We start from the raw sequence: 72,089 nt of genomic DNA on the forward strand, positions 1-72,089 counted from the left end.
TTTTTACAACAACAACTTTCAGATAAGGCAAGGTGAAAAGTTCGAATCGTTTCTTGCATTGCGTCCATACATTTTGGTTTGACAAACGGACTGGTTTTCCGACAGATATTGGATTCAGATATTCATTGACATTGAAAGTTGGTGTCACGTGAGCTCATTGCATGAATTGGATTTGGAATTGCTCAAGAACACTTTCCTGTTCTCAGATCTCCAAAAAACGCTTGCTAGTAAAAGTCGCCGAAGTTGAGAAAGCCTTCATACCACAACTGTCATTCAATTAAGTCCAAAAATGTTCAATTGTGTTTTTATACCCTGAACAGAGTATATTAAGTTTGCTACGATGGGTTACAAACAAAAGTCGGAAACATTGGAGACGCGATAAAATATATATGATATATGTATAAATGATCAGCATGACGAGCCGATTCGATTTAGCTATGTCCGTCACTTTGTCCGCCTGTCCGTCTGTATGTATGTACACAAACTAGTCACTCAGTTTTGGAGATATCCATCTGAAATTTTGCCTTTGCAAGTTTCTCACGAAAAACCGGCTCATTTATCAGAACCGGCTGATATCGGACCATTATATAGCTGCTATAGAAACTGACTGAACTAACTACTCAAATAAATGTCCTTGTGTAGAAAACTTTTTTGTTTGACGAGATATCTTCACAAAATTTGCCATGGAGTATTTTTCAAGACAGATATACAATCTCCGAAGTAATTGTTGAGATTGGATTACTTTAGCATATAACTGCTATACAAACTGATCGATCAATATCAAAATAAAGATCTTTTTATACGCTTTTATGTTATATGATATGTATCGAAGTGAAATATACTATTATAAGGATCTCAGAGAAATATTAGTTTTTAACTTCGGATCTGAAAACTTCATTCCATGTAATGCATTCTTGGGAAAGAAAAGGCTGCCCAACAAAAAGTTTTTTTTTTAATTCAATATTAGTCTATATTGTCACCTCAAACGTGACAGGAGTATGTCAAAAAATTCAAATTTGCAGTCGTAGTTGCCTAAATAATATAAAGGGAAGCCGCTACTCAAATTTTTTAAAATTAAAGATATTAGTAGAAAGTCAGAGTTTTTCAGCGGTGGAGAGGAAAACTGATGAATCGAGGCATAGTTAAATATTTGATAATATAATTTGATATCGTAGATATATAAATTATGCATCGAACTTTTAGTAAGAGTATGATGTATAATTTTGCTGGTGAAAAATTCGAATTGAGTGAAGGTTGTGAAAATTGGCAGTTCCAGTTTTGTTTTTATCAATAGGTAGTTTTTCTATGATAGTGATATAATGAAATTTTTTTAAAATTGTTAACAAGTTATCGCACAAAACCGTGTATATTTGATCTTAATCAGATCAGGCTAATTATGCCAAATAAAACTCTCAATTTAATGCAAAAATAATGGATTTATTTTTACTAGACTTTACATATATTATTTGAAGCCGGCCATAGTCAAGTATTTTGAATGTGTAACAATCTTGCGCTAGCTCTCGATTTCAAAGCTACGCTGAGGTCAAAAATTTGTAAGTTGTTTGGTTGATTGAAAAGTCGAAAAGCCGTCTGATCGCAAGCGACAACAAAAAAAATATTATTGCGTTAATCTGAGGGCTAATTCTTAGTTGTTAACAGTTGTCAACCTGTCAGCCAATCAAATTTACAACAGTCCAAAACAAACTTTCCTTAAAAGTGTAAAAGACCTTTTCTCAGACTTTAAACGGTTAAGCATCCTTCCTTTATCGCATGATGTCACTGGGATTATGCTATATATGAGAAAAGAATCTAGGTGGAAATTGTAAATGTATGCTTTTAACTCAAAAATAAGTTTTTGTTTTAGAATTTTATGCCCTAGCTTTTATTGCAGCACAATTTAAATAAAAATGAGATTTTTAAAGTCTTCTCAAGAGAAACCTAATTCAACTATATACATATTTTTATCATGCACGTATACTACTTATCAATACTGTTGAGAAATCATCACAGCTGCGCAATTCTTTTCTCTTTTCTTCAACCACACATGTGCCACACATTTTCTTGGCAATTTGTTGATGCCTTAACTCCGCTCACATCCGTTTTGTTGCTTTTCGCTTTCTTTGCTTAATTTTAGCTACTTTTCTACACGCTAACACACACACGCAGATATAAATCCGTAAAAAATCTAAACCCCATCACTCCCTGCAACAGGCCGCTCACGCGCACATTTTCACGTACGAATTAATTACGGCGTGCGTACGTGTTTGGCATATTTTTAGGCGCTAACACACGTTGCAACTCATTTACTGCTGTGCAAACACATACACACGTACATGTATACTTGTAGCGACGTCATCACATGTTTTACAGTGACTTTTTGCTGTTTCTTGCCTAAGAAAAACTGCTAAATACTGAAGTTTCCAAAGTTTTTACTCGCAATTTCTTTGCAAGTGTTTGTGTGTGCGCGCTGCGACTGTGCTGAGGTTGTCAAAAATTGACAGCTTGTTCATTTTTCGCTAAGATTCTCTTGTTTCTTTTGTTTCAACATTTGTTGCACATTTGCGCTCGCTTCGCATAAGTTTTGTCACATGAAAAAGTTTGCGCCCGAATAGGTCTAAATAAATTGTATGCATGTCGGGAGGCATGTAGGCACGCGTCATCAAGCTAACATTTGCTTTTCGTACACTTTAAGGAAATATAATAGTAAGCAATTTTCGTTTTTTCCGACATAAAAGTTGTTATATTCATGCCTTGAAATCCGCTCTAAATTGACTTCTACATTAATTTACTGATGACCGATCTATCGAAACTGCACAGCAAATGATTTGAGACCAAAGTCGCTTTCCGTTTCGAGCTCGCCCCTGCCTCTCTCTATCTATCTCTCTTTATCTCTACATCTGCCTTCTTCGCTCTTTTTCTTTCACTACTACTAACTCTCTCTCATTCGCTTTCTGTCTCTCCCTCTGTTAGTAAGAGAACTAAGCCAATACAAATCGCAAAACTATTTTTCTCAGTTTTCGTATACCCAATTAGAGAAGATTTTATATATGGTATGTATTAACATTTAAGCAGCCGCAGCCTATATATCTGGCTTAAAACGCTTAAGAAGTGTGTGTGAGAAAGGCTCCTGAAGTTTTCTTGTTGTTTAGATACTCTGAGAAGTTTTACAAGCTGTCTCATAACTGATTTTGTTACGATGTCATCAGGCTAATGCTTATATGAGAAGAGAATCTACGATTTATGTTTCATGTATATGCATCTTCTTGATAGTAGATTAAATTCTGTTGCTAGAATTGCACCAATCGCTGGGAAATTAGAACTCGAGCTCAGTTTTATTACACAGGCTATTAAGAGGACTTCATACTTTATATAGACGTAAGTAATCTGTAAGCAAAAATTACATTTTGTGTCGATAGTTTGATTTCGATTCCGTTATATTATGGCTACATTCAATGCACCGATTTCGGTTGTAGGTTATAGGGACCGATGTAGGAGTATCCCGAATCTATGGAGTTATTTCTTTCAGTGTTTTTAATTATAATTATTCTTCTACGGCTTAGCAAAGTTTGTCAACTTCTTGCGCCTAAAAATTTACAATACAACAGCTGTCTTTTTTATGCCACATGAGTTAAATACACCCATTCATACATACATACATAGATTTAAGTGCATACATAAATTTTAAAACATGCTGAAAAGTTTTTGAGTGAAAAAGTGCGTAATTATTTATGAAACTCTCTTGGTAAATGTGTATGTGTTAGTTAACAAGTTTAACGGAATATACCTACATACATATGTATGTATGTGTATATGTATGTATGTATATTATATATCCAAAAACCAGTCGAGGTTACTTTAAAATATATTAGATTTCACACAAAAATATTAAACTGAAATTTAATAAAATTAAACAACCTAAAATTCAAATATATTTCATTAAAATCTGTTGCCCTTAAGAAATGGTTATGAGTAACATATGGTATATAATATTATATATACTACACTATTATAATATATTCTATCATTATTTAAAATAAAATAAAAACAAATTTTATAAAATGAAATTAAATAAGTAAAAAAAAACTTTAAAAAAATATAACAAAATAAAATTAAATTAAATAAGAACATAAATAAAATAAATGAAATTAAATTATAAAAAAAATATTTAAATAAATATATAACAAAATAAAATTAAATTAAATAAAAACATAAATAAAATAAATGAAATTAAATAATATAAAAAAATTAAAATAAGAAATTCAATTAAACTAAATAATAAAATAAAGTAAATGAAATAAAATATTAAAAAGCGTAAAAGAAAAAAGATACGTGTGACACTCGGAGACTGCCGCGGTAAAGCTATTGCATAGCATTTTTTATCAACTTATGCAATTATAATTATTTATTTATTTTTTATGCAGTACTTTTTTTCTCTGAAATTAATTCAATTTTTTTTTTGATATTAATTCAAGTTACACTTTTTGAGCGTGGTAACCGATAAGTAAACAAATTGTTTTCATTTATTAAATTCATGAGAATTTAATATTATTTAAAATATTTTTATTTTCTTAAAATACATGTCTTCAGGAATTTTTATCATTGAAACCAGGGATGAAGGAATGTCCAACTTATTCCATTGTGAGAGCGCCTCAAGCTCCTCTCAGCGCCGCGTTTTTTATGCCATTTTCCCTAGTCCATACCATAGTCAGTTCGGACAAAATATCAATTTTTGGGAATTTAAATTAAAATACTCAGCATATTTAAAGAATAAATATTATTATACATGTATCAGTTAAACATACTTGTAAGCAGAAACTATTTAAACCCTTTTTTGTTATTTTGTAATATATTAAAACGATTGATTTTTGAACTTTAAATACATTAACAAAAAAATAAATGAATTAGCTCTCAATTAACAAACCTTTTTTATAATTTTCAATTGAAAATAAATACTACTAAGCATGGCATCACAAAATATTTCATCACATACAATTCAATTTCGCATTTTATTTCATTTTCACTGTTTTCCAATTTTCGTTACTGCTCTTCAACAGCAGCAACAAATCTCTTAGTTTGGCCGTCCCTCTTTTTCCAATTACTTAACTTCAGACCTCATGAACTTTGACAGTTGTCTGAGTTAAGTAAGTTTGACTTAAGTTTTTACTTTATATCCCCCAAATATTAGGAAAATACCGTGGCAATGGTGGTCCCATATTTTGTTGTGAATTCATTTGGATCATTATTCATTTTCAATTTTAATTTTCCCGAAAAAAAAGTTGTCAACCGCTTTGCCAAGATAAGTGGAAATTTATTACCATTGATAGTCCGACTGAAATAAAAATAAATTAAATTAAATTTTTATAAATTCCACTATTTTAGTTGCCACTAAAAAATTGTATCTTAAATATTATTATTTTTGAATCACCCTGCTCTTCAGTTGATTTGTTCCGAATATATGCGTGAATACGCCTAAAGGTATGCAAACAATTTGCTATTATTTTGTGATCGTGGAATTTCTTGATTCAGTTCCCGCGCTCAAAGCCCACGATATAAGATTTAAAAATTAAATTTATTATAAAATTAAAACAAAATTAAAACAAAATAAAAAAATAAATAAAAGTACTAAAATAAAATAAAATAAATTTAGCATGACTTTATAAAATCGGATATGTATTTATAATTATCAGTTTAAGCTCGAAATCTTCGAAAATAAATTTTTCGTTGATCGTTTGCATTCTTCCAGAAACTATGAATACATATTTCTTTTGAGAATATAATTTATAGTTAAGCTTTTTACTTCACAAGGCCAAGGTAAGTTTTCTTATGCCTTCCCACTCGCATAAATATCACTTTCAGGAATTGTTGACAAAAAATTATACCAGGCTGGTCTATCCGACAGCAAAAATTACCTCCATGTTTTGACCATAATATGATACTCTTATATGCTTCGACGGCAATGGCCTTTAACTTATTTTTTGTGTTTCTGTCTTAGGCCCCTGTACAGAAAGGGTAATTCGCCGCAACGAATATTATTGTTTTGGTAGACGAAGAAGGCCATTGACAGGTTTTGTTGATGTTTAGTTAACAACCATCATTATTGGGATTGACATTCGAATTCCGTTAAGCAAAAAATTCAACCGGCATGAGTCTAACGGCTTAGCGTTTCTAAACGAAATTCTTCTTTAAATTAGATTCCTGTAATCTATGAGGAATATTGAGTCCGTTCATAATAAATATTGAGAGGTTAGTCTTGCAGACGGATTTCTCGGAAAACCTTTATTGAAAGAAAGTTAATTTTTTTAATTTATATTAAAGCTTATCGCTATATTAATTGGACATGTAAAACTTTATAGATGGTTGACAAGTTTTACTCCTTTTGATGTGGTATATGAAGCCGAGAGTAGGTTATGAACTTAAAGTCGAGAGATTCTATTCTATCATATATATATATATTCATTCTATCGCCTGGAAAAGGGTGAACGGCAGTTTAAGTTGATGAACCCCTGGGAATATAAACCCAGAAGTAGGATGTGGACTCAAATCCGACTTGTGACCGCTCACTGAACTACGCTGCCAAGTTATGCCTTTGCTGCATTTCCTTTGGTCTTTAAGAACCCATAATTTATGGTATTGTCAACACACAAATGTCAAATTCAGACACGCTGATGCTCGCACAACAATGCGACAGAGAACACAGTGTCGCACATAAGTATGCTGATAGGGTTGTTTGTCAATTTAACCCCGAAAAATTACCTGTGCCACCCACACCACAACCGCTGTCGCAGCGGAGTGAACTATATAGTATACAATAAATATGTATAGATATCTGTTTGAGCAGCTTGCGCTAAAGCCCCACTAACGAACAACAGACACTGCGATGCATGGTAACTCATGCCACCGTGTACAAAAAGACACACACACACAGACTCTTGACAAACACCGAAAGCAGGTAAGCGACTTCAACTTAGTGAAGCTGTATTGATGAAGTTGACGGCGTAGAGGAGTGAAACGACAGGTTGCAACTGGTACCAGCTAGAAGCTCCAATTCCACGCATAACCCTCAATTTTAAAGCGAGCTGATTTCGATGACTTGGTGATTTTTGGTGGGTGGTGATTGTGAAAATATTTGTTTGTATGTGTATCTTTGTGCGTGTTTTGACTAGAGAATCAACGTCACAACTTTTCCTACTATGACTGCAGTTGTCAAAAGCTTCCCCAGTTACTTAAATCACCCCTCACTCTGACGCACAACAACAAAGCACACTCAGGCAAGCAGAACTTCGACAAAAGATAGGCAACAATAATTCGTCGAGTCGAATCTTATATTTTGACTTTGCAGCGTATAACTTTAGCAAAACTAGCAATTTTCTGTAGTGAAAGCTTGCAAAAACAAAAAACAAATTGTAAAGTAGAAAGAAATACGCTTCTAACGTGTGGCAGTGTAAGTAGGCGAAGCGCACAAGTGAAAGGCAAAGAAAAATCAGCTCAAATTGCCATAGATCTTTGTTGGGGGCGGCGTAGCGAGAGCTTAAGAGTCCAAAAACGGCAAGGAGTAGTGTAAGGTAACGGTATAACGAAGTTGCTGAGTTGTGTTGAAGGTGAGCGTAGACGGATGTAAACATGTCAACTGCGGAAACTTTGTGCCGCAGACGTTGGTAAAGCGACGCTGCGACAAATGAACTTAAAAGGAGCAGCCGAAAGCCTGATTGAAAGTAAGCACTAACAAAAAGGTAGCCAGTTTTCCAAACTAAATAAATAAAGTTAACGGCGCACACTTTAGAAATGCGAGCAGAGAAATATTTAATGGATAAGCATGTATTTTCTTAAGAATTATAGAATGCCTTTAAAAGTATTGATTTTACCGAATTGATGAAATTTGACTTGTCTGCTGCGTTTAAGGTAGATTAGCCGACAATATGCTCAGAGTTAGATCATTTCCACTGAGTCCGAACACTTTAAAGAAGAGCTCGAAAGATGAGAAAAGTTGGAAAGTTGGATAGTTACGGGCCAGAAATGTCTGGGCTTCGCCAACGTCTTTTTCAACTTCTTCTACAAGTATGTACAGCTTTATATATTATATTATATAAGGTGGGAAGTTCATTATCGGTTACCAAGGGAAAGCCATAAGGCTTCGTTAGCTAAAGTGGGCACGTAAAATCATTTAATTTTTGCACAGATCTACTGTGCTAATGCCTAGCCTGGTATATAAACTACCTTCCACTGTTTGAGCAGACGACCAGCAATGCCTTGATAGTTCATGGATCTTCCTATGAACCCTTCAATTACATTCGCCAAATGTTTGTCGATTTTAAATTTATTTTCATCGTCATTAAAGATTTTAAGTTACGAGTTCAGAATTCACTACATCCATACAAGCTTTATGACTTTCTAAAACGAGGGGTATGCACGGCTGAAGGTTTCCTAGTTGGTAAGGTAAATGTACACGATCCAAAAAGTCTTCGAAGTTGCCTCTCTCCTCCTCTAACTAATTTGGTTGATTCGCTTGGGTTCCTAGATTGTGAAAATATAAAAGTGGAGGTGGAAAAAAGCCTTTGAAGATTGAGTTGAGTTAACCATAATTCTATATGTTTGTGAGATGATTTCTTATGATAAACAAGCTGCATAAGAAGAAGACAAGACAGTGCAAAACTTGTCATGAATTTGTATAACTTTTAATAATAATACTTTACATTTCATAAAATTGTGTTGATTGTTTTAAAATAGAAGTTTAGAAGGAATCTTAAAATAGTTCCGCATGGGACTTCACATACAAGAGATCACGGTGTAAGAATATTTCAAGTATTCATTTTTAAGATGGAAAATAGTAACGTAAGTGTTGCAGTTAGCCAAGACAAAGTGATTTTATTCTAAAACGTGAGCTTTTTAAGCTCTAAAGCGACTTGGAATAATTCATAGCTTATTTAGCGAAGCAGGACAGGCTATATTAAGTTAACCACGAAGCTTGTAACACCCAGAAGGAAGTGTCGGAAACCCTATAAATATATATATAGCTGCCACACACATTGAACGATTAAAATCAAGTTTTTGTATGGACAAATTTTTTATTTAACGAGATATCTTCACATAATTTGGCACAGATTATTGGTTAAAGCAACGGTACAATCTTCGGAGAAATTGTTCAGATCGCATTATCTATAGCTGCTATACAAACTGAACGATTGGAAGCTAGCTCTTGTATGGCATCTTTTGTATTTGTGAAGAGTACCATATTATAACTTCGGTGCAACTGAAGTTAAACTTTTTTCTTATTTCTAACAGTAATGGTTTTGTAGGTTAAACATTGTCTGTAAGGCGCTACAGTTATGAGTCTAGTAGATCTCGATATTGGCCTTCTTCGCATCCGTTTCAGTTTTTTTATGAATTAGAAATATCTCCGCTTTACTCGTTATTATCGCAGTGACTGATTTATAACTGTTTTCCATCGTTTAGTGTATTGTAAACATGCATACATAAATTGCTTACGAATGTCTAACGGTAATAACGATTTGAATGAATAATTGAAGTGTATGAATAATTTCGCTGAATGCAAGCAGTGAATGGCGGTCGCCATTGATTGAGCAAATTGTGCGGTATTATGCCGATGAATCCGCTGCATTGTGCGGACTCATATAATCTTACATACGTAAGGATTGCTATGTATGTTTGTATGTATGTATGTATGCATTTGGCTGGTCGGTCGAGTACAGCAGACTAATAAATGTCAAAATTGAAATTGACAGCCGGTGACAAGTGCACAACGACACAACAACAACAGCAAATAGACCTACAACGGTACCTATTGGACATATGCTAGCAACACGTCAAATAAGCCAACCCCCAGACACACATACATTCACATATGAAAGCAAATTGTGAATTTATGCATGCATCTGCCACATGGGCGCTCAACGGGGGTATGGGTAATAAAAATTTCGCAGACAACAAAAGCGGTCAGACACATTGATTTTGCGTTTTTATGCTTTCCGTATTTTACCGAATTGCACATATGTGCGAGTGTATGTTACGTACGTTTGTATGTGTTATGATTACAATTTTATTCGTTTTTATTTTTGTGTACATATTTTCGGTGGCATTGTGGTTAAATTAGTTACGTACGTGATGTCATTACAGCACATCAGTCAGCCAGTCAGTCGGAACGGCTATAGGATCGGACAGTTTGACAGACAGTTTATTTGGTTGTTTGGTCAGTGGAAATGGGGAATATTTGACGTTGCTGTATAGGCTTGTTGAGAAGCTTATGATGTATTTTGAGGAATTAATTTATCATGCGATTATATAACTTTAATGAGAAGTTTTAGAAAAGGTTTTGAAAGCTTAAATCTTGAAGATAGGAAAATATAGATGAAACTAACGTAGCTTGAAAAGCTCAAAGACTGGAAACCTGGCGGGATCGAGAATATTTGGATAGCTTCAAAAGAAATGAGATCCATATTGGAGCGCATAATTAAAGCTCTTTTGCAAAAAGCTCGCTATTTTATAGCCGATGTTTGTTTTTTCATTTTCTAGACATTTTCACAATGATATACTTAGTCAGTTATCATATGCATTTTGTGTTGAGATGTATTTATTCAATATAATAAAATCGGGTTTAAACGTTGTCAAAAAATCACATCTCAAAAGTCTGATTTTTCGGTTTTATAAAGCCTCTCACTGTTTTAAATACGAAGCTGTTTGCAGGTCTCTAATTCTTTTTCATCTTTTAGTCTAGGTTATGTGCTAATTTAGACAGGATTACAAAATTACTGCGTTGATATTATTTTAAAAGCTCCACAGTATTTAAAGATTTCCACTAGATATGCTCATATAACCGCGAAATCTCTAAACAAATTAAAATGTTTTCAAGGATTTGCTAGTGGGACCATCAAAGTTCAATCAAAGCTTTCCATTTATCAAAAAGTTTCGTGAGATTTCAGAGCTTTGACAACATTATATCATACAAGTATATTAAATATTTATTTCTATTTCCCTAAATCAGGTCGATGTTTTAACACAAATACGACGATTTTTTTTTATTTAAATTCTTTCATACCTATGCCGACAAGTGATGATGGAAAGAATGAAGCTTTTTTAGAATAAACTAAAAGGAACCTTTTTTTAGTGATTTACCCACTAGATTAACATTATGGAGTGATCACGTGGGAGTCCAGGTCAGAGTTCAGAAAGAGAAGCTTGAGGAAAATTTGTAATGATATTCGATATAGTAGGATTTGTAGTCGTCGGATCTCTGTCATCGGTTTCTACACCGTTGTACAGTGAAACTTATTACAATAATAGAGCTGTTTATTTTTTCTCAAAACATTCCACTCTCTACCAGCCAGGTTTCCTAGTTCGATCTTAAGGCTGCCGGATAACTAAATGAAAAATACTTCAAAAGACTTGCTGCATATTATATGGAATTATGTTATGTTTTTAGGAAAAGGCTTTCTGCATGTGGATCACCCTTCAACATATATTCAATTTCCTAATTTTTTATATTTTTTTTGCTACAAAAGTAGCAACACACCTGCTAATCGTTGACAAAACCGAAATTATTTGTCACTTTACCACATTTCAACCTAAATCTCTAACCTCCAAATCACATGTTGAATAATTTTTGGCATTATGTAACCACAAAAACTGGCAACGCCGGCATTATCACTGAAAATTTTATGTGCAATATAAAATAATATTCAGGAGTGGAATGAGTTGGGCGTTTGTGAATCGAAAGCCATTGCTGATTGCATTAAAGCGAGCGCGACATTGCGAGGTCTACATCAATCTAGGTATTGTATAAGGGAGTGTGTGTCTGCACTGCGCACATAATAATTTCCTGTTCAATGAGCAATTACAACTACACTGATAATCGCAACTCCACAATAACACTAACAATAAGCGCACGCCCCAACTGATTTTATGCGCCTTGCTTTCAAATAAATAGATGGGGCTGTCATGGGATTGATTTGTATTGAGTTGACAAAGGAGTACTACAACACTGGCAAGTATTATGTGTTTATATGTTTAAGTATAAAACGACCCTGGAAGGAATATCTACAGGCGATACTAAGAAAATTCACCTTTAGATGGGGCTGTGTGAGGGCTCCTCTGACCACTGATGAGATACATAAAGCTGTGGCTGGTCACAAGCTAGTAGTCGCAGAACTTCAGCTCTTTTTTTCAATATTTAATGTGGTATTCAAGTTCGCACTGCCCTTTTTTTCGTTGGTGATATAAAATGTCAAATATCTAGTTTTCCTACACTCTGAAGTCTGAAAGTCTACTATATCCGGAGCATTATTTTTTATGCGTCAATTTTCTAAGGATAATGTTTTTGAAATGGTCCACAAATAGCCTCTTATCACTTAAACGAGGTCGCATTATTTCCATTCTGTAAAAAAACCTTTGTTAGGCAATGTTTCTTTACAAACGACAAAACCTACCCAATAACATCTTCTAATGTACAATATTAGATGTCGCGTAGAGTAGAACTTGACAACAGAAAGCAAAGATTTATCCAGAGCGCAGTTCTTTGACTAAAAGTTTTAGATCTGCTGAAAAACTTGATATCTAATTTAGAGAGATCTGTATAAAATCATTGTGGTCGGGATATCATTACTGAATAGATTCCGGGTTGCTTATAAGATGATATGACTTATAATTTTTTGGAAATTGTATACTTGAAAAATTTTCCTTTCAGGGTTTTTGAATACTTTGCTGAGAACTCTTTACTGATTACTTTAGAGAAGATATTCCTTCTTATACCGAATTTAAATTTCGTGTTTCCTTTTTTTGGTTGTTTTCATGGAAAGACCTTCAATCTCTGTCTCTTTCAGCCAATTTATTTTGCTTATACGGACATCTTAGATACTTGACTCCGGTGCGGAGTTTCCTTTAATCAGATTCGTTCAAACAAGTATTATGCCCAAATAAACACACTTACTATCGCTCTAATGACTCTATGTATGCTTGAAGTCAAGATTTTTAGTTCAGACTGCATTTTTATCGCCATAGTATTGGTCTCTCAATTCAGTGCTAAAATAATTCCTACAGTCAATACAAATTAAAGTTCCTGCCGGGTAAGGTTATGTAAATACTCTCAATCACTATATTTGTGTCATGAAGACGATACAAACTGCGTTTAATTGTTTCAATTTATCTGTGTAGTCTGTCTAGAGCCCTTCTACGTTCGTCTTGATGACAAATTCATTAAGTCCAGTTATGCTGTACTTTTGGATGTTATTATACTTAATTGTTGGTAGTTCAGTGAGTCTTTGGCTGAATAAGGAAGGATGCATCAACGCATATATAATATTTTTGAGGTAAATTTTCAAGAAATAATTCTCAGTATTCTCTTAAGACTTCAGCAGTGGCAAAATGGCCATTGAATATGTGTAAATATCTTCTGAGAACCGTTAAACATATATAAATATTATCAAACCTTTTGACAACCAGAGCGCAATTGAGTTTTTGATCTTCTCAAATAATAAAGCTTAAGGTTTGAAAAGGTTGCTTGTATGAAGTAACAGCCTTAGAATATTTATTGTTTGAATCCGCTTCTAATGCGGATCAACAGCCACCAGATCTTGTGACGTTCTTTAAAGATATATCGATCGGAGTAAGCCGATGGACATCCACATGGTTTTACCACACTAACATAAATATATGTGGTTTAGATTATTTTGTATTTCGGATAAAACGTGAATTCGTATATAAAATGAACGAATTTGGCAATCGGTTTGTAATGGCATATAAATTCACTCAAACATAACGCATAAAGAATCTGTGTTGCAAAAGATTTAACTAGGAACGAAATGACAAAGGACTAGAGTAGTGAAAGTCTTAATAAATTTTAATTAGTGTGGTCAACTAAATTAAAGACTTAAAGCATATTCATTAACCTTTTTGAGTTGGTCTCAATGCTCTCTATCTCCCGATATATATTTATATCCGCTATAAATGAGTGCATTTTGAACGAACTGCTGATATCTAGACTTTTATTTTCATAGGTTTCTGACTATTTTGATCGAGCAGCTCTACTCGTATGCTATAGTCGTCCGATCAACTTATTGTAAAACGAATAAGTAGAACAGTACACTATGAAGGCAATTGAAAAGTATCACAATGAGATATTTGTTCCATCCTTCATTACAGCCACGTTCTAGTCCAGCATATTCTTCGCCCAAACTTCTCATTTAGTTTATGTGAAAGATAATTAAAGCCGCGTTCGTAGAACGATTACAAGGCTTAATGAAGTCCACTTGCTCGTTCGCTTAACTTTAGAAATGCGCTTTCTATGAAAAGTGTTAAGTCTCTCATCTGTGTCTCACAGAACTTTTCTCCCATTTAACCTTTAAACAAAAAAGTTGAAGTTCATTTCAATCGGAAATTTTGCACAGAAGTGCAATTCAAATTGGAAGTGATATTAGAGAAGAGAAATTTTTTCGAGCAAGCAAATTTTCTATTTTCACAATAACCCAATGTGAGTTGCTGTTTTTCATACGCATTTATTGCTGTTGTTTTTGGCACACTTTATTGCTGTTGCTGTTGTACAGTGATGTTTTGGAAAGTGTTAAGCATTTCTTAACAAAATTTCTCACGTCCCAAATAATTACGGGAAACGCACGTGACATGTGTAGCAAATATGCGAAAGGGTGGGCGGCAAACTGTAAATATATTATATAAATACATATGTGGGTGTGTGAGTACATAAAGCAACAACTACTAAGGCAGTGGTGTGAGCATGTAAACCTTTGAAAGTGTAGGCAAACATGCCTAGTTTGTAAATATTTGTAGCATTTATTAAAATGTGTGCAGATGTACTTGCCACAAGGAGGCAATATGTCGTCCATAACTGTAACAATGTGCTATATACTTTGTTAGTGGCATAAAAATATCACAATGTGCTATGAAAATGGAAACTGTGTGCTACACGTTGTTGTTTGACATTTGATAGAAAAAATTCTCACTTGACAAGTTAAGAAATACTTGAATAATTATAGCAATATAATAGTAATGGTTAAATATTATGTGTACTTGTTTACGGTAAAATGTTGCACATACTTAGTAATAATAAGAAGCTTATCGAACCGAAAATCAGGAAGTCGACAGTCAAAGTATGTATCACTACCACGCCTAATAAAATTGGTGTTGATGGAGACCAATCATTTAAACACCCCCATTTATATCGGGGATAATGTTTTTCTCTTCCGCATAGATATATAGATAATAGAGAGAGGCAGGGAAGAGATCTGTGAGATCACTTGTGAAATGTCGTATTATACATTCTTAGCTAGAATGCCAATTAGGAGCTTATAAATACATAAAATATCAGGTTAAACGCAGAGACAAAATAAAAGCAGTTTGATCTAATGATCGAAAAAGTTTTTGAATTATTTGAAATAAACACCGAAGTTATAGTACTCTTCACAAATACAAAAGATTCCTTACAAGAACTTTGATCGTTCAGTTTCTATGGCAACAATATGCTATAGTGACTCGATATGAACAATTTCTTCGAAGATTGCATCGTTGCCTTGGACTACAACCCATGCCAAATTTGGTGAGGATAATTTCAAATGAAAAAGTTTTCCATATCACTTTATTTCGATCGTTCAGTTTGTAAGACTGCTAAATGCTACAGTGATTCGATATCAGCCGTTCTGTTAAATAAACAACTTCTTGGTAAGAAAGGACGGTTGACAATTTGCGGATCGATATCTCAAAAACTAAGGGGCTAGTTCGCAAACAGAAAAACGGACAGGCAGAGAGACGAGCATGGCTAAAGCGAAACAGCTCATCACGCTGATCATTAATATGTATATCATATATATAATACTTTACAAGGTCGCTGATGTTTCCTTTTAGGTATTGGGGCAAATTTATGTATACTCTGTTCCGGGTATAAATATTGTACTGATGGTTAAATATATTAGGTAAAGTAAAAAGTTCGTTGTAAATATGTGTCGTTTTGTTCATAACCTTGTTGCCAACGAGATGCCAACTTCATTATACCCCTCTCGTAGAAGGCTGCGTCCCTATTGGCAAAAAACTCGGAGAGCCAATTTGCTCAGGTCTCTCTTGAGGTTAACTTCTCACCATTAAGCGCGTTCGCCATGGACATGAAAAGATGGTAATCACTTGGTGCCAGGTCCGGACTATAAGGTGGGTGCATTAGGACCTCCCATTTGAGCACCCGGAGCTTCTGGCGCGTCACGAAAGACTTGTGTGACCTGTCGTTGTCGTGATGGAACACAATTCGGCCTCTGTTGGTCCAGTTGTTGGCAGTAGAGGGCCGAATTGAGCGTTTGGCCATAGGGGAGCAGCTCGTAGTAGATGATTCCTTGCCAATCCCACCAAACACATAGCAAAACCTTCCTGGCCGTCAATCCGGTCTTTGCCAACGTCTGGGCCGCTTCCCCGAGCTTTGATCACGACCGTTTGCGCTCGATGTTGTCGTAAGTGACGGGTCGATTTTGTTGCGATTCAGCAGCGATTCGCAGAAGGAAATTCGGTCCATCATGTTTTTTTGCGTTAGTTCGTGTGGCACCCAAACATCGAGCTTCTTTTTGAATCCAAGGTTATGCAAATGGTTCCAAACGGTTTTCTGGCTTATCTTTAGTTCCTCAGCAATTAAATAAGTGCTCACGTGACGGTCTGTTTCCACTATTTTCATGATTTTATCACAATTATCGACGACAGGCCTCCCGACGCGTTTTGCATCTTTGACATCGAAATTACCGGAACGGAGCCTAGCAAACCACTTTTGTGCTACACGTTCGTTTGCAGTATCGGGCCCATAAACTAAATTAATGTTTTCAGTCGCTTTGGCTGCTTTTTCGCTTTGATCGAAGAAAATTTTTTAAATATAGCGAATTTTCTCTTTGCTGGTGTCCATCTTTGACGAGCGCTCACAACGTACTGAGTCAATCAATCGAAAAACTGTCAAAGACAAACTTTTAGCGCGATTAAATACGTTTTCAGCGCTGTATAGTATTAGATTATAGATGCGACACGCAACACTAATACTATGGACAATAACGCCATCTCTTAGATAAAAACCGAACGAACTTTTTACTTTACCTAATATTACTTGTTTATGGTAAAATATTTAGTTAGAACGATAGTAAGAAGCTTATGGAACTGAAAGTCAAGAGGATATCAGAAAAGGAATCATGAGAATATAGAGCATATCTGAGGACACTTGTTCACAGCTTATTTATAGCGGGAATAATGATTTTTCTAGGGAGTTACAGAGAGAAGCATATGAAACCGAAGAAGGTAAGCGAAATGTCAAAATAAACCTTAGTAGTGAACTGTCTTCTGCCAAATAACTAAATAATACATTGTAAGTTTTGCGTTGATTTTGATTGACAAAGATTGAATTGAACTAAATACAAGTCCAACAAAAGTCAGTTTTTCTACTGATTTGTGTTAAGTTGCTGGATAATACAGTTAGATTAATCGCAATATATTCAAAGACTGTAGCCGATTCTGATAAGGTATCTGAATATAGTTGCTTTGGAGAAAATAAGCTCTAGACCGCATGCGGCCGCACTTAGGCCATCATTAGGCCTATTGTGCTCTCAGGTACTAACCAAATTAAGCCTTATCCAGCAACTCAGCTGCTCAATGTCTTTGTGTAAGAGTCACTGGAACCAGAGATAACCAAGGAGAGCCACAGAAAGCCAGAAGAGTCACTGAGAACCAGGAAAAATCACTGAGTATTAGGGAAAAGCACTCAAAATCTGGGAGAATCAATAAGAGCCAGAAAGAACTAGTGAGAGCCACTGGAACCAGAGATTCAAGATAAACTACTGAGGAGCAGGGAGAACGAATGAGAGACAGGGAGAACCAGTGAGAATCAAAGGAGCCAAAGAGAGTCACTAGAACCAGAGAGAACCAAGGAGAGCCACTGAGAACCAGGGGTAGCCACTGAAAATCAGTGAGAACCAAATATCATCTCCTTGAATCATAGCACAGAATTATCTGCATTGTCGAGCTTGTCATAATTAATTTTGGGGAAGTACTTTGCAAGAACACTAACCACAGCCAAACTCCCAAAATCGCCGGTAATTTGATGGGAGGTTGTGTTCTTTGTAATACCTCATTTTCTTCTGCCCTTCAAAAACTTGTACTCCAACATTTACTTGCCGTCCAATTTCAACTCGCCTGGGAGTAATTTTCAGTGCATTCGATATGCAAGCTCACTTTTATTCTATTGCAACCGTCAAACTGTCAATCAATTGGCATTTCAATCGAGACATTTTTCTGCGTCACACACACTTCCTAGTATATCAATTCCCATCGGCCTGTCTTATACTCATACACCAGCGTCTTCAATTAAGCAATGCACGGCAATAAAGTCCTTTGAGCAGCTGAGGGTTGATTGCACAACAAATACAGGCATTGTACTCGATTCTTACCTCTGCCATATACTTACGTATATTATGTACTTTCGTGCATTAAAAGGTAATGCGATTGATACATCCAGCATTTTTTATGGGGGAAATGATCACATCGTAATCAAATTAAGCTTGGCTAATGCGTCGGTTTTTATCGCTGAGCTAAAATAAAATTGAATGAGCTCAAATCTTTGACCACAAAGTCACTATATACATACTGTATATTATTGTTTATTTATTGATTCCATTAAGAGAGAACTAAGGAGATTAAATAAACCCATGCACAGCCGAAATAAGACCGAATTCTGTTAACTTGTTTTACTAGTATAAAATATAAAATACTTCTTGAATTAGAACAAATTAGTAAGAAAAATATATCCACTGTTTTTGTATTTAATAGAAGGTTTTAATCATCATAGTTAGAAAGATCCTATTTAGACCCTTTTACGTTCGACAACTTGTTGTTCTTTTCTAATGTAATCTCATAATGCCACTCTCATAGAAAAACTCTTCGCTATTGGCAGGAAACTGGGACAGTCGACAATCTTAACGACGGTACTATTTTTAAAGTAGTTGAATAACCTGACGTTGGTAAATGCCTTGAGAATAGCTCTATCTAATAAAATAGTATGAAATTTGGTTGAGAGCTTGTTTTTTGGTTAGGAAAGCTTTAGATGTTTTCTAAAAGCAATCATCTAGAACTTTTCGACTCACACTGAAATAAATTCGGACACTAATCTTCGGGTTTACATTTTTTCAACTACCGATTTGCTGTTATAAATGGAGTAACCCCTTGGGTCTCATATGTATGTGTTCCAGTTTATTTTGGACCTATGCTTCTTTTGCTCTAGGCCCCCCGATATTAACTTTGAAGTCGTTGTATCTGTATTCGGATCGCACTTCTATTACATAACCGGTGTACCGGTATGAAGTGAACGTTAAACTACAAATGTGTTGGTAGGGAACATTTGTTTTGAACGAGCCTTAATTATTTTTTCTGTTTGGTTAGCATTACATCTGTCAAACATATTCAAAAACTTTACAGTCATTGAACAAACAACATCAGCTTTGCAATAAAATGTCACTGACGATGAAAAATTGATTTATTTTAAGAATCCTAAATGAAGAAAATTTGGTTAAACTGGGACTACCATCCACATCGACTGCAAAAACAAATCGATTCAGTAAGAAGCAATGCTATGTGTTTGGTGGGATCAAAAGAGTGTAGTATATCATGAGCTTCTAAAACCTATTGAAACTGTTAATACTAATGGCTACAGACAACAAATGATCAATTTGAGCCATGCATTGATCGAAAGACGACCAGAATGGGCCAGAAGACGCGGCAAAGTAATTTTGTCATACGATGCAATGCACCTGCACACAAACAAAATCGGTCCAGGATACAATCAAAGTACTTGGCTGGGAGCCACTACCTTACCCGCCATATTCACCAGACTTGGCCCCTTCCGATTACCATTTGTTTTCATCGATGGAACACGCATTGGCTGAGCAGCACTTAAATTTCTACGCAAAAGTCGAAATTTGGTTGTCTGATTTGTTTGCTTCAAAAGACGAACATTTCTATTGGTATGGTAAAGACAAATTGCCAGAAAGGTGGTCAAGATTAGTATTTCAAACCGATGCACTTGGTAGTTATATCTAAGACTTTTCTCCTACTCCTATTGAAAAAATTGGGGGTGTTACCTATGTTTATAGTGAGTCCTTAGAATTAATATATTCATTATAGACAGAGCCGAACTTCTAGCATACAGTCCGAGCTACACCAGGCTGTATGATGGGAATTAGCATATGTTATTATTAGAACTTGCTCTTTTCGCGTACTCCGTGAACTTTCTCAGCTCATCCGTGGAAGGGGGCAGATGTGGAGTCGAAAGGCAGGTACAGTGCCACCAAAAGCAGTGGGTTGTTGGTCATCGTCACCTTTGTCCTGTCCTCTACGTAATTAACAGATTTTAGACACTGAACATTGCAGGAGTCTGTCCTCCTGAGTGAGAGTTAGCTATGCTCCTTGTTGGAACGAAGTTCCTTACAACTTCTATCGGCGCATTTGAGATAGCACCTGGGTGTTCTCCAGTAGTTCTTGGTCGATGGCAGTGACCGACCCTGAACTGCACGGTGGAGAACAAAACGTGAGCTCCACAACCTACAGACTCGAGGGATGAGTACAAATATTGGTCTATACCCATAACTACAAGATCTCTCTCAGACTCTCCACCATGGAGCGGAAGCTGCAACGTCTTCCATGGAGTGAATGGCCAACCGGAAGATTTCACTTTCGAAGCCAGTCATGTCGATTATGAAAACCGACCTGTTCGAGGTCTGGGCATAATGATGCCAAACTCTTACGCTTACTCTTAGAGGGTTAGAAAAGGGCACGAGGAGAGAATATATGGATATGCTATGATATGCTTAGGTGTAACCGTAGTCAATGTTTTTTCTTGTTTGTATACATATATATGTGTGTTTTGACATACTACTATCTCTAAGTCTTAACAAAGCTAACGGAGATTACTACTTTACATTTTCTAAAATCATGGGTTTTTAGAATGTCTCACAACCGTTAAAACACTCTAAATCAGCAAGACTACAGATATCTCAGATTTTTTGTTAAAGTTGCCACGCGTTACTATTTGGCCAGCAAACATTGAATGACACTAATTTAATCACTGGGCGCAACAAATGTTCAGTTTGCAAATCTGTCGCAAACAGAGACCAAACAGCAACAAACTCAAACAACAGTTAAAGTAGTAAAGTAACACTCGCCAAGGAAGCCACAATACACGAATAACGATATTGGGGCAGCAAAGCAATCGAGAACAAATGGACGACTACGTGATTTGACGAGAACAAGCGGAATTACGTGGACTCTGTGGGTGGCTTACATGCGATAAAAGGTGGAAGAGGTGCTATGTTCCTTTAAATGGTGCAAAAGTTAAATGGCGAATGGAATGAAGAACACAAAGAAAATAAATAACATATCTCCCACTATCTGCGATGGTGCAAAAAGTTTCCACAGACGATAACCTCAACTGTTATAGAGCTCTGAATTTGATTTCATTGGCCGCCGGTAGTCGTAAAATGCAGCTCTGCTTGCGACTCCTGAAACAAAGATTTCAGTAAAAATAATTAAAGATACGAAAAGTAGTCAATTACTGGAAAATTGTACGCCACGAAGTTGCGTTTAAAGAGCGTGAATGGCAACGTTGTATATCGGTTTGGTCTGAAAAATGGTAGACACAGTTTTTTGTTGGAAACTGAAAGTTTCACGAATAACCAATGTTAATGTGCACAAATCGAAGATATATGTGGTAGTCAGGAATGAATATGACAGACCTCTATCCTTCGAATCAAGTCCTTTTTGATGGATTATTACTTTGACCACTCAACTAAACAAGCGAACTCTTGGTTATGTTGGGTGGATTTCTGTTATACGTTTGTGCCACTCCAACCGTCAGAGTGGCCTTGGTTCACAAGTACAAGAACACTTAGTCCCAATTTCAGAGGTGGCGTTTTGCGGTAAAGTCGGGTCGTTTCAGAAAAATATTGCTTCATTGCAGTAGTCTATCTTCGGAACTGATAAGACTACTTGTAGGGATACTTGCAACAACAGTTCATTTAAGGACCACAACTAAGGTCAGACCACCAGTGAGAGCACACACAGTGATACGAGGTCTAGATCTCCATCCCTGACCCAACAACCAGAACCGAGTATAGGATCAGGTCTACATTCTCAACTAGTTAATGGAACTGTGAAGGGTATATTTACAACTTCAAGTGAAAGTTAATTCACATTAAAATAATCTGTAAGAAAAATTTCAGTTAGTTTGTAGCAACACTTTTTCCACTTTTTCTTTGTAAACTCCTAGGGAACCTCTCAGATTACATCCAAGACCGGCAAACATTTCCTACATGTAAATTTTTAATTAAATGTAATACCTACATTGATTACAGCATCCCCTATCCCTAAGAACTTCAACAATAGTTCATCTTATATTCGAATAATGTAGAAAAAATAGATGTTTTCTGATCGTCGCTCATCCACTTTTCCCTTGTTGTAGCGACCTTGGTTGAGTTCGTATTGTACTATTTGCTAAAAAATAGCTCTCCTGAAATTAAACTACTTTTCATAAAGCATACCTTACTGAGATCCCAAGCAGTTTTCTAGGTATATTGTTTGCAAGTTATCTATCAAATGCTCTATTTTCCTGAATAAATTGTTTTGCTAAGAGGTGAAGCTTCTTTTGATCGAAAGGTTGTTAAAATCTTTAACGTTATTTTCATAGTAAAGTCAGCTTTAGGTTCCGCCTCTAATATTCGGTAGCTGAGGGCTACAAAAGATATAATACGACTTCAACGATTTTTAAATGAGAGTTACCACACTTAGGGGACACCATTTGGACACAGCTTAATTGCGATATCTTTATTGATCTTTGGTTTCTCTATTTAGATATGAAAAAATCTGATGGAATATTTAATATTGTGTTATATTGGAAATATACGTTATTGTAGCCTGATTTCGCACTTTCCAACACAGACAGACGGACGACATTCAGGAATCCAAACATCTCGTCAAGTTTTAATATATAAATAAATCAATATCTTTATAGATAAGTTTTTGGATTGAGAAATAACCGTTAGATGAACAGGACTATTGAGCAGATTTTAATTTTTTATAGAAAAAATAGAGAGTCCACAGAATTTTTAGTCCAAAGCCCAAAAAGTCTAAAATTTTTTATTTCTTCCAAAACGATAAAATTAAAATATCCCATATTATATTATATACTTATTGTAGGGAGCCGCAACACGTCTATTTCTCAGACCTACGGCTTAGCAGCCGGTATCAAAGCATCAGGCTCGTCTATTGGCGACGCCGCCGATGAAAAAAAGAGTCAAGACTCTTAGTTACAAAACGATTTTCAGTGCTTCCATTCACTACTTTACACTCTTTCAATCGACGCAGCCAGTATTAGGTTGACACTCCTGGTCTCCCCACCAGAGATCAAGAGCTTTCTGTAAACTTACGACGCGAGATAAACCATGATGACCAGACCGTTCAAAGCAATAGGTTAAGTCAAAGGTCTACATTTCCAATTATTTGGTAGAACTGTAAACAATTTTAGTTGCGATGTTTATCGATTGTAACTAGTAGATTAAAAAGTTTTGGTCAATTAGCCGTTTTCGGCGTTTAACCGGCGCCTTATACCTTTTTCGCTATTAAATCGGGGCATGTAAAAAGCGTGCACGATTCTTTTCCTGCAATAAATCGGTAACCAAAATATATATAAATTATTTAAGTCACGATCCTCTCTCTTATCAGGGTAGTAAATAATTAATTTTTTAGGTGTAGCAGCTCCACTGTATAAATAAACATGAAAGTCGTACGAACTGTTAGTTTAGTACACCATGTTACGAAAATTACTTTGTGTCGCTTTTGTTACTTTTGGTAACTAAATACCGAGCATTCCGTGCTAAATATGTCTATACTCGAGTTTATTAAACACTTTTCTTTACAGCCCTTTTCAGCTTCCATCAGTCAGCAGCTGATGCTGCAGAGCAAACAACTGAAGCAGCCGCCGCTTCAACCGAGGCAGCAACTGATGCTGCAGAGCAGGCGAATGAAGCAGACGCCGACTCAACCGAGGATTATGCTGCTGTTTCAGATGCTGAAGTTGATAGTTTGCTAGATGAATTGAATTTGGATCACTTCTTGGCCCACGTTAATTAGACCTTTTTGTTATTCATTTTAGTCAAAATCTAGATGATGCATATAACATAAACAATTATATCAATAAAATTTGTTGCAACTTATTCAATCCATGAAAGAATACCAAATTATTGAATCTAAGCCGATGGAAGCAGGATCAAAAGATAAACAATCCATATATTAGATTAGGTTAGATTATACTGGCCGGCTGTCACGCCATACATAGACCCACTGCTCCTTAGTAATGGCATCCTCGCCTTTAGTGTGAAATCCATGCTATAAGGTCGGATAGTTCGAAAAACCAAAACTTTAAAACATGCGTTTTTCTATAATGTTCGGTTTCATTCCTTGGTATATAACCGTCGAAATTTATGTTATCTCGTTATAAAAACCTCAATTTTCCGGAAAAAGATTCGAGAGATCTCTTTAATCTTTTCTTTGGTCGAATACTGAACTGAGTTTGATTTTGTAACATGGATCTGCCTAATAAAAATTATCTAGCAAGATTTCAGCAAATATCGAACGACTGATATATATAATAACATATATTCGAATTATATTAAGTTTTTGGTACGATGCTCACTGGCAGCTTACCAGGTCATGCCCGTATTTCTTCTACTTAGCATTTATTCTCCAAAAGTATACATTTCAATATTCATGTAACCTCAAAATTTATATGAAGGTCAAAAGTAAAACTAAATAGATGTATTTGTGAAGAGATTATTATCAGACGTCCTTCCCTCCCTTCTTCCTTAAGAAAGGCTCTTAAAAGCCCATTAATTAAAAAAAGATGGACTTTTCGAACTGCACAGATATGTTTTTGGACATACAATTAACTATTCAATCTAAAATTGTACATATATTTATTTCTGAAGTCTGATACACATTTGACCAGCTCTTTCTCTTGAATCCACGCACTGCGCGGCATAACGGCGTTTAACGCTCAAGTAAGTCTTCACTAGAAAACCAGCACCACTCACAGCAAGAATTGCGCTAGGTAAACCACTGGCCAGGGTGCCAACAGCACCAAGTACGGGATCAGGTCTACATTCGCAGCCTATTAGGAGAACTGTAAAGAGTTTTAGTTATTTTAATTTCAGTATACACATGCGACAACTACTTGCTATGACTAGCAGAACTCAAATTTTTTGACCAAGTAACGCCATCTCAAATATTATTTGGTGTACAATTTTCTGCTTTTGGTTAGTCGCACGTATTTATGCGACTTCAATACTCAAGAGAAATTACTCTTGTAATTATATTTCTTATGATATTTCTTCAGCGCGACAATATTCGATAAGCAAAACATATATCAATTATCTGAGCCACGACCCACGCGTTTATTAGGCTATTAAATTATTATTGTTGTTACTAATACTCCACTATATAAGCCAATATGAACGTAAGGCGAACATTTAATTGAGTAAATCATGTTGCGGAAACTACTTTGTGTCACTTTAGTTTTTACTTTCGGTAACTATTAAAGCTACTAAATTCGAGTTAACCATAGTAAACGCTTATCCTTACAGCCTTTTTGAGTTTCCATCAGGTAGCCGGTGGTGATGCTGAGGCTACGACTGAAGCGTCCAACGATGCGGCACCAGCTGTAGCAGAAGAAGGGACAACAGAATCAAGTGCCTCAGAAAGTGGTTCGTCTACGGATTCGCCTTCGCATAAACACAAATCGTCTTTAGATTTAATTTTGAAACCTCTCGTGGAGATTCCAAAAAAGATTGCATCCGAATTTGAAAGTATATTTTCAGGTTAAAATTGAAAGCGTTACTTGATTCTTTAAAATAAAATATAGCATTGATCCAAATATGTGCTGCTGTAATATATTTCCTGACAACTAAAAGAGCTGATTGTTAACAATATCGAAATTCGCTTCGGTACCAAAAAAATTAGCTTAATTCAGTATGTTTTCCTAAGCAATATATTCCTATCATTGATTTATCCATCCTACTCGTATTGATTTTGTACTACATAACGCCGTCTAAAGCTCCCGTTCAAATTAACAGATTTTTCGCAACCTGTTTATGATATATTCTCTCTTTTCGAGATCGCTTTGGAAATTATGAAGTCTGATGAAACGAATACATTTCTATCTTTTTTGGTTTTATCGAACATTCTGGTATGAGTGGTGTTCGATTCGCTACTTCTCGGCTGGATTCGGATAATTGAAATGGCATCATTTGAATTAGTAATGATGGTACAAACCGCCGGCTTTTTCTGCTGACTGAACTACTAACTCAACGGCTGGTGTTCTGTTGATTCCTGATATTTATTTCGTAGTACAACGGTGTTGCTTTTATTTTCGCAAACATGGGAAGGATGTGGTTGCAATTCTTTTTCTATACAAAGCTCTGCATTTGTACTGAAAATGTTTTATAGTCTCCTCTTCAATTAGCCTTTGATAGACAATGTTCATTTTAGGTTGTTCACAATCTACTGGCATGCCTGCCAATGAGACACTGAACTGCAAGCATTCCTAATAGAGTTCTTAAGCCATTCATTTCGAATTTTGACAGTCGCAAATATTTTTATTGACATACAATAAATTATTTAATCTAAAATTATATATATTTTTGTGAAGAGTGAAAAACATTTGACCAGCTCCTTCGCTTGAATCCACGTACTGCACAGTATATGGGCGTTTATCGCCCACCAAGTAAGCCGCGTAGTAAGAGCAGAGCATTAGTGACACCACCGGTAGTACCAAAAACCCCGGATAACGCAGTACTGCCAGGTAAACCACTGGCCAGACTGCTTACAACACCAAGTACGGGATCAGGTCTACATTCGCAGCCTATCAAGAGAACTGTAAAGAATTTTAGTTGTGGTAAAATTTTAATTTCAGTATACTCCTGCGACAACTACCTGCTATGACTAGCAGAACGCCATCTTAAAAACTTTTTAATATAAAATTTATTGTTTATGGTTAGTCGCACGAATTTATGCGACTTCAATACTCAAGAGAAATTACTCTTGTAATTATATTTCTTATGATTTCAGCGCGTGCAAAAATCGTGCGGAAAAGTTTTCCTGACAATATTCGATAAGCAAAACATATATCTATTATCAGAGCCACGACACACGCGTTTATTAGGCTATTAAATTATTATTGTTGTTACTAATACTCCACTATATAAGCCAATATGAACGTAAGACGAACAGTTAATTGAGTAAATCATGTTGCGGAAACTACTTTGTGTCACTTTAGTTTTTACTTTCGGTAACTAATAAAGCTACTAAATTCGAGTTAACCATAGTAAACGCTTATCCTTACAGCCGTTTTGAGTTTCCATCAGGCAGCCGGTGGTGATGCTGAGGTTACGACTGAAGCTTCCAACGATGCGGCACCAGCTGCAGCAGAAGAAGGAACACCAGAATCAAGTGCCTCAGAAGGTGGTTCGTCTACGGATTCGCCTTCACATAAACACAAATCGCCTTTGGATTTAATTTTGAAACCTCTCGTGGAGATTCCAAAAAAGATTGCATCCGAAATTGAAAGTATATTTTCAGGTTAAAATTGAAAGCGTTACTTAATTCTTTAAAATAAAATATAGCATTGACCGAAATATGTATTGCTGTAATATATTTCCTGACAACTAAAAAAGCTGATTGTTAACAATATCCAACTTCGCTTCGATGGACAAAAAAATTAGCTGAATTCACTATGTTTTCCTATCCTATCATTGATTTATCCATCCTACTCATATTGATTTTGTACTACAGAACGCTATTTAAAGCTCACGTTCAAATTAACAGATTTTAGCAACTTGTTCACGATATATTCTCTCTTTTTGAGATCGATTTGAAAATTATGAAATGTGATGAAACGAATACATTTCTATCTTTTTTGGTTTTATCGAACATTCTTGTATGAGTGGTATTTGACTATATTTGACCCATATACGATTTATGTCAAGTTTGCCTGCTTGTTGAGCTAGTTAGGAATTGACTCCACTGAGACTCCGCTATATTTATAACATGTTTGTCGATAAACTCCCTATTTTCCGGAGTCTAGTAGTACAGTGGTTCCTGCTCTGGCTAGTTCATCTGTTTCACCGTTACCAGGAATATCATTGTGTCCACACCCATTGCAGGTTTATGGTCAAATAGGAACTTAAATCCACTAAGAGATCAATGCATTATTTCACTACCTTTGACGAAACCCTAAGAGACTTTATGAGCCGCTTGGCTATCTCTGTATATAATTATATTCCTTTTCGTGAGCACACTCCTTGTTAGAACAAGAAAGCTTTTTTTAATTGATGTGCTCTCCTTTTGGAAGACACTGCATTGGGCTAGTAGATGGCAGGTGATTTTGGTGTATAATTTTATTGAAAAGACACCACTTATCTACTTTGGACCCCTTTGCCCTGCGTCGCTGTCCACCTCGACCTTTTTCAATTCTTCTCTGAAAGAAAGGTAATATTATACATACTAAGTATCTTAGAATGCCACATATTACAAGCGACTAATAGACAGGATTCATTCATTCTAAGAGCTGACTTCTCTGCCAGTTGTTTCCAAAACATGTTGATTGGCAGTAATGGTATAACTTACATATAAATGACCAGCGTGGCAAGCTAAGTCGATTTAGCCACGTTCCTCTGTCTGTCGGTATATACGCGAACTAGTCTAGTTTTCATAAAATTTGGCATCGAATCAGATGACTATCATATAGCTTTCATACAAATTCCACGATAAAAATCAAGTTCTTGTATGGAAGCCTCCTATATTTGTGAAATGTATTCTAGTTCGGAACAACCGAGGCAAACATTTTTTCTTGTTTTTATTCATTTGGAGATTTTATCTAGCAACTATACACATTTCTACATCCCCCATCTACTGGAAAAATATTGTATATCCGTTTACTAGATCTTGTTACTTGTAAAACTGTGTTATATGAAAAGTAGGCGTGTTTGTAGTCCATTTTCTCGCTGTAACATAAAGAGGTTAAGAAATTTTTATCAAATACATTCCAATCTACCTAATATATCATTTTCGATTTGTTGTAAGTATTACAAACAACCGTTAGGTAAGCAAAACTATACTACTGTGCGCAACATGTTGTGTGGGTGTGACAATAGAGGCTTATTTGGACCGATTAATATATCGCACATCATAAAATTTCTGTCACTTCTTACTTCACTTGACGTAAAGAGATCGCAGCTTAATGACCCTGATCTACAGTGCGTTTTATTACAAGTTTTTAAGTCGTACGGGCTCCAACCAAACTCGTTTTCTATGGTCACCTCATTATTGCACTTAGTAAATGTTTAGTGTTCCAGTGGAATAATATAACAACTAGTAAAGTTTTCAACAAGATCGTATTTATGAATAGATGGGTACTCTGCAATTCCAGCCAAATTTCTTAACTTAAGTTTGTTATTTATGTTGAGTCGCTACCTCAACTTCGCAAAGTTAATTAGTTTTCCGCACTCTACTGGAAATGCCTCTCAACCCTCAAACAACGCGCAAAGTGTCAATCGCCGATTTACACTTCGACAAATATTGCGCACTAATGACATTACTGTCAATATTGACATTGCAAATGTCACACCACGACTTTGTCAGCACATGCGACACGACGCGACGCAGACATTGGATAAGCGAAATGGGCAATTACGACAAAAATAACAATTGAGGGAAGAAACTCCTAATTTAAGCGTAAGTTGAGCAGCTAAGTGAGTTGCTATTTGAATGCCACTTATGGATTTAATGTAAATTTCGCAACCATAAAAATGCAATAAGATACTACTTGTGGATAATATAGGGTCTGCCATTTGAATTTTAGAGTGAATTTGTGGTTTTCAAATCTTACACTTCACACTTCAGTAAATTTTTTTTTATTTACTTAATATAATATTAAGTTCCCTTTAACATTCTTTAACGCAGTCTCATGTATTTCTTTAATCCTTTTAGTGGCGGTAGTTATATAGTTATACAAGTATATGTAACTAATATATTTATTTTTAGAATAAGAGTTGGAATTATAAGCTTTTCGAATTGGAGTTTATGAATTGTCTTGGAAGTTTCTCATTAGCATTAGGATTTTAGACTTTATATCTCTGTAGACGCCACCGGAATTATTCGTCACAATGATTTTTGGTGACCACAGTTCATATTTACTTTGGACACCACTGTTTCACACCCAATACTATAATCGTCAGGCCGCTTATTTGACACGTTCGTAATGATTAGGTATAAGACGTTCACTTTTTCTGATAATTAGGTAATGGCAAACAAATCTCTATCGGAAATATCTTTACAATAAACAATAAGACCCGATGATTAGAGACAGGTCTCCGAAAAGCTAAAAGTTGAATTTGGCACTCGGAGGTTTGACATTGTCTCTAAAGGGAAGAATACAAATAAAAAGTATTTGTGTGATTAAAGATTTTTTCACTACTAACAAATTTCAAAACAAATTAGATAACCTGCTTACTATATCGGTAGTGCTGTCACAAAAAAAATTTTTAATGTCTACGAAATTCTAGATCATAAACAATCGCTCGGGTAAAGGTTTGAGCGCCGATGAGACCTGAGATTTTAAAATATTATTTTTATTTCGAGGATTCCATTTTCCAAGCCTCTAAAAGACTTTAAATACTTGCTCACACTCGACAATAAACGATCACAGTTATATGACTTCAAATAAGTGTTCGTCAATGTTTGGCCGCGTTATAGAGAAAATCCTTCATAAGACATCAAAAACCAAAAAGACAAGATGAGTAAGTTTTTGAGTTTAAAAAGTGACAAAAATGGAGCATATTTTTCATAAACACAGTGATGGCAACAGCACTTGGGATCTGCCTGTAAGAAGATCTGCGTTTTATCTCTCTGATTATAATATTATTTTCCTAATCTGCTATTGGCGATTACTTAGTCAGCTAAAAGACTTGGTCGAAATAGAGCGATCAAGAAGTAAGACTATTTTGATACTGTTAGTTCATTTTAATTTTAGTTTTAGTTTTTATTTTAATTTTAATTTTAATTTTAATTTTAATTTTAATTTTAATTTTAATTTTAATTTTAATTTTAATTTTAATTTTAATTTTAATTTTAATTTTAATTTTAATTTTAATTTTAATTTTATGTTAATTTTAATTTTAATTTTAATATTAATTTTAATTTTAGTTTTAATTTTAATTTTAATTTTAATTTTAATTTTAATTTTAATTTTAATTTTAATTTTAATTTTAATTTTAATTTTAATTTTATTTTATTTTTAATTTCAATTTTAATATTAAATTTTAATTGCGAGTTCAAATACAGTTTTGAAAAAAATGTCAAAATTGTAGCACCCTGTAAACACACTATATTTACATTTACCACTTTAACACCCCTAATTTGTACCGCTATGTCAATGTCAACGTTATTGAATGACGCTAAATTTTTGCTGACACGCGTCCCGGTTATGCCAGCGCCTTGGAGGGGAAACACCAAAGCCAAAGTGAATTGCGGACAGAAAGAAGTGCACAAAAGTAATTAAAATCAAAGCAGCGAATTTTTTCGTTTATTGCAAATTTTAGCGCTTTCATATGTTTTCTTAAGTCACATATGACATATGATTGAATAAACATGAGTCCATGTTTACGTAACTATTATAATATATAGGCGTGCGTACGTATAATATATTGGAAAATGTATGTATGCAGTGCGGTGTGAAATGCGAGACCGAATGTGTTTTGTACATATGTATATGTACGTTATATTATATTAAGATACATTATGTTAAGTAATATGCTAAGCAATGTCATGTTCAACTACGCAATGTTATGTGTTGCTGTGTTATGCTGTACCATATTCTGCTATGTTAGGTTAAGTTACTTTATTTAAAATTACCATATGTTATTCTATGCAGTGTTGTGTTATATTATTCTATATGTTATGTTTTGACGTGCTATGTTATCTTATGATATGTAATGTTAAGTTTTGCTTTGATATGCAATTTTTTGCTTTGTTACGTTAATATGCTAAGCAACGTTATGTTATGTTATCTTATGCTAAGTGACATTGTATTGCGCAGTGCTATGTTTTATCATATTACGCATACACTAACATACACATTTACATACATATGTAAACATACGCATGTTGTTTGACAGTTCATTGACTTTGTATTGGCACGCGTTGAAGCGCATAAAGTCAGCAAAAAATTAACAGCACTAACAATCAGCAGTAATGTTGAATGGCAAATGTAAATATTAAATTTCCTGTTCATTTTTTATGTGCAGTTTTCGTTCAGTTTTATTTGCATTGTTTACTTGCTAGATTTATTTGCGTACTATCGTTGCAGTATGTATATTTGGACATAAAGGTGGTTCAAAAAGATAAAACTTTGTGAATGTTTTTAGTACAGTTCTACCTCCTACATCTGTTCTAGTTTGAGTCAAAAATATTATAGGTAAACTTTTCGCGGAAACAGAGCCCGTTAGGGTTCTACTCCTTTATCTACACCTAAAAAACGATTTTGCTGTATGCACAGTTATAATATAGCATACAATTTTAACCCAATCGATGACTATGAAGGCGTGTCAAAACTCAAAGTTGTGTTGAAACCGCCAAAATTGAATATTACTCCTTCATAATTAATACCGCAAACCTATACTTTTAATTAAGAAGTTATCAAATTTAAATTTTTAATCCGTTGGAAGACTCCTAAGGTAGGAATTTCTTTAGCATATGGCGTGCTTTAACCGTCTCCATTCTATACCAAAATTTATTTCTGATATCCTCAACCGTGTTAAACTGTTTACAGTTCACAAAATAGATAAATTAAGTTTTAAAATAAATTTAAGTAGCAATATGGAAAATAAGCATTGATCATATTCATGCGGTACAAAAAACGCTGAACAGTTTTTGAGATATTGACCTGAAATTGCGCAAACGTACTTTTTTTACCACTCATTCTTCGGATTCTTCAATATTAGACAACTATAACATATAGCTGCTATACAAACTGATCGATCAAACTCAAGTTCTTGTATGGAAAACTTTTTATTTGACTAGGCATCGCCATGAATTTTGGCATATATCAACGCATTGAAACAATCTTAGAATATATTGTGTAGATCGGATCAATATAGCAGTCATGTATACTGATCATTTAAAATCAGTAAAGTAGTAAAGTAACTTTTGCGCAATAAAAATGCACCTGTGGAGAGTTTTTTTAGCTCTGGTGCAGCCGTAGTTAACATCTTTTTGTTTTCAACGAATATCGATAGAAGAGTTAAGTTTCAGGTAATTTTATATAAAAATTATCTTCGAAAATTTTAGAACCAGCCTAGTGTGTTACGTCTTGCATATGTATATGAGTGTGCTACGCTTTTTACTGATTTCAAATTACTGTTTTAAATTTTACATTCTTTTGTGTTCACTTTTTGCCAGCTTTGCATTTATGCATGCATTCCATTGTTATCACAATTGCCGTGTTGTTGTGTTGTGTTTCAAGTATTTAATTTTTTTTTGCGTTTTTTAGCAGTTTTTACGCGCATTAACTATTCATTTGGCGAATTTAATTATTTTAAAACTTTTTTTTCAGCTGAACTTTTTAATTATAAGTATTTTTCAATAATATTATTAATTCCTCATGTACATATATTATTAGCTGTTGCAATTGGATCAAATTATCACTTTTTCATATTCTAGTTGGAATATTTCACTTTATAATAATCTGTATTTGCTAAGTATTGTAGACCATTACCGTTATGGAATCGTTATCATTATCAATATCAAGTTTTATTCCTGTTATCACCAACATAACCATTATCAATAATATTATCATTACTATTATTCTTATCATTACCATTATCAATATCATTATAAGTATTATTCCCATTATCTCCAACACTACCATTACCATTATTATTATCATTTGAAGTATCATTCCCTTTATCATTACCATTATCATTATCATTACTATTATCATTAATATTATCATTAACATTATCAATAGAAGTATGATTATATTTAACCTCATCGATATCATTATGAGCTTTCATTACAATTACCAACAACATTATCGCTACAACGATTATTATAACCATCGAAAATTATTAACCAAAGAGCAGAAAAAATGCGGTTATATATTAGAAAAGAAATAAGAAATAGAAAACCGTTAGACAATCATTGTATATAACTTCTAATAATACAAGGAAATCCTCTGCAATATTTCAAGGACCTCGTTTGCATCGGTCAGTGTGTATAACAGCTATGGTCTATAGTGGCCTGTTATCGGCGGTTCTCACAAATTATCAGCATCTTGATAAGAAAAGCACGTGCGCGAAATTTTAGATCGATATCTCAAAAACTGAGGGACTACTTAACGTATTTACAGACAGACAGGCCGACAGTCTGATTATTTATATATATATTTTATAGGGTCTCTCACTTTTGAGTGCTACAAACTTCCTGTTCAGGGCGTAAACATTCTCTACTCAATGCTTCAATTCTCTTTACTGAGACTTATAAGAAAACTTTACTCATCGTTTAACGTTTTGTGAATTTTTTGAATTATCCTTTTGAGTTAAGGGGTTTCCCCTGTATATTTTTAATGTTTGGTGAAGTTCAGTCCAAGGTATCAAAGACAAAATTTGGTGGCGAAGAAAACGCCTTACTTTACTAGTTTGATTAATCCAGCACAATTTCTAATCTCAAATTTTGTGAAGTTGGCACATTGAAGCATTTCTAACGTAACGGCATGTCCGACAGAGCCATCAATAACAATTACAAGTACAATCAACACAAGTACGATAGCCTATGGAATATATACTTAGCTTAAAGCTTCCGCATGTAGTTTGCAAATGAGACCAAATTGACGTGGCTTCGGTTGTGATACACAAATCGTTTGCTGATGATAACAATTAATTAAAGACAATCGAAAACGTGTCGGTCGCAGCAGCTTCAACCACAAACAAGACAATATATTTAACAGCGATAAATAATATGCAGATGTTGGTGGCACATATTGTGTGATTGTTATTATTCTTTTAAAAAGTAAATAAGAAGATAATGTTAAACACGACCTTACTTAGGATAGCACGGTTATTGTTCTATAAGAGGTGGATTACGAACAGAAAGCTGAGCAATTTGGAAGAAGCTTCAAATGAGTAGTTTGGTCAAACGCGCTGCAAATAATTTTTAAAGAAAGCGCACCACATCGAAAGCAGGCGAAAGTAGCCGACGACAGGCTAGGTAACGCAGCATATACGAAATCATTAAGATGAAAGTTATTATCGTCTTTATGATGGGAGGTAATATAAAATTGGGCTCAAAGACAGGAGAAATTCGTCTTATTCATTTTTCATCTTTTTCTTACAGTTCTTTTGCAAGGCTGTGTTGCGCAGGAGGCGAACAAACAAACTGCAAAAGAAATTTCAGTAGAACCAAATCCCATTTCATCAGCCGATCTGCAACTAAAGAGGGATCTCGTAATGATTATACCATCTACAAGCGATCCGTCGACTGGACAACGGACGGAACTGGTCACAAATACATTACTAGTGGAAACCCAGAAGGAGCTAGACACAACTACAAGATCAATAGAAACCAAGAAGCAACTAGTCACAACTACGTCAGCAATAGATACCAAAATGGACTCGTTCTCAACTACACCACCAATAGGAACCAAGTGGAAATTGGGCTCAACTACAACATCTACAGGTAACAAGTTGGAATTGATCACAACCAGTCCTCCACTGGAAACCAAGAGGGAATTGGTTCCAACCGTAACTTTGATAGCTACTAGGAGCGAACTAGTTCCATCTTCACCGTCTCCAGAAACCAAAAGGCAGCTGGCCAGAACTACAACACCAATAGATACTAAGTGGGAACTGCTCCCAACTACAACCCCAATAAATACCAGGTGGCTACTGTTCCCTACTGCAACTTCAATAGGTGCTAGGAGTGAACTGGTACCCACTACAACTCCAGTAGGTTCCAAGAGGGAAGTAGTCCAAACTACACCACCATTGGAAACCAAGAGGCAGCTGGCCACAACAACAACACCACAAGAGTCCAAATGGCAACTCGTCCCAACTACAACTCCAATAGGCACCCCGTTGGAGTTGGTCATAACTCGACCGCCGTTAGAAACCAATATTGAATTGGTCCCAACTGCAACACCAATAGATACTAAGAGGCAGCAGGTCTCAACTAAAACACCAATAGATGTCAGGACACAACTAATCCCAACTACACCTCTATTACAAACTAATGTGGAATTGGTCAAGACTACAACACCTATAGGAATCATAAGGAAACTGGTCAGAACTACAGAACCCGTTGGAACCATGGAAGAACTGGCCCCAACAATAACACCTCTAAGTGCCATAGAGGAACTGGTCCCAACCAAGGGAGACGTAGTAACAACTACCCCACTAAGCGGAATCACAAGTTCTTTACCTCCTATCATAACCACAATATTGACGTCTACAATGTCTATTCCCGTACTCGTTAATAAGCCTACGAAATTACGCAAATACCCGAAGAACAGATTAAGGTCAAGGCGACGTCGTACAACAACGAAGCCACCCTTCCATGTTACCAAAACTAGCTGAGCATTGTCATTCACGACCAAGAGGTCAATTTAGTCTGCCGTCGAGTCTATACTGCGTATGGCGTTGTCTGGTGGACATTTCTTTAATTATGCGTATTTATCAAATTAAAATTAAATTGTTATTAGCCAACTTTTTTATATACTCAAATATATTTTTAACAAAGCTTGATAGAGAGAAATTCGAGTTCCTTTTCCGTTCCTTCAGAATAAATTTTCAAAAATTTTGATGTTTGATTTCAAATAAATAAAAAGGTCTCTTTTCTAAAAGTAAATCAAATAGTTATTAACTACATATATATAATGAAGTTAGATGTACAAGGCTTAGTCTACCAAATAGCCGAACCAACCGAAATAACAGTGGACTTCCAGCATAAATATGGGAGGTGTGTCTCTCTTGAGTGAAAAACTCATTATTGACTCAATTCTTAATTTTGTTGTTCGAAGAAAGAAACATATTTGTAAATTAATTAATCTACAAATTAAAAGACAAGTATTTGGCAGATTCAGAATGTCAAACCACACTCCTTCCTGGTTTGAAGCATTGGACTGTGAATTATCTGAGCGGTCGACAATTATACTATTATCAAACTATTTCGAGGTCAGCTCTCTATTATTCTAAGCTACAAGGTGCGTTCCAAAGTACACAGTAAAAAAGTAGCAAAGTAAACTCAAGTGGCGCCATCTATATGTCTTGAGCTACTTGTAAGAATAATTAAATAGCGAGTTTCGCAGAGTGGTAACCACCAGAGGGAATTTCCATTACCTTATACGCAGATGCTTGTACGATATGGACGTCAAGCAATGTACAATAATTGATGGCATTTATTAAAAAGAAATCTCACCGATTCTTTTCAACAAGTAGCCCAACAGTCTCCCTCACTAAATCCACAGCGCCCATATTAACGAACTGGACGAAAGAGTAAAGATTGAATCTTAATATCGCCATCGATGGCAATAAAATTCCGTTTGTTAACAACCCTACGATTTTAGGTGTTGCTTGATAGCCTGTCCTCTTTCACTACACAGACGACCGCAATTTTAGCTAAAGTACAATGTCGTAACTACCGACTCCGTTTCTTCAACGACTTCAGGAGGTAGTTTAATTAAAATATTAATTTTGGGTTGAGGGTATCAAACTGAGCATGAGCATCCTCTTTTTGTGCCCAATAAATGACAATCATTTAACATCCTCTACTTTTGGTCTGACCTCGTAGAAATAACACATTTCCTGCACCTTGCAGCCCAAACATAGTCCAGATAATCGCAACAACGAGCAAATGTTCTAAGTTCAATAGACAGTTAAAAAAGAAGCAAATTAGAATTTGTTCGTTAGCGATTCAAGCCAGCAAGACCAATATAGTCTCTAGTTCTTTATACAGACAGATATATAGATACCTCTCCAATGTCTTAACGGAACCGTTTGACGATTTTTGACTTACTACGAAGAACGATTCCTGTCCTATGGGCACCGTCATTCGAGCTTGCTGGTCTGCCAGTTGATTTCCTGCTTTGAATGTCAGTCCAGGAGTCCATATGTGGTAAACCCGATTGCAACCTAATTGGCGGACTTAATTTATACAATATGTCTAACCTTGTACAAATGTATTTTCTTGAGTGCAGTCTGACTATAGCTCGAATATAGATTGGTGTAGGTACACAGACTGCGAATACCTTCGCTTCAACAATATGAAGACACCCTTTCGCCAATCCTTACGACTCGACGGTCTATCATTGAATGATGCTCTCGGTGCGGTAACGGTGAATCTGGAAATTTATCCATTCATCTAACGTTTCTGTAAGTTTTTATGGGAATTAAATTTTTACACATATTATACGATGTCTAAAATATTGCATCATAAAATTCTTGGCGTTCACTCACTTCCAAAACATTTCAAAGTTAAACCACACTGGCAACGATTAAGAGTAAGTTTTGTCATAAATACTTAAAAAGTCTGCTTTTGGGCATTTACAAATTTCCGCTCATTACAAAATTATTTTCGGTTGAAACCTGAAAAGTTTTCACTTTTACAAGCCACACAATTTACTCGACAAATACTTAATAAAGCGAGCTCAACTAGTGCGGCAGCTGCGGCGTAGGCGGCAGGTAAGCTTGTGCGCCTAAGGGTAGACTACATGCATTAATATTCTTATCAAAATTGTGCAACCGAGGAAACGAAGCGGTAACAAACACACGCGCCGGATGTGTGGCGACGCAGTGGTTGGTGATGAAGATATCACAGCTCAGCTGAGCAATTAATGCAGCAGACTTACACACACCACTACCACTAGATACTACTATTACTACTGCGCTCCTGTATGTATGCCATATATATACAGTCTGTGTGCTTGATCCACAAATAATCCCGTTGCGCACATTAAACTGGCAACCACCGCACCGTATGCCAGCTGCCGCATGCTACATTTCACTTTCGCACTTTTGCCTGCAACGCAAGGTGTGGCAAATACCCTGAACTCACACGGTGCCGCTTCCGGTTTTTGTTGCAACGGTTTGTTTGTTGTTTGCGTCCATTATTTTTGTTTTATTTATTGTTGTATGTGTTAAAGTGGGAGTGTGTGCGTCAGACTCAATTAAAAGCCACCTTATTTATGTTGTGGCACAACTCATGTGGCTGCACACATACTACCTTCCGGCTGTTGTTGCAGTTGTCAGTCATGCACAAATATACATATATAACGGTATATTACCTGCATCATGCGTTCACTTACGTTCAAATGTTTTTGTAAAACTTGTAGGTATGTGGCAGCCAAAATATTTAAGTCGGAAAATCTTTCAAATTATATAAACTCGTACTTCCGGCGTGTGGACAAGGCGTGAGTTGAATTTTATTGGAAATATATTATTTGGCATATGGAACAGTGCTACTGACTCTTCGTGAATGAAAAAGTGTACTTAGTTCTCTTACATATCTTAAAGATTAATAAGAAAATATTTTTAACTGGGCTGTCGTTTGGTGCCGAGGTACCTTTAAACTCGGCAACGATGTTACTCACTCTAATTAAATTTTCGGCACTTATAGTTATTCCCGTCTGATGACAGAGTAAAGTACCTAGGGCTCATTCTAGACAACAAACTCTCGTGAAAACCTAGCATCGAAAAAATAAAAGCATAAGTTGTCGTTTACTGCTGAAGGTAAGCCACAGCCGAAAGTCAACGTATTTTGATTAAAGTTTATGATGAACGTGCTTTAGTCGAGCAAACTTACCGAAATAGGTGATTTTGGCTTAGAAGGCGAAGAACGTGCTGGGTGCCTAAAAAAATTTGAAGATGAGGTACTAGAAGCATTAATCGATGAAGATTGCTGTCAAATACAAGAAGAGCGCGCATAATCTTATGGAGTGACTCACGAAGATATTTTAAAACAAAGGAATTTGGTTTGTGACTGCTGATGAAAAAGGTATCCATTACGTCAATGCAAGAAAGCATACGTGATCGGTAAATCAACGGCAAAGTCGGATACCCTTGACGCCAATGCTCTGTATTTAGTGGGATCAGAAGTGTGTGCTGCATTTTGAGCTTCTAAAAACGGGTTAAATCTACTAACTAACAACTTGTCAAATTAAAGCTAGTGATTGCCAAAAATTTTTCGGTAATTTGCGACTAGACTCGAATCATTTTCCATCGTGAAAACGCTCGGCCTCTTGTTGCAAGACCAGTTAAAAACTATTTGGAAAGTAGAAAGCAGCGGCTGGACACTTTTAGCCTAGACCTTGCCTCTTCTGATTTTCATTTGTTCCGGTCGATACAAAACATCCTCACTGTAATACGGGTCACAATGGACGGTGTATCAAAATTTTGCCAAAAATGTTCTGGGCCGCCTAGGTGGTGAGGAACAGTTAATCACTTCCCCAACCTACCATATTTGGACAAACTCGTATCCATGCAAAGTGTTACCATAATTTTGTTCAAAATGCCTTGGATTTAAAGTTCTTATATTCCGTTGTTATATTGAGAGTGAAAGTTGAAATACACATATATATATACAGATCTCTTAAATCATTTTTTAAGTAAGATCTAGTAAAAGATTTGCATTTTTGAAATTTAATTTTTTAATAATAATTTTTCAAAAACAATTTACTAAGGCCGCAGTAGGGAATCGAGCTAAATTTATGTGAAGTAACGCACTTCGTAATCACAATCGGCATAATGTGTTTTTGGCCTTGGTTTTGACTTGGGTCTGACTGACTGTATCGGCTTGTATGAGTATGTTTGCTCCTCGCTGTAATCATGCTCCACATAATAGTGATGAGGCGCTGAAGCAGCTGGTTTTGATGACTTATAATGCGAATAAGAATCAGATGGATGCCCATATTTAGACGAAGGTATTGAATGTTGGTGACTATATGCAGACGGTGGTTGATAAGCTGGTGCCGGAACTGGTATTGGGCCGTAGGCAGGGGTGGGTGCAGGTGTCCTGTTTGACGGCGCTGGTGCCTGACCATAGGTTGGAGCTGGAGCTGGAGCTGCTGGTGCCGGCTGCGGTCTATAGACTGGTGCTGGACCATATGCAGACGGTGGTTCGTAAACAGGCGATACGGCTGGTGCCGGTGCCGGCGTTTTCACATCTGTGGTTTCAGTCTTCTTTTCCTTGAAAAAATCAAATAACTCCAATAATTTTTCATCGAACTTTTCCTTTTTCTCCTCCCATTTCTCTAATTTATTTTCTACTAAGGAGCCCAAAGTCTTGTCAAGCTTTTCTTTCTTCTTTTCAAAAAGATTGAAGGGTTTTAGGAATTTGATTGTGGGAAATTTTATATTCACATGCTCATTGCTCTCCTCATCAATACCGTCGTTTTCAATGGTGATCAGCTTCTTAAAAAATCCTTCCGATTGTTGAAAGGCTGTCAGGAAAATAAAAAATATATATAAACATATGAATATATATCCTTACACAACTATTTCTTGTCGCCTCACCAAAAATAGCCAACAACAATAGCGCCAGCTGCTCTCGTCGCCCCAACATTGCCACCATTGTCTTCGTATGGCTTTGCTCGTTTGTCCACACCACTTGCCACACTCCATATTTATAAAGTATATAAGTAAGTATATAGTACTTCACCACTTTGCCATCCATCAAACCAAGCCACTGGCGTATTTTTCACAGATTTGTTGGAATTAGCCACACGGCACGTACACATTATGCCAACTATGTTCAGTGTTTGGGAAGTGTGATAAGCGCCAGCACAGCTGTCTTGCCACGCATTCCGCTCAAAATGCCTGTGATAAGCCTATCGAACTTTAGTTTTGCGTGACTGAGCCATACAAGTGGTGGCGACATTAGGCAGATATGGGTAAAGGCATACTAGATACTTATGGCTTAGTCGCTTGGATTTTGTAAAATATCAAAAATGTGCCGTTGTATACTTACAGTAACATTAAGAAAGCAACAATAATGTAAAGCGAGGTTAAATGAGCGAAATCGAGTCAGTACAGTAGTACTTATGTTATTGCATGGAGAGCGCACAAATTTTGTATTATGAACGATTACAGGGGTGAGACGACCCAGAGGTGGTGAACTGAGCTCTTATCTATAACAATCTCAGATCTGGTCGATAGTGATGTTCTGTCGACTGAATTGTTTAAACATTGTAGAGAGGAGCTGAAGGGAGTGTAAATGTAATGAAGATTGAAAATACAGGGCTGGTTAGGTTACTCTAGTAGGCTAATAAGCCAAACATAGCCCAGTTTTGATCCTTCGCGTTAGCAAATGGACTGCCGTCACGTAGTCTAAGAGGAGTAGTCAATCTTTAGGATGCCAGGGCTTGACGCGAATTTCAATAAGTTCTGTGGCCTCACTAGCGTTCACTCTTACAGTGTTTCATACCATAGGGTAAATATCGTCACTTCGGCAATCTTTTCCACTATCTCGTAACCCTCGATGCCTTTGTGCTGGCATCCAGTAGAAGTGAAACCGTTTGTTCCTGGTGATACTCTCCAATGCCATTAAGACACTTTTGGCCGATACGTGAAACGAAGTTATTGCCTCATCTTATATATTAGAAGTTAATTCAGGTCTGCTGATGCATTAGAGGCTAGTTCCGCGGATTCGAAAATATGTTATATGTCGTGTCATCGAACATATTCGTTTAAACACTAGGTAAAGGTTTGCAGTGTTAAATATTTGTGCAGTGGCAGAAGAGAAAGCTTCAGTGGCGCTAAAATTCATCCAAAAATGGAAAAATGATAATTCGGTTATAATAAAATACCGATAAAAAATGTATTTTAGGTGAAGTATCAGTGAAAATTAGAAAGATGTTTTGTTTACAATGTTTAGCGCGTCGAAAGCGTTTCGAAAATGCTTTCCTGAAGTTAGATGATTACACAGCTTAAGCTTCTTAATCTATAATATATCGAATTTAAAACCATTGATTCACAACACCAACGTTTACCCTAAATGCGCTGATGCAATGTCTCTGAGCCAATTTTTCTCCTTAAAGCTTTGGACTTTTTGAATAACAAATGTACATATGAACTGTTCCAAAGCTACTAATAGATCATTCGTAGCCAAAAATATCTTCAAATAATTATTTATAGAATCTGAAATCGACTTTGTCGAATCTAACAGTCATTTACAACTATATTCAAATTTTCCAGATATTCTAATGGACTTCTTTATAACGTCATTATGGGGTCATCCATCAAACACGGAAGTTACATTGGGAATATTTTTCATGCCAGAAATACCTCGACTGACATTACCCACTGATAGGCGAAATATTTGTGAAATAATCTATTTTTCACTATACGACTGCGCATTCCTTAGAAGTATGCAGCGGTTCGGCGAGCAGTGATTAAATGTCTTCGATTCGTCAAATGTTAGAGAACACAACAGCTGTTAAAATATACTGGCAGTGCTGGCGAATCAGTCCTACATTTTTGACATATCGATCATAAATTTTTCCGCCTCGTTTACGACCAGAATATATCTGCCATATAAACTGATCGATAAAAAGTTCTTGTAAGGAATATTTGAACGTGTGAAGGGCACTATGGCTTCGTCGCAGCCGCTTATGACTTTTCAAGAGGCATAAAACTTTTATACACGGAACCGATTACCTGTAATATACCAGTTGTAGTATACGAAATAACGAATGATTCACAACAAAAAAAAGGGACTAACCAATAGTCTATATTACTAGTCAACTGCAGACAGATAGATAGATATTATACAGAGTCTCTCATTGCGCTATTCAGCAGCCGTATTGATTGGTGGATTTACGTTAGTGGAACACAGATTTATATACAGATAGGGACTATATACTCTAAAGCATTACACACATATAAAATAACTCTCAAATAGTTACGTAAATAATTCTCTGAGAATGTTTCCATATGCCTTATAGTGAAACCTCTTGTTTCTTAATACAACTTGATGATATAATTTCATTTGAGGTTAGGAGTTCTGGGAACTTTTTAGTTTGGTTTATATTTACAAGTAGGTTAAACATAGTTGCTCTGGAAGCCTCTTTGAGGCACTACTCGTACAATAGGGTTTGTGTTTAAATAAGTAAATTATAAATCCGTATCCATTGGCTTGAAGCAGTAAAACTATCTGTCTTTAAGCTGCTACTCTAAATAGAGACTCCACTCTAAGTCTAAAAGTAGTTTCTTCGGAAATTCACTTATATTTGCGGTGATTTATGCAAGAACTGCCTACTACCGCTTCTCCAAGCGTACGTGTGAACTTATTATATCTTTGCTGAACATATCTTCTTTCATAACTTATTCATGTTTATATTATTTGATAATTTTATGCCATTGATTATATTTACATAAAGATAAATGTATTTGCATGCGGCTTATCAAATTACACCACCTAGTCACATATATACACAGAGACACATACCTACATATGTATTTAATATATAAGCATATACATATACATATGTACCATACATACGCATATTTGCTTTTTGCTCAAGTCGGTCGTCGTTGGCTAGCTTTGGCGCGTTGTAGTAAACAACTACGGACGAATACATGGTAGTTCACTGTTTTAATAAATAATAATATAAAAATTGGAAAACATAAAAGAAATAAGTCATAAATGACTATTTAATAGCAAGTTTTTCTATCATTTTCGGAATTCACTTTCCTTTTTGTGGTTACCTAGTTCTGAGACAGAATTCTGCTTTGAGAGACTTTTTTGATGTTTTTTTTTCTTATTGTTTTTACTCTGAATATGAAAAATATAGTATGTAGCTGTTAATGGCCTGAAAACAGGATGGCTAAAATACTGCTTTAACAAAAAAATAATCAATTAGGAAAAAAAAATATTGGAGCTCATCAAATTTTATATGAAAATGTACCCTATTTTCAATTAAGGTAAGGCAAGGTAAGGTAAAAACTTACCACATCTGTTAGCTTGTATAGGCCGACTCATACTATTAATTATATTTTTGTGATTCTTTCGTGGTTTTTATGCTTTAGCTCATAATTTTTTTTTACTCTATATGCGCCATAAGAGCCCCAATTTTTAATGGACTGGGTGCAAAACTCCGTAACTTTACGGTAAACCGACAAAACTGCCTAATAAGGGCAAACATAGCTCATATGTATTCAAATGGCCAAACGATATTTCTAGCATAATTTCTAAAGCAAAATATGTATTAGAGATGTTTTAAGCTCCGAATTCTATACTTAATTTTGAGGTGCTTCTTATTCATATATTGGACTCTACTTTATATTGTACTCCGAAATCTATGCCACTTCCTAATTATATTTTTATTGGGCTCTAGTCGGTCACATGTGGGTTTTAAAATCTTCAGATATGGCAATTTTGCTTATCTGCCAACCTTTTAGCTAAGAAGAGTATTCTTTTGTGTAAAACTAACGCTACAATATCATATAGTTCCAAATCAACTTTCTATATAAATTTCTTACATTTTGAGAGCTATCAGTGTCAAATAAAATTCATTTATAAACAAAATCTGTGTATGAACCACCCGGTTTATCTAAATTTTTTTTAGTTGTGCATCCATATTTGCATATAAATTGAGTTTTCCTCTACTCAGCAGTTATTTTTCATTACACCCAAGTATAGTTGTACATACATACAATATATACTTGTACATATGCCTGCATATATTTCTACGCCGTTGTAGTTACTTGTGTGCATTAATATGTGGCCTATGCGTAAAAAATGATGGCTCTATTTAATTATAAAACATTGCAGCAAAAGTGATCTGCGCGATATATCCCATTGCAATCAACGTTTGAAGGCACACCAACACACTAACGTCACATCACATCATACGTGCTATGTATGTGCACTTATAGCAGTCACTGTGCAGCCCGTACCACGGCTTGCGCACACTTCCGTTGGTTGCCATCAACAAAATTGTCATCATCAATGTCAACGTAATGACATATTGTGCGCATATTTGCATAAAGTGTTGGCTCTGTTGCGTTTTTTTTTTTTTGTTTTTGCTTGTGCGTCCAACATCCCGCACGTCATACCACGTGTACACCGTTATGCTGCTCGCACGTTGTTTTTTCACCACCGTTTTGCTTTGCAATTTCATCCACTGATTGCGCAACTTTTACTCAATCATCCTTCGAATTCCGATTGTCGTACGAAAATGCACGCACACACACACATAAACACATATAGGCACAAATACTCGTATACCCACCCATAATTACTGCTGTTCTTTTTGTTGTTGCAATTGCTGTCATATGTGCGACAACAAAGTGGATTATGTTGTCAGCAATATATCACAAGACACCGCCCCAGCACCCTTCTCTTCCTCTCACTATCTCTCTTCATCTCTTTTCCTCTCTTTTTGTTTAAATACATGAACGGGGTTTTCGTCTCAACACCGTGTGTCATATCAAGTTCCGTCTTTCTTCTTCGCCTTCTCTTTTTTGTTGCTAAAATTCAATTAATTAAAATTTAATTATATGCTAATTTTATTAGAGATTTTTTTCATAGTCTCCGACAAAAATAAAATGAAAACTTAATGATGCACATTGTTATAGGCAAAGCATTCTACACAAATATTGGGTATTTGTGGCGCGGGTTTGTGTGTGGTTTTTATGCATTTCGTTTGAAGCGGAAATTGAGCGGAAGATAAAAGTGATGATATGAAGAAAAATAGAAAAAGCTAAAAACCTACTCATTGCATATAGAAATATAAAGATCTCCTGTTATATGCTGAGATCCATGTAACGATTTACCCGGTACCGCCAACAAATATTTCGTCCGCCGGATGTTTGAGCAATGCTTATGTGCATACATAATGATTCGAATCCATTCTAAAGTTTTACATACTTATAAATAATTTATTAAAAGATATCGATTCAATCTTAACAGACTGTTTAGAATAGAATCCAAATATTTAAAAATGAACATATCATGTTGCGTAGAGTTTTCTCTTATTAAACCCTAAATATAGTCCCCAATACTGTATACTGGCCTTGGTAATGTCTCTTAAATTCCATTATATCTTGATGAAAGCGTTCTCCTTGTTATTCCGAATAAGCTCCCTGTTATCTTTAAACTTATCTAAATGAGGATGTTACATGTGTATCTTTAGAGACATTATTTATCCGATAATGGAGAAATTTGTAATCAAGTCAGTGATCAGCTCGTCATAATTGCCAGCTCTTTGGTTTTAAAGGAAACCATGCACTACTGCATTATGACTCAGTTAGTAACCGTCGAAAACCCGTAGGCCGTATCAGCTGATATGACCTATCTTATGAGATCGCAATGTAAATGAACACTCACCACCACTTCTACAGTCCGTTATGTAGTCTATCCGTAGAAACGAGTCAGTTGATTGTTCTCTCACCACGCCGATTTGCCAGTCTCGATATTTTGCAGTCGTTAAAAATTAGACTTGAATATATTTGAAATATTCTTAAACTAACTCAAAATTACCGTCGAATACAGTTATTTATAAATAGGTAGACTATTTTTAAAAGTTGGATTTTAGTTTTCTTTTACACTAAGAAAAATTATAACTGACAAGCTAGATGTGTACAAAGCCATATAAACAAATTAAGCAATGGCAACATTGCTAAAACAAATGAGAAAAACTTAATTTTACGTTGTAACTATGGGCATAACTTTTGTCAAATTCCGTTTCATACGGGCGGCACGTCGATCATTATTTCCAACATTAAAAGTAACTTCGGGAAAATATCACAATCCATAATTTTTATACTCTTGCAACATGCTGCTAGAGAGTATAATAGTTTTGTTCACCTAACGGTTTTTTGTATCATATAATGATTTTGTATCATATGGGGTTATATTTACATATACAAATGATCAGGATTACGAGGCGAGTTGAAATCCGGGTGACTGTCTGTTTGTGCAAGCTGTAGCCTGAGCAAACATTGAGATATCCTAATGAAATTTGGTACAGGTGTTTCTTGGCAAAAAGGTGAGAAGGCGTTCGTAGATGGGCGTAATCAGATCATTGCCACGCCCATGAAACGCCATTAATCCAAAACTTACAAAAAGCTTACAAAAAAACTAAGCACTGAATTAAGATATAAAACTCTAATTTGGTACAGATCATTGCAGTAGCAGGGAGTATCTGTGGGCTCAAAACTTTTAAAAAATGGGAGATTTAATGTACAACTTCCTAAACCACTAAGGCTACAAAAGCCACATACGCTTAAGATCCTTTAAGAATCCCTACTGACAGTGTGAAAAAGGATGAAATAGGATTATAACCCCGCCCTCTCCCCATATAACGGTTTTGTTAAAAACTACGAAAAGCGCGATAAATCAATAAGTAAACCCATCCGAGACCTTAAATCCATTTACACCCAGGATGATACAAGAGAGCTTCATATTACTTATAATATATATATTGTTTATTCAAAATTGGACGATGGGCGTGGCTTTGCACACATTTATGTGAAAACCCATAACACGGGACCTACTCGACCGATTTCAACCAAACTCAGGAGATTGTATTATTAACACATTCTTTTATTGCAGTGTGAAAATTAGAAATCGGACTACAACCACGTTCACTTCCCATATAACACAATTTTAAATTCCATCTGATCCTTTCACTTTGTAGTATACAAATCCAGCAGTAATGAATATATACGGATAAAACAATTAGTGGTTTTGAGGTATGCCATCTCGGGTCTAGAAACCGTCAAAGTCGAACCAAAACTGTTCAAGCCCACGCATACCGAATACCCCTATGTAAAAAATGAGTTGAATTGGGGCAATACTTCCAGTTGACTTTACACCACAAATATGGGCCAATGTGGGAGTTATTTTAATAAAATTTAAAATCGGATTTAAACTTGCCATAAGCTCTACATAACTGATATTAAGAATTTTGAACCTTCTGTCTGTCTTTACTCCACATATTTATTTATATTTAAATATTTATCTCTATATAATTATAATAATATAAATATATAATTTTCTCTGCCCGAATCCAATATAATAGTTTCCGAACTTTCTACGGGAGTTTAAAGCGCTTAGATTGGTCAAAATGTGTGATATTTTAATGAAATTAAATGGACAAGTTTAATTGAAAATTATGTGGCTTACCACTGAATATATAGGAATTGGTCTGAATATATATAGGGATTGGCTGAAGACTTTTAGAGCTGCAATGTTCGAATCCATTTGATTGGCGTGTTTAAGAAAATTTTGTGTTGAGCTTTTTGAACTCACCAAACTATGCATATGAACTTTTTACAGCTCTTCGATCTATTCATTTTAATTTAAAACATTAAAGGTATTTTTTATCACGTTCAAGCAAAGGACCGCTTAAGACTGCTGTGGACTTGGGCAAAACGTGACTAGGCAATTATAAAATGTTTTCTGCTCGTAAAAGGGAAAGTTGACTTCTGAGGAGTGAACTCAGTTCAAGGCAGCACTACTTTTTGAGCTAATTTCTATGCGGAATTTGAGAATCAAAACTGGAATCAATGGGACTAACTGATATAGAAAATTGTCAACCGTTACGAAAGACTAACTGCTAACAAAGTGTGAAGGCCCCAATTCATTTGCTTTGACTAATGACGAGTGTTTTAAAAATAAATCTTATCGAATTTGAAACAAAGTTTTGTTAAAAGTATTTGAACGCCAACTGGCCGAAGTACATGTACTGCACCTCATGTCAAACACATGTGTTGCTTTTGAAAGCTTGTTTTACAGCTATCCCTACATGAAATTTTATATTTCTGAACGTATATTCCCTAAGACTCATTATATTCAATATTCTGGATAGTTAGATTTTTACTTTTATTTGTGCTGTGAGTTTTACTGTTATGTGTACAAAGATCGGTTATTTTAAAGTTTAAGTTTAAGTGACATTTCTTCACATATTAATTTGTTATTTGAGCACACTTCCACACGGCAGACTCTTCATCATCAATCTAGGTACTGAAACAGAGTTTCATCCGAATTCAACCCACTTTTTGCCACATAAGCAGTGGCAGTAATATACTAGTAAATTTAAACTAATTTAAAATACTTTTGCCCAATTTATTTAAGAATAACTATTTATGCATCAAATTTATGCTTCGCCTAACCTAAGTGGCTCAATCTGCTTATCAACTACAATAGTTAGAACGGTGATTTTACACAGCACGTCTTGGCACATTTACCGTGGTACAGCTTCCTTAAGATTTACTTCCTCACAACCAGGTCCAACCGAATTTCGCGCTATAAACCACAATGAAGGCAGCTGGACGCACAGAATAACCAGAAAAGCGTGCAAAAAGAGACGAGAGAAAAGCAAAACGAAAAGCGAAATGCTGATAGTGGCATGTTCGTTATGTACGTCATGGCGCACGATTGCATTTAGCATGAAAAATGGCGCACAAAAGTATGCAATTGCGCGGGCTGCGGCATGTTGCACGTTTATTTACCCTGTCGAGGCTGCAGCTGCAACCAGACTACAGCCGTTTATTTCGCTAATGTTGTTGTTAGTTACATGCGCAAACAAAATATTTACTACAACAAATATATGGAGTTTGTGTTGCATACACATTATATTGTTATTGTTTACACAAGCGGCATGCGGCATGCTGCAAGCTCGCCTATTTGGTATGCGCACTCAGTTGCAATGGATTTAATCCAATATTTATTGTTGTCTAATATTTTATTTTCGTAAATCTTTGCAATGCGTTCGTTAGTGTTTTGTACGCGGTACACATACACATATCTATATACATATATGTATTATATAATAAAATTACATACACATATACAAATAAATATGTATGTATGTAAAATCATAAGCATTCTTGCAAGTTGAGGCGCGCAAGCTTCCATTGGCTACTATAGCGCGGTAAGACGCTGAAATGCGCCGCCAACGTTTGTGGCATGCAACAAAATATAAAAAACACAGCCGGAAATCATTTCTTGTTGCCATAAATGCTATGCTTGTTATGATTGTAGCGTTATTTCAACTGTTGTTTTTGTTATTGTTGTTGCTTTTGCATACTTCTGCCCAACGGCATTGCTCCCATTAAACCAACAATTCTATTTTATTTATGCCCCGCTCTTCCTGCCGCACACACACGCCGCAGACGTAGCACGCCGAAAAGAAGGATTTCGCAAAATTTTGAAAAAAATCACAGTAATCTATTTTCAGGCGCATCAGCTGCATTCCAATGCGCTTTTATGTACAGCACAGCACAAACGGCGTGTTTACACAAATGCTGAGGTAGTTTTTCTGCGCGCAGACCCGTTTTCACTACTAAAGTGTAAAAAAGGAAAGACGACTGCCGGCGTAGCTTACATGCAGGCGCACATTGTATTTGCGCGCTCGAAATCGTTTTTATCGAAAATGATAAATTGATTCGGTTGCTTTATGAGTTCATTTGCTGCCGCACAATTTAGCATTGCCCTACTTGAACCCTACGTCCTCCACTTCATCTATTTGTTTGCGTGTTTTTTTTTCTGGAGTGCTCGTTTTGATTCTCACATGAATGGCGCTATTAAGTGTTATTGCTTTGTGGTAGTTGGTAAATTTGCTTTTGCGGCATTTACAGTTATTGCCCTTTCTTTATGAAAGCTTGTGTAATTCAAGAGCGTTCTGTTTGTGTGCCGATGAGCTTATGTCAATTGTCGATCTGACCACTTTTAGTTTCTTCGAGTTTATTTAATCATTGGCAGCACTACTTTTGTTTACTCCTCGAAATTTGGAAAAAAAAATGTGGAAAACGGTTGGCCTCAAGGGCCATCCCTGCAACTTCCCGCTAATTTCATACGCTAACGTTCAAATTTCGCTTTTTTCACTGCTTTTGAGCTCTTCGAAATTTTTCGTTTTCAATATCTCGCAAGTAAATCAACCGATTTTGACCCGGTTTGCGGCAAACGATGTGTTTTTTCAAGGCTTAGAACTGATTAGTTTTTGGTGTTGATCGGTCAAGTCGTTTGGAAGAAATTCTTGACCGGTCAACAACGATTTTTCAAAATCTACTGGTCCGATTGGGTCCAAACTCACACGAAATTCAAGTGCAATGAAACCCTTTGGAATGCCGTTTAGTTTATTCAAATCGGTTGAGCCGTTTAAAAGTTATAAGAGGGTCACATACATCCACACACACACACATACATCCACACATACATACAGACATACGGACATCATCGTAGAAATGTTCGGGGAAGCTTCCTCGACCCTCAAAACGTCGAGATCTGTTGAGAACTCGATTTTTACAAAATGGGGTGAAACCAATATCTTCCCGATTTTTAGAAAATTTTCCATTTTCTTAGCGAAAAGTTAAAAATTATCTCAAGCAAATGGCAAAAGGTTCCAACATTTTCTATTGCATTTTTTCCAAAGAAGCAGGTTCTCAGTTCGTCTCCCTAATTTGTGGTAAAAAATGAAAAAAGTCCCTTAAATTCTGTTATTACACTCTCGCAACCTGTTGCTACAGAGTATAATAGTTTTGTTCACCTAACGGTTGTTTGTATCACCTAAAACTAATCGAGTTAGATATAGGGTTATATATATATAAATGATCAGGATGAAGAGACAAATGTTTTTAGAATCTGTACCTACAGTGTGAAAATAGTTGAAATCGGGTGGCAACTCCACCCAATCCCCATATAACGGTACTGTTAAAAACTACTAAAAGCGCGATAAATCAAGCACAAAACACGCCAGAGACATTAAATTTTGTCTCTGGGATGGTATGAGATGACTTTGTAGGAATCGCGTTCAAAATTAGACAATGGGCGTGGCACAGCCCACTTTTAGGTGAAACCCCATATCTTGGGATCTGCTTAACCGATTTCAACCAAATTCGGTACATAACATTCTTCTTATATCTCTATGTTATAGTGCGAAATGGGCATCTGATTCTTTCACTTTCCACTATGCATATCAAGCAACAATGATTATATCGGGGTAAAACTTTGCGTAAATAATACGTTTAAAGTATGCCACCTTGTGATCAAAAATTGTCTAAGTCGAACCAAAACTGTTCAAGCCCCTAAGTACTAAATATGTGGACCCCAGTGCCTATAGTTGACCTTCTACCCAAAATATCGGTCAATCCACAAAGAAAAAAACAAACGAGTATACCATTTGACTTTGCGAGAGTATAAAATGTTCGGTTACATCCGAACTTAGCCCTTCCTTACTTGTTTTTTATATTATATTATCAAACCTAACTCTCTCCTACCAGATACCCACAATGTTCTACTGTGGATATTTTGACGAACGAATTTCGTTCGAACGAACATTGCAAAGTTATTCAAGGCTTAGCAACTAACTTGACCGAGACTATCTAAACCAAACCATCATACACAGATACAGAAAGACATGGAGTTTTATAAGAATCGAGAAATGTGATTGAATCTCTGAACTAGAGGATCGGACTCACAAACATTCTCTAAAAAGTATATTATAACGCGTACTGGAGAGTACATGAAATCGTGGCTCAAGGTATTCTTGTTGAAGCAACGATTTCGAATCACTAAGTTGTAGTGTTAAAGAACTCTTCAAACTGCTCAAGATGGCCGATAAAAAGTTCTGCAATATAAACATGTACTCAAGAAGTATAAAAAAAAAAGAAATTCGTAAAGCCAAGAGGGAGTTGTGGAAAAGCTTCAGCTGCAAATTTATAAAGACAACCGAGGTAGCTAGAGTTAGGAAATTATTATCTCGAGTACCGCTAGCATTATACCCAAAAAATGTGAAGAGTGAATTGGATGCAGTCAGGAATCACTGCTAGACCTTGTATAACATACATTTTCCAGGTGTACGGATGCTACAAATCTCCAACCTGTAAGGGATAGCGTAGAGTATGTCCCCGCCGATATTATAACAAAGAATATAATAGTTTGGACAATCAACGGCTTCGAAGCGTTTAAATTGATTATTATGGACTCTATTTTTCAGCCATATTGCAGAATGTATCAACAATGATGAATGCTTAAGACTTAACTATGCACCTATCCTTCGGAGAGAGGTGAGGGTCGTATTCATACCAAAGGTGGGCAAAGTCCCTTTTATTCGAAAGAATTTAGACCAATAAGTCTAACCGCCGAGGCTAAACAGGGTTGAGTTAATAATTAAGGAGCAGGCCAAGTACCTTGCAGTAATTTTTGATAGCAAAGTGATGGCCCCACTAGTGAAGGTCAGTGGAGCCCTCTATGCATGTACGAAGCTGTTTTGGTCCACATGGGACCTATCAAGTGGTCTCATGAATTGGTGTTACACAGCGGTAGTCGAACCAATCTTGCTTTATGGTGCTTTGATGTTGACCGCTGTTAGCATTATCTTATACAGAAACCCATTGGAGCGGATACACCAACTCGCTGTTCTCTGAATAACCTACCACCAATCAACTTTGCAGTTTAAAACTCTGCAGCGAAATCAGCTGCAAGATTGACGTTAGGTAAATTCTCCACAAGAGCCTTCGAGCATAGCCCAATAAGCAGAGGGCTGGTAGATAAAATAAATCACATACTCTATTTGGGAGAGCAGGCTTCAAGTCATACTAGAACAGGGTGGATGGCGCAGGTGCATACGACTCGCCAGCCGAACTTACAACAACTACACAGACGGACCAAAAATGGCTAATGGAGTGGGCGCTGGAATCTATTGCTCGGAGCTGGTCCTTGGGCGACGCTTTAAGCTTTCAGAATAATGCAGCATCTTCCCATAGTTTTTGGCCGCAGCTGCTGCGCTCATTTTTTACTTACATGTTTTCCATTAAGGTTACAATCGATTGTCTTCAATTAATTGTTATCATCAGCAAACGATTTCTATATCACGAATGAAGACAATGCGGTAAGTATGGCTCATTTGAAGAATATACGAGCATGTAAATGCACACATCCATGAATCTTCTCTCTTGTATTTATTGCTCTTGTAGTTGTTATTGATGACTCTGTCGGGCATACCGTTAAAGTGCTAATGCTTACAGACAACATCCTTCACACCATACGCGAGTGAAATTTCTGTTGGGAATTCAGTGTACGAAACTACGGTGGTATCTTCGTCTTCAAAATTCATTTTTGAATATTTGGACCGAGCAGACGTCCCCAAACAAGATCAACAAGATGCAGCGAATCTCACAATGTCGAAGAGAGTTCATGAAAAATTCCCAGATTTCAAAAAAAATTAAAGGGTATTAAATTTTTCTTACAAGCTTCCGCTCTTAGTAATACAGAGCATTAAATAGTTGAGATAAATTTTTTTTTTGTAATTTATCGATATGCTATTGTAGTATTAGAATATTACAACATAACTCTGGAAACCATGAATTCACCACAGATGAACTGCAAATGACACAGTCTGACTATGCCAATGAGTACGAGTGTATTGCCGGATAAAATCACTTCACTTTCCCCCTTTTTTAAGCAATTCAACCCAACAAAAACTGGTAGTTTCGCATCATGCATATTCTAAAGAAAAATCCACAGAAGCGGCACTAAGCTCAGTGGTAGGAGAGATTGAAAAATCTCTGGAGTAAAAAGAACACGCCCTCGTAGCCTTCCTTGACATAAAAGGTGCTTTCAATAACATCAAGCCTAATGCCATACGGAGCACGCTTTAAAATTTAGGCATCTCTGACCCTCTCAGGAAATTTATTGAACAGATGCTTCTAGGCAGGACAATAATTTCAACGCTGGGATTTTCAACGATGTGCAGATCTGCTTAAAGGGGTACGCCTCAAGGAGGCGTGTTATTTCCAATTTTCTGGATCTTAAAAATGAATAGAATATTGCTCGATCTAGAAAAGAAAAGGGCATATGATATGGCCTACGCTGATGATGTGGCGTCTTCCATGTGGAGATCACAAATATTAAAGGAAACCTTCTTGTTTTGACAAAAAGTGTGCTCACAAAAAAGAGCATAAGTATATATAGAGATAATCAAGCGGCTTATAAAGCTCTAAATTTTCTTAGGGGTTCGTCAAAGGTAGTGAAAAAATGCAATGATCTCTTTGTGGAAGCAAGATCCTATTTCACGATAAACCTGCAATGGGTGTGGACATAGTGATATTCCTGATAACTGTGAAACAGATGAACTAGCCAGAGAAGGCACTAGACTCCGGAAAATAGGGAGTTTATCGACAAACATGTTATAAACATAGCGCCGTCACAGTGGAGTCAATTTCTAACTTGCTCAACAAGTATACAAACTTGGCATAAATCGTATATGGGTCACATTATTCATTGCATTTATAATTTTTTTCATTAGCTCTTTTAGTTGTCAGGAAATATATTACAGCAGCACATATTTCGGTCAATGCTATATTTTATTTTAAAGAATTAAGTAACGCTTTCAATTTTAACCTGAAAATATACTTTCAATTTCGGATGCAATCTTTTTTGGAATCTCCACGAGAGGTTTCAAAATTAAATCCAAAGGCGATTTGTGTTTATGTGAAGGCGAATCCGTAGACGAACCACCTTCTGAGGCACTTGATTCTGGTGTTCCTTCTTCTGCTGCAGCTGGTGCCGCATCGTTGGAAGCTTCAGTCGTAACCTCAGCATCACCACCGGCTGCCTGATGGAAACTCAAAAAGGCTGTAAGGATAAGCGTTTACTACGGTTAACTCGAATTTAGTAGCTTTATTAGTTACCGCAAGTAAAAACTAAAGTGACACAAAGTAGTTTCCGCAACATGATTTACTCAATTAACTGTTCGCCTTACGTTCATATTGGCTTATATAGTGGAGTATTAGTAACAACAATAATAATTTAATAGCCTAATAAACGCGTGTGTCGTAGCTCAGATAATAGATATATGTTTTGCTTATCGAATATTGTCAGGAAAACTTTTCCGCACGATTTTTGCACGCGCTGAAATCATAAGAAATATAATTACAAGAGTAATTTCTCTTGGTCAAAAAATTTGCGTTCTGCTAGTCATAGCAGGTAGTTGTCGCAGGAGTATACTGAAATTAAAATTTTACCACAACTAAAATTCTTTTCTGTTCTCCTGATAGGCTGCGAATGTAGACCTGATCCCGTACTTGGTGTTGTGAGCAGTCTGGCCAGTGGTTTACCTGGCAGTACTGCATTATCCGGGGTTTTTGGTACTACCGGTGGTGCCACTAATGCTCTGCTCTTACTACGCGGCTTACTTGGTGGGCGATAAACGCCCATATACCGTGCAGTACGTGGATTCAAGCGAAGGAGCTGGTCAAATGTTTTTCACTCTTCACAAAAATATATATAATTTTAGATTAAATAATTTATTGTATGTCAATAAAAATATTTGCGACTGTCAAAATTCGAAATGAATGGCTTAAGAACTCTATTAGGAATGCTTATAGTTCAGTGTCTGATTGGCAGGCATGCCAGTAGATTGGCTACTGTCTATCAGGGGCTAGAAGAAGAGGAGACTAAAAAAATCTTCAATATGAATTCAAAGCTTTGTATAGGAAAAGAGCTTTCCTATGTTTGCGAGAGTCAAAGCAACACCGTTGTTCTACGAAATAAATATCAGGCATAAACAGAACACTAGCTGTTGAGTTAGTAGTTCAGTCAGCAGAAAAACGCGGCAGTTTGTACCATCATTACTAATTCAAAGGATGACATTTCAATTACCCGAATCCTGCCGAGAAGTAGCGTATCGAACACTACTCATACCAGAATGTTCGATAAAACCAAAGAAGATAGAAATGTATTCGTTTCATCAGACTTCATAATTTCCAAAGCAATCTCGAAAAGAGAGAATATACCATAAACAGGTTGCGAAAAATCTGTTAACTTGAACGGAAGCTTTAGATAGCGTTATGTAGTACAAAATCAATATGAGTAGGATAGGAAAACATACTGAATTTAGCCAATTTTTTTGCCACATAAGCGAATTTGAATATTGTTAAAAATGTTTACCTTCATTGCTTTTAAAATATTTTCCATTAGTTCTTCTAGTTGTCAGGAATTATACAAGTATTTACAACAACACATATTTGGATCAATGCTATATTTTATTTTAAAGAATCAAATATATTTTAATTTTAACCTGAAAATATACTTTCAAATTCGGATGCAATCTTTTTTGGAATCTCCTCGAGAGGTTTCAAAATTAAATCTAAAGGCGATTTGTGTTTATGTGAAGGCGAATCCGTGGACGAACCACTTTCTGAATCACTTGATTCTGTTGCTCCTTCTTCCGCTACAGCTGGTGCCGCATCGTTGGACGCTTCAGTCGTAGCCTCAGCATCAGCACCGGCTGCCTGATGGAAACTCAAAAAGGCTGTAAGGATAAGCGTTTACTATGGTTAACTCGAATTTAGTAGCTTTATGAGTTACCGAAAGTGAAAACTAAAGTGACACAAAGTAGTTTCCGCAACATGATTTACTCAATTAACTGTTCGTGTTACGTTCATATCGGTTTATATAGTAGAGTATTAGTAACAATAATAATAATTTAATAGCCTAGTAAACGCGTGTGTCGTGCCTCAGATAGTTGATATATGTTTTGCTTATCAAATATTGACAGTCAAACTTTGCCGCACGATTTTTACTCGCGCTGAAATCATAAGAAATATAATTACATTGGTAAGTTTTCTTGAGTATTGAAGTCGCATAAATTCGTGCGACTAACCATAAACATAAATTTTATAAAAAATAGTTTTTGAGATGGCGTAAAAAAATTTGCGCTTTACTAGTCATAGCAGGTGGTTGTGGCATGGGTATACTGAAATTAAAATATTACCACAACTAAAACTCTTTACAGTTCTCCTAATAGCGCAATTCTTGCTGTGAGTATTGCTGGTTTTCTGCACCTACTAGAAGACTTACTTGAGCGTTAAATGCCGTTATGCCGCGCAGTGCGTGGATTCAAGAGAAATAGCTGGTCAAATATGTTTCACACTTCACAAAAATATATAAAATTTCGTTCGTCAGCTGATAAATTTGATAATCATTCAAAAATGAAGAAAATTTATTAAGTAACCCTTTGGAGACCCCTGAAACACCCATAGTAAACTAAAAATAGCTGCTAATATCGGCTCATATATTCTTCACACAAAACGAAACATCGTTTTAGTGGAGTAAAGTTTATATTATGTTCATTCCACGTGAAAAAGGTTTGAAGCTTGTTGATTTTAACAAGCCCTCACGACATCTCACATTGCGACTCAAACTAATTTGATTCTATAATTAGAATTCATGGGCTTTCTGATGTCAAAAAGCTGTGGCATTGACTGGCCATTCAGTTCTTGAAATTTAGAATCTCTCCCACAACTAAACCTTACTCCTCAACTGCAAATGACGACGCATTTAATAACATAGATATCAAATACAATATATCCTAAATCAATGACAAAACCATTGACTTCATGACAACATAACAAAAGTCTTATTATTTTAAACATTTTATCATATTACCATCAAGAATATTCAACAATAATATGATTTTCTACTTACCTGCATTATGTAATGTGTCAAATAAGTTGGGTTATGTTCAGCACTCATTAAGAAATATTGTATTAAATAGTACAAAGTCGTAGGTAACCCATAAGAATGTGAAGTGATGCGGTAATATTTAACACAATAAACAGAATAACAAATGTGTTATATAACCAAAATATACAATGGTGATAAATACAGAGGTGATAAATACATGTGAATAAGGATTTGTGGCACTTTATCGAAGTTGCTCTGGCACTCACTTAACCACGTAGAGCTTGACAGTTTCAAGATATGAAATGACGAACTTCAATTTCAATTCAGACACAATGCCAAGACAATATGAGTATAAGTCTCAGTGAATGGGCTGAATAGTTGGTTACAGAAATGAATAAATGAATAGATAAATGGACGACTGGGCAAATGGTTTAGTTACACGAACATTAATATTCAAAGAATGGGTGAAAATGTGTGGTGATGTTCTCTAGGCGGGAGATGGAGAAAATATGTAGATGAAACCACTAACTTTTGATATGAGTACCGTTTAGTCAACAAAATTATAACAACGCATTACGAGAGTATAAAAATTTAAAGTTGTTGTTCAGGTCCATCAAGCTGAGATAAATCGTCCATTAAAGCGGATAAAACCGAGTAGGTCTGATATATATCCGCTTCAACTTTACTAGTATAAGCTTCACTGTCGCAAGCATCAATTAGAGGTATTCTAGAGTCTAGTATGAAGAAGTAATAGTCTTTTACGTCCAGTTTCCTTACAAACTGTAATAACTTGATGCCCAAACCAAGAACAGCTGGGACTGCAGCTCTCGTCGCTGCTTTAAAAAAAATTTGCTCGAAGTTAAAATTTTAAGATAAAGATGCTGCTTTCTAGAAATTAAAAAAAGGAACAAAATATTTAAAAGGAGCTAAAGAAATGTTTTTCGAGCATTCTAGATTTCTATTCTTGATTGGTACTCATATGTGTTTCTAGAATTTTTAGACGATGTACTTGTAAGATCCATTGCAAAAGCGATTAAAGAAAATCAATAAATGTGCTTTATCTTTAAATAAGAAATATAGGAAAATCGAATATTTTTGATTAGCCAGGACTTGCCCATAACTAATTCACAAATAATCTCCAGCAGCGTTTCCGCCCCTAATATCCAGTATCTTACAGCAAATTTTGTACTGATTGGCGGCATAAATGCACTTCAATCCATTAATCGGCAGAAAATCATCGTTTATAACAGCACACTGCTCATAAAAAAATTTCATTTTACCTTTTTATACCCTGAACAGGGTATATTAAATTTGCCACGCAGTTTGTAGAACCCAAAAGGAAACGTCGGAGACCCTCTAAAATATTATATATACAAAAATGATTAGCATGATGAGCTGAGTTAATTTAACCATGTCCGTCTGTCTGTTCGTCTGTCCATCTGTCTGTATATACCACTAGTCCCTCAGTTTTTAAGCTATCGATCTGAAATTTTACGCCTGTTCTTTTCTCACTAAGAAGCTGCTCGCAACGGCCGACATCAGACCACTATATATAGCATATATAGCGATCGCAACTAAGTGCTTGTATGAAAAACTCTTTCATTTGGCGAGGTTCTTCACACAATTAGCACAACAATGTAATATCCGAAGAAATTGTTCAGGTCAGACAAGTATAGCTGCCATACATATTGAACGAACGGAATCAAGTTCTTGTAAGGAACCTGTGTTTTGAAGCGTATTATAGCTTTGGTGCAACCGAAGTTAACGTTTTTTCTTCTTTTAAGTTCAAGCGAGTACTCTTCGTTGCTACTATTAGCGCCTGCTGCCCCCGGATCAGCAGAGCCAAATAAAGCCGCGCGAATTTCCGCATAAACCAAATATGCCAAGAATTTACTTTCACGCAGCATGTGCATACACGCAAATAGCAATTTTAGTGCCCTTTGCACACACACACACACGCTCGCTCTTTTGAACATATGCACAATTTCCCGCCGCAATTTTATTTCTCATTTTGTTCATCATACGCCGTGTACCACCGCTCGCACTCGGAAAATCACTTGAAATCCACTCAACTGTTTGTTTACCAAGTTAACGCTGCTATTGCTTTTGTTTTTACAAAATATTTGCCGTAAACAACAAGCGCCCGTTTTTCATTAACTTTTTTTCACCGGCATAACCGACCAGCCATTTGCTTACTTAACAGCATTGTTCCTTTCTAATGGTGCGTTGAGCACAGTTCCAGCTTGGGTGCCGCGTATACCAAAAAATATTCATTTTAGCTGGCTTTTTGGGGTTTTTGTTGCGTATATCCGCGGCCGCTTGATAGCCTTTCCTGTTTGACTGATTTTATTTCGGCCACAGCCAGTGACCCTCTAATGCGACTGCCACCAGCAACGTCCGCAAAAAGCTGCAAATCTTTCTTCTTTTGGAATTTCAAAACTTTCGGTGCATCACAAATTCATCAGTCACCGTCAATGGTATCGATAAGTGTATGCAAATACAACTTTATATGCCTGTATACGTAGATTCCATTACCAACGTTTTAGCATCACAATCAGTGAGTTCAAAAGACCATTAGCATAGTGGGTTCTTGCTAACAGGACTGCAGGCCTAAAGCAACAACAAGAGACAGTATCATTTGACCGTGAACAACAATATTTTCCTGAAAGTCAGCTGCAGCTACTGTGGAAATCGCCTCTCACTCTCTCACACACATCCTATCTCTATTTCCTTTTCTAATGTTTACCATTGGAGCCTTGGCAGCAACTTATCTAGAGCAAAAGGTAAATTCTACTACAAATTTGAAATCGAAAAGTTGGAATATGGCTTTAATGGTGTATCGCTCTCGATGGTAACTGTGCTGAGAGCACAAAAAAAAGGTTAAGAATAACAACTATATACTATTTTAGTCCGATCTGAATAAATTCCTAGGAGATTGGAGCGATGCTTTGCGTAATAATCTGTATCAAACTTTGAAAATATCTTGTCAAGTAAAAAAGCTTTCCTCACAAGGACAGCTGGTATGATAGTTAAATGCTATAATGGTCCGATAGTGGCGGTTTCAACAAAGAAGCAGTTTCTTGGGGAGAGCAGGACGTGTGCAAAATTTCAGATCGATATCTCAAAAACTGAGACCCTAGTTTGAGGTTTGACATTTTGGATTCTATATTCTATAATCTTTAATATGTCCTGTCTTTTAAATATTTTCTCTCATAAAAAGTTGTAACAGAATTTATTTGAGTACATATAGAAGTTTCCTTAATCATAACTCAAGTCCATAATTCTGTTGTTCATCAAGGAGCGTGGACATCCCTAACTAATTCAATTTGTGTATATATTAATGGCAAACACTGTCTATTGATACTGAAGTTAGGCCTAATAACTACTATTTTTTGTAGAAAACTCGATTTTTCCTTTTTTATTTATAAAAACTGATTTTTCGATATCACCAGAACTAGGCATCTCTTTAGCTTGTGGTCCGATTTTGATACTGTCACAAAACTGACAAAACCGTATCAACTTCCCCTGTGTGAACGAGCGCCAAACTCTCCAAAGAGCGAGTGAGAGAATGCGTATAGTTTTCTACAGAGAACGTTCTCTGCATGTACTGTATGAATGTACTTCTTGCCGTGCTCATTTTTATGGAAACTATTGGTATTATAGCAGCATATACTTACATACAAAATGATTAAGACTGAATAATGAATAAAGTAGATCAAGAGGAAATAACGACTGTATTGCAGTCTTTCAGTATCGTTGATGCTGAAAACGCTTTGTAATAAGGCTTTGAAGTCTTCGAGGGAAATATTTTACAGAAGAACTTTTCTGTTTGTATCTAAAAGATGAAAAATAACAAAAGTGGTTGTTTACTGTCTAAAATATATGAATGCCTTACGGTGTTAACTGAAAATCTGCAAAACCACTTCTATAAGTAACTAAGAAATAGTATGTAGACTATATTAATGTAGAAAATAATTAAACCACACTTGAATCTTGAGCTTTTTTAAATCTGTTTGGCAGGTTGATAGAGTTATTGTGGAGCTTTATGAAGTTCGCACCAATTTAAAAGGTAGTAAAATTTAATCTGACTAGGTTATACAGTTATTATATACTTATATGTGGATTCAAAAACACATATTAGTCATCGAAAATTGCTTTATTTATTTTCAAAATATTATCGATTAAGATCTATGCACTTTTGTATGCGTTTGAAACAATTTTCAAAGCGCTTTTGCCACTCTGATTGCGGCATATATATTTAAAACATGCGTTCGACAAATTTCTTGTATGTGGGATCCAACATGGAACATATTTTTACAGTCAACAGTTGTCTCAATCTGACGATTTTGCAATATTAGTTTGCGGACAACATCAATACTTTCCGGGGCAAAGACTTTCACGAAATTCACCAGTGTCTTACGACCTCGACTTTATTACTAAAAGCCTCGAAAAACACTATTCCTAGATTAGGCTTCATCACCAAAAATTAAATTAAGTTCATCGATGCACTGTTGCTGAGTTAACCAACGACGAAAATTGAAAATTTTTTGGTTGAGATGAATATTTTAAGTTACTGTAAACCACACAAATAGCGCTCGTATGTCAAAACGTTCTGAGTGTATATAACATCAAAAATGACAAACTTTACGATAAAGTTATAAGTTGCCAGATTGCAAACTAGGGTTGCCAAAAAATTTTCGATATAAAGCATAATGTTTTTCATAAAGTTTTTTATTGAATTTCCCATTCAGCGTTAATGTCCTTGTAAAGGAGTAAATGAGGTAAAGTAAGGAGTATTTAGTATGTTACAAGTGCAAAATAAAGAAAATTTCAAAGAGATTTTACTAAATTATATATGATACTAATAACTATAGACTAAAATCTTTAAGATGTCTTAAACACTGGACGTTTTTGCTCTCAAAATACTAAGTCTCCAACATACTTTTTTACAGCCAAAAAGAGCCACCTTAACATACATATTAAAGGCCATGCGTAAATTAAATTCACCAAATTTTCATTTAAAATTCATTCCCTTTCTTTGCTGATCGTGGAACTTTTAAATTATTCAGAATTACGCCAAATAAAATACATAACACCGTTAGTTATGTTCAAGCAGCTATATAATATTTATGAGAACAGAACTACACTTTGTACAATGCCGTCCAAAATTAATTGGCGCATATAAAATTCGCATTAAAATATTATTAAATATTTAAAAGCATTCAAGCGTAATTAAATGTGCGGCATAAAATATTTGTTGTCAATTCAAATGCGTGAAAGTTGCAAAAACTTTCAAACGACAAAGCGCGCACAAAGAGAAAACTAAACTAATGCCGCGGATTAGAAGGACGACAGTGTGTTGCGGACAAGAGTGAAAGTACAGGTGAAACAAGAAAACGTTAACTTCCATTGCACTGTAGTATAATACCCTTCACAAATAAAAAAGTTTCCATGCAAGAACTTTACTCCGATCGCTCAATTTGTATGGCAGCCATATGCTATAGTGGTCCGATATCGGCGGTTCTGACAAATGAGCAACATATTTGACAGAAAAGAACGTGTGCAAATTGTCAGATCGATATCACTGGGTCTAGTTCGCATATATGCAGACAGACAGACGGACATGGCTAAATTGACTCAGCTTCTCAAGCTGAGCATAATATAATATATATATTTTATAGAGTCTCCGAGGTTTCCATCTGGGTGTTACAAACTTCGCGGCAAACTTAATATACCCTGTTTACGGTGTAAATATTTAATTTGCGTTTATATGTAAATTTTTGTATATGCAAATGTGTTGTTTCGTTGTTATATATGGATGTATATATAATATAAGGATGTTTGCATAGACCTATTTATGCATGTGGCTTATTCCAGATAAAAAACGTGCATTTAAGCATTACCGTTACTCACTAAGTACCCGTAATAGCAACACTGTATTGCTCAAACTATTCCATACCGGCTTCAACATCCCCGAAAAAGAATTATTTCGTTCTAGAATTATCCACAAATATATTTTTGTATGTACTCGTATATAGGCCCTTATTATTTTGGCGTAATAAATTATAAGCCCAGGCTTTCACCGAAATGCGCAAAAAAATCGACTGCAGCCGCATGCAATTATTTTAAAAGCCACCTACTCACACACGCACATCCGCATGAACAACAAATCTCCCTACGCGCTTGCTGCCACTTTCACTCTTTAAGCGCAACAACACTGCGCTCTAACTCAACATACCTTATGGACAACTGAGCCACTGCCAAATTGCACTTTCACCTATACAGACACACGCTCGCAGAAACAAAAAGGAGTAGCGCTTGCATTTGACAGGTGGCTGTAGGTGTGTTCATTTATGTGTGCGTGAGTCGCGTCTCACATATATACATACAAATATAACATAAAGTGGGCTGATGAGGGTCAATTGTTCATTAATGGATGTCAGAACAAGCCAAATAACGCACACAAACATACAAGATGAGGCTTATATGATGATCGCATACGTACATATACTTGTATGCTATATACATATATGTATTCTACGTGCATATTTAGTTTGTATATATGTAAGTGTGTGTACGCAAAGCCTGCTGTTTATTTAGGGCTTTGAGCGCATGTTGCAACCTTATTGTTGCTGTTGTTGTTATATTTGCACGGCAAGTTGCGTTTACAGCATACAATTTAATTAAGTATGTGTATGTGTGTGTGCGGTTTAGTAGAGAATGCATGGAGTAGCTGTTAGTTTGGCGGCAAAAGCGGGTATGCGTGTGGTTAAGGCTACATAAAACACATACACACATATATACATATATACATATACCTACACCTGTATACCATATACACCTAGGCATCCAACTTTACAGGCAACATGTTTACCAGCGACTCGGTGAGCCAGGCAAATTGTTTTGTTTATCAGCGTTTGCTTTGTGGCGAAATTACTGAAGAGGAAACCGCTACTATAATCATTGCCTGCATGTAAGATATGCAAGAGTGAGTGAAAACACACGCATATACCAACAACACAGCAACCGCGCTGCCACCTAACACACAATACGTGCCTCTTAGTTCGGGACACAAAGCCTCTACAAGCGCTGAATTCATCGTCTAAATTGATCGGGTTTTGGCTTTGTTAAGCGCTAAAGTGTTAGTTAATAATTCTTTTAGTGACTCATTAATAAAATTACCCAGCAAAGAATGCCCGCCAACGCGTGATGTTTCAATAGTTCATTGCTCTTGAAAAATTTGTGAGTCTCCGCATTACAGTTTCCACAATTACAGACGAACTTGGCTAAGAGTCAGCATCAGTATTTAAACAAGAAAACTAGTTCACTTCTGTTACACCAGAGCTATAATAACCTTCACAGATGCATTTTTTATAACATAAAAGAATATAAAAAGATCTTTATCTTGATTTTGATCGTTCAGTTTGTATGGCAGCTGTATGCTATAGTGGAGTAATCTGAAGAATTTGTCTGGAGATTATTGCAGTGCCTTAGAAAATAATCCATGCAGAATTTTGTGAAGATATCTTGTCAAATGAAGTTTTGTTTTATACAAAGACTTGATTCCCATCATTCAGCTTGTATGGCAGCTAAATGCTATAGTACTCCAATATTAGCGTTTCCGACAAATAAGCAGTTTCTTGGGGAGGAAACCACGTGTACAGAATTTCAGATTGATATCTCAAAAACTGAGGGAAAAATTCGCGTACACACAGACAGAAAGAAAGGCGAATAGAAGAACTTTACTAAATCGACTTGGCTCGTGATGCTGATCGTATATATTCTACAAGTGTAGGGTCTTCAACGTTTCTTTTTGAGTGATACAAACTTTATAGCAAAATTAATATACCCTATTCATGAATGTTTCGAGTTACTTTCTGATTATATTTATTTGGATGCCTGGCCACATCGGAATGGTAGGAAACTCCAAGGATGATGAGCTTACTAGCTCACGTACTTCGGTCTTCCTAAATGCAGAATGTGAACGAGTGGGAGCTTTACCGGTTTTTTGCGGTACACTACTACACGGTTGGGCCTCAGACAAGTTCGGCAAGTGCTGGTCAGAAACCACAAATTGTACAATTTGATTTTTGGTGGACAGACGTGTGTAAGCACAGTTCTTGCAGATTATAGAAAAAGACACTCACGGAGCTTGCAAGATTTAACGAAATAAACGCCTTCTGTAGGTCAAAATGGTATAAGCAGTGATAAAAATCGTGTGATGTTATCATAATTTGATATATTTTAAAATTCTATACCGCAGAATTGTAATACACGAGTATACACATGTAGCACTTTCAATGCGCTTTTGATAAAAGTTAGACCAGATAGAATTAGTCAGACCAATTTTCGTAAATAATATATGTTAAATATTTTTGGAATTTGGAATGGTATACTTGTATATACCTATATATATATATATAGGGTATCTCAGGGTGTTAAATATATTAACGGAAATTTAAAATGTCTAGTTATTATTCCAAAAATATTTAACATATATTATTTACGAAAATTATTACGAATTATATATATATATGTGAAGAGGTCCGAACAAGGACACTCCGCAATTCTCTCCTCCTTCACCTGCATTCCTGAAAATTTGGATCACTGCGTCACAGAGGCCTCTCGAGGCGGCTTTTTCTCTGCCCATATCCCGACGAGGGAGATGTGGATGGGAAGAAGCCGCTGGAGAAGAGGCGCGGAAGAGCTCTCCGTCAATCTTTGCTTCTGGCTACCGGACCACTGTAGCGTTTTTCAGGCGGAAGTGGCCGCGATCAAGGTGGCGATAGAAGTACTGTTACGTAGTATAGCTTCGTTTAGAGAGGTGAGCATTCACTCCGACAGCAGAGCGGCAATACAAGCCCTGAGTGCGCGAACCGTGCATTCAAAGCTAGTCAAGGAGTGTCTGTCCTCGCTAGAATTAGCATCAGGCTACTTCAATATCAGGCTCGTTTTGGTGCCTGGTCACAGCGGAATCGCTGGAAATTGCAAGGCCGATGAGCTGGCCAGGGGGGTACCCTTGCCCCGCTCACATCGGAATGGGATCGAGTTGGTTCTCCACTAACGTCTTGCATTCTCGCTCTGGACCAATGGACCTCGCAGGAGCTCAGCAGACGCTGGTCGGCGACCAGCTCCTGCGCGATCCTTCTGGCCGAGAGTGGAGCGCAGGAGGTCGGGGGATCTTCTCGCCTTGAACAAAGTTCACCTCGCCGCCATGGTAGGAGTTCCCACTGGGCACTGTCCAATGGGAACTCATGCGGTGCGGCTTAGAATACTACCCGATGGCAGTTGTCAAAGCTGTATGGAGGAGGGTGAAGTGGAAACATCCCGGCACTTTCTCCTCCATTGTCCGGCTTTTGCTAGGTTGAGATTGAAACATCTCGGCAATCATACTTTTGGCGGTCCAGAAGATCTGGCCGAAACAGATATTGGCCATCTCAACAAGTTTGTCATAGGCACAAAGCGCTTTGTCGACATGTAAGGGTCTATTGATCCGGCTCATAGGAGTTTTGGGTACCACAGCGGACCGGCGTTTAAGCTGTCCAAGTGTGATCCTTCTTAGGATCGACCCGCTAACCTAACCTATATATATATACTTGTATATAAAATGACCAGCGTGATGAGCTGAATCAATTTAGCTGATCGATCAAATTCATGTCCTTGTAAGGAAATATTTTATTTGACAAGATACCTTCACGACATTTGGCACAGATTTTTGACCAAGGCAGTGCTACAATCTCTGAACAATTTGTTCAAATCGGACAATTAATGCATGCATGTATTTATAATAATGGAAAAACCTATATTTTAGTTTATAAAAGTTAGCTATTTGATTAAGAATCGTTGGTAGTATATCCTCAAGTTCTTTAGCAATTTAATATTAAATAGTTTATACAAATAAAATATAACTTTAACACTCAAATACCTGAACACTCTTCACTAATCCAACTATGACTATTATTTTCTATTCTGCTGAGCACACCTGCAGCTCTGCAAAACAGTTCAAATAATTAATGAAAATATAAGGTTTCATCAAATCCCCGAAATAATGAAGAATGAATGAAGAGATAATCAAACTGAGCATATTCTTGCATTTATTCTCAACATTTCATTGCTTTAGAAATTTGTCACTTTCACAGATAAGTGAGACACTGCGTCATACTTATCTAATATACGTGATTCTATTTGAATGCAAGTGGGTAAATTTTTCATTTTGCGTGAACTCTATAAAATCTAAATTTGGGTATTTTGCATCTTATTAAACGCCTGTGTAAAAGGTAGTGTAGTACAATTGCAGGAGTTCATGTCATATTTACGTATATGTCCGCATTTATATGGGACTTTATGCATATTGTATTAACTATACACCTATGCGCCGAGAAATGGGTCTGTACTATGAAGGTATCCTATTTTGAAACCTTCCGGCTACAGTTACAGCCAGATGAGCTAGTTTTGTTATCTTTACTTCTCAGAGTAAGCAGAAAATAGAACTTTTAACCGCTTCTAGTGAAATTTACACCCAATGTTTGGTTCAATATGCATACTGTTAATTATCTGTTTCAATAGCTCTAGGCGTATATGACCAAAGGTGCTTGAGGAAAAATAAGGCATTCCACCACCATCTTTAAGTTATTTTCTTTAGTGCTGGCTATCGGGAATCGCCACCTTAGTTTAATCAACGGTATATTCATCGGTCTCATACGAAGTTAACGACGGAAAGTTCTTTATGACATCACTTGCAAGTTCACGAATACTAAGGCTAATAGCTAGCTTTAGATCAACAAACCTTATTATATTTTTTTTAAAAGCTTTAACTGATTTTATTGCAACATTATTAAGTGAGAGTACTTTTCTCTGAATACTCGAATACTTACTTTTGATTTTAATTAATCAATAGAGTGGAAAGCAAATTCCAAAAACGGAGTTTTAGATGTTGGTTTTTTTTTATTGTTCTTCTAGTTCAAAACAACATATATTATTCTAATAATTTTCGATATTCCTTATTAGAGCTCTGTATCCCTTTCCGTTTTTTTTTTCTTTATCCCTACAGACGTGTTGTAATAGTCAGACCTATCAATTGTTTTGTCGATTCCAGGTCTTTAGTTATTGGCAGTATGCATTAAGCAGTTACCCGCCTCAGCGACAGGAGCCGTGGGTTGCCCGCCGAGCTATTCAAATACGGCGACGAAGAACTGACAAAGTGAACTCATTTCTATATGATTGGACCCTAAGTGTGCTCTGCACAATCCATAAAAAGGGGGAGGATCTGCGCCAATTACCGTAAAATAAATCTTTCTAATATCACATTTAAGGTCCTATCGAGAGTAGTGTGTGAAAGACTGAAGCCTACCGTTAGTAAAGTGATTTGTGTTTATCAGTTTGGCTTGAGACCGGGGAAATCTACAAGGGTACAATCTTCTGTAAGAGTATACAGCTGCTGACGTACGCCGATGATATTGATATCATTAGCCTTACCAACCGGGGCGTTAATTCTGCAATAATAGTTTCTGTTATCAAATAAACAGCATTCGCATTCATGACTCGACTGATTTGTCACAGTTGGCAGCCATAACTTTGAAGTCGTAGATAATTTCGTATTTCTCAGAACCAGCATTAACACCAACAACAATGTCAGCATTAAAGACTAACGCAACGCAGTATCACTTTTGCCAGCAGGTGCTACTTTCGACTAAGTAGACAATGGAAAAGTAAAGTCCTCTCTCGACGAACAAAGACGGCACTCTATAAGTCACTCAAGCTTCCCGTCTTGATATATGTTGCGGAGGTATGGACAATGACAACATTTGATAAGTCGGCGTTACGAAACTTTGAAAACACGGTTTTGCGAAAGGTTTATGATTCTTTGTACATTGGCAACGGCGAATACAGCAGTCGATGGTACGATGAGCGAGATATAAGGTGACATTGACATACTTCAGCGAATCAAGAAACAGCGGCTACGCTGGCTATGTTGAGAACACTGCAGCTTTGAAAGTATTCGATTCAGTACCCGCCGGTGGAAGCAGAGGAAGTGTAAGAAGACCGGGCTGTACTTGATATCTCCAAATTGTGCCAAATAGCGAAAAGAAGAAATGACTGATGCGCTGATGTTAACTCGGCTATAACAGCGTTAGTGGCCAGTAAAGAAGAAGAAAAGATTATTTTCAAAGCAGCATACCCCAAATTATTTGTAAAATGTTTACTGCAGCTACAACTATATCACGAAAAATATTATTCATAGTGGCTTACCTATTTCGCCGCCAAAGGCTGTACGAACCTAGCAGCAATTATTTGAGTATGCATATGCATACGACTATGCTGCTCAAAGCTGAGGTAAAGCTGCACTTGTAGGATATCATGTAATCCAGCATGTTTTGTGACAAAATACGGATATCTATGCATATTTGCTTGTATTGTACAAATTTTCAGGTGTATTGGTATATATATGTATATATGTTTGTGGCTACCTTTATTAGATAAATCCTTGTCAAGGCAATACCTCATGCTAGCAACTTTGAGTGGAACAAAGACAGTCAAAGCTGGGTAATTGTGCGGGAGGGTGG

General features: G+C 36.1%; 2 protein-coding genes and 6 long non-coding RNA genes across 8 annotated transcripts; 4 read left to right on the top strand and 4 right to left on the bottom strand.

Moving 5' to 3' along the window:
• The first annotated feature begins 23,773 nt into the window (after nt 1–23,773).
• LOC138857481 (uncharacterized) lies at nt 23,774–24,235 on the top strand. The gene is made up of 2 exons (XR_011396591.1): nt 23,774–23,865; nt 23,936–24,235. It is a non-coding gene; the product is annotated as an uncharacterized lncRNA (long non-coding RNA).
• A 1,152-nt stretch (nt 24,236–25,387) lies between these two features.
• Nucleotides 25,388–25,947, top strand: LOC138857471 (uncharacterized). Its single transcript, XR_011396572.1, has 2 exons — nt 25,388–25,599; nt 25,656–25,947. It is a non-coding gene; the product is annotated as an uncharacterized lncRNA (long non-coding RNA).
• A 691-nt stretch (nt 25,948–26,638) lies between these two features.
• On the bottom strand, nt 26,639–27,174 carry LOC138857409 (uncharacterized). Its single transcript, XR_011396478.1, has 2 exons — nt 27,004–27,174; nt 26,639–26,944 (listed from the first exon to the last, which is right to left on the bottom strand). It is a non-coding gene; the product is annotated as an uncharacterized lncRNA (long non-coding RNA).
• Nucleotides 26,951–27,704, top strand: LOC138857408 (uncharacterized). The gene is made up of 3 exons (XR_011396477.1): nt 26,951–26,965; nt 27,139–27,358; nt 27,415–27,704. It is a non-coding gene; the product is annotated as an uncharacterized lncRNA (long non-coding RNA).
• Nucleotides 27,705–35,190: 7,486 nt separating this feature from the next.
• Nucleotides 35,191–36,919, top strand: Muc4B (Mucin 4B). The gene is made up of 2 exons (XM_014231605.3): nt 35,191–35,390; nt 35,458–36,919. Exons 1-2 carry the CDS (start codon nt 35,360–35,362, stop codon nt 36,693–36,695), a joined length of 1,269 nt encoding a protein of 422 aa, XP_014087080.2. The 5' UTR covers nt 35,191–35,359; the 3' UTR covers nt 36,696–36,919.
• A 3,825-nt stretch (nt 36,920–40,744) lies between these two features.
• On the bottom strand, nt 40,745–41,734 carry Femcoat (femcoat). The gene is made up of 2 exons (XM_014231624.3): nt 41,628–41,734; nt 40,745–41,554 (listed from the first exon to the last, which is right to left on the bottom strand). Exons 1-2 carry the CDS (start codon nt 41,683–41,685, stop codon nt 40,821–40,823), a joined length of 792 nt encoding a protein of 263 aa, XP_014087099.3. The 5' UTR covers nt 41,686–41,734; the 3' UTR covers nt 40,745–40,820.
• Nucleotides 41,735–56,404: 14,670 nt separating this feature from the next.
• LOC138857465 (uncharacterized) lies at nt 56,405–57,307 on the bottom strand. The gene is made up of 3 exons (XR_011396560.1): nt 57,084–57,307; nt 56,751–56,970; nt 56,405–56,694 (listed from the first exon to the last, which is right to left on the bottom strand). It is a non-coding gene; the product is annotated as an uncharacterized lncRNA (long non-coding RNA).
• Nucleotides 57,308–58,082: 775 nt separating this feature from the next.
• On the bottom strand, nt 58,083–58,562 carry LOC138857491 (uncharacterized). The gene is made up of 2 exons (XR_011396613.1): nt 58,429–58,562; nt 58,083–58,372 (listed from the first exon to the last, which is right to left on the bottom strand). It is a non-coding gene; the product is annotated as an uncharacterized lncRNA (long non-coding RNA).
• Between the last annotated feature and the right edge of the window lie 13,527 nt (nt 58,563–72,089).

This window comes from Bactrocera oleae, chromosome 5, assembly GCF_042242935.1.
Source record: "Bactrocera oleae isolate idBacOlea1 chromosome 5, idBacOlea1, whole genome shotgun sequence".
Classification (NCBI taxonomy): Eukaryota; Metazoa; Arthropoda; class Insecta; order Diptera; family Tephritidae; genus Bactrocera; species Bactrocera oleae.

Coding starts and splice junctions, on each gene's coding strand:
- Muc4B (XM_014231605.3), top strand. CDS start 35,360: ATGAAAGTTATTATCGTCTTTATGATGGGAG. Junction 35,391..35,457: donor TATCGTCTTTATGATGGGAG/GTAATATAAAAT, acceptor TTTTTCTTACAG/TTCTTTTGCAAGGCTGTGTT.
- Femcoat (XM_014231624.3), bottom strand. CDS start 41,685: ATGGTGGCAATGTTGGGGCGACGAGAGCAGCTGGCGCTATTGTTGTTG. Junction 41,555..41,627: donor ATTGTTGTTGGCTATTTTTG/GTGAGGCGACAA, acceptor TTTTCCTGACAG/CCTTTCAACAATCGGAAGGA.